The 60,948-nt window shown below is 59.6% G+C and overlaps 1 long non-coding RNA gene across 2 annotated transcripts; it reads left to right on the forward strand.

Annotated features, from left to right (window-relative positions):
- The first annotated feature begins 47,120 nt into the window (after positions 1–47,120).
- On the forward strand, positions 47,121–60,272 carry LOC311632790. 2 transcript variants are annotated; one of them, XR_014796825.1, is made up of 3 exons: positions 47,121–47,263; positions 47,344–48,506; positions 58,762–60,272. It is a non-coding gene; the product is annotated as an uncharacterized lncRNA (long non-coding RNA). The 2 variants fall into 2 exon arrangements; XR_014796824.1 differs by having other exon boundaries at positions 47,121–48,506.
- The last annotated feature ends 676 nt before the right edge of the window (positions 60,273–60,948 follow it).

Here is a 60,948-nt window from a genome sequence, read left to right on the forward strand (position 1 = left end):
CCGCGGCCACGCCAGCGGCTTCACACGCCCGGCACAGCCAGGACTCCGCCGGCCCGCCACGCGGCCTGCTGCTGGGGTGGGAAGAGCCGTGGACGGTGGGCGCCCTGGCAGTTTGCCGGGCGGAGGGGGGACCGTCTGTGCGATGTGCAGGCATCGGGAGGGCTCCCCGGGGGAGGCGGCCTCCGGGGGAGGCGGGCGCTGGGCGGGGCTGCCCGCGGCGAGGCGATGAAATGGAGCCGAGCGCTGCTTCAGACTTTCCACTGGCTCTTCCCTCCGCTCAGGCTCTGTGGTCTGGACGGGGTTTGGCAACCAGGGCCACTTGGGCGTCTGTGGTTTCTCGTCAGGCTCGTCCCTCTCCAGGGCAAATGGGTGTGGCGGGCGTCCTCGCCGGCTCTCTCTCTGCTGGGCCTTTGCCACCTAGAGGGACCCTCACCTGCAGGCTCCCCGAGCCCACCGCGGCGGCCGGCAGCAGCCGGAGGACCGCGGGAGGCGGCGGTCGGAGGCAGGACGGGCCCGGGCCGCCCGGGATGCCTGGGCCCGTGGCTCAGGGCTTTGAAGGGGTTTCAGCGAATTAGTGGCGTTGAGAGAAAATTCTTTTTAATCATTTCCTCCTTTTTCCTCGTTGGCTCTGTGAATTTTTCCAGAAGGCGAGGGCCAGAACTTTATGGAAACCAAATGATATGTTATTCGAGAGAAGGGAAAGATAATTGATTCCGAATATCAATTCATCTCCTCTCTGTGGTCTGTTCGAGAGCGCTCCCCACCCCCCTATGTCCTTGGGATCCAAAGGAGGTTTGTTATTTCAGGCTGACGCTAATTCGTCAAGTCATTTAGCCTCAGAAACCATCTTTCTTTCTTTCTTTCTTTCTTTTAAATATGGTTTTATTGATGTCAGAGAGGAAGGGAGAGGAAGGGAGAGGGAGAGGGAAAGAAGCTTCAAAGACGAGAGAGAACCATGGACCGGCTGCCTCCTGCATGCCCCCTACTGGGGATGGAGCCTTCAACCAGGCATGGGCCCTGATTGGGAATGGAATTCTGACCTCCTGGTTCATAGGTCAACGGTCAACCCCTGAGCCACCCACTGGACTGTTACGTTGTTGTTGTTTTCTTGCGGTTTTTGTTACATGTAAATAGAAATAAAGCCGCTTTTATTTGTGTTTTAAATAAAGTCAAGGATGTTTCAACTCTCTATCCCTCTCTCTTCCTCTGTAAAAAAATCAATAAAATACTTTTTTTTAAAATAAATAAATAAGGTCAAGGAAACACCTATTTACCATGTTAGGAAATATTATTTTCATTTAAAGTAGCTTCGGGAAGAGGGTGATAGAGATGATGGCTGGCTATCAACCCCTCCACCCCCTCCCCACCCCCGGCCCCTGACAAAGCCACCTCAGGTTGCCCTGTTCAGATGGGAAAACTTCATTTAATGGTACAATAGACCCGTGTCCAGTGCCATATACTGAGAGATGTGCAAGTGTGTCTGCTGTGGAGCTGGAACTTTACGAAGAATTTCTGTCCCCCCAAAGCCAGAGAGCAGAAAAGTGGGGGTGCCCTCTGAAACAGGCGCTTTTCTTCCATGTTTGCTTTTTTTTTCTTTTTTTCTTCTTTTTTTACTGAAACAGTCTCGAAACCCCCCCTTTCCTCACCGGAAGCCTTCCTGGGCCTGTGCTAGCCCAGGAGAGGCTCCATGCAAATCACGTGGATTTGTGCTCAGAGGAAGGTTATTTTATGGTCAATTGCCAGCGCACAGAGGGCTCCCTGGATGTGGATTCCCAGCAACGCTTTTCATCTAATGAAGACCAGGAGACCCACGGATGCGCCGGGACTCGCTGGTAAAACACACACAGTGGACTCCGCCCGGCAGGGGAGGCCGGGAGACCCCGCTCCGTCAGGGCTCCGGGAGCCGGCGGAGGGTGGTGTGGCTGCCGAGTTAAGTGCTTTGGACACATCCTCCTTCTGGTTTTCATTCCGGTCGCTCCCTTCGGAGTTCAAAGGCTCCCGCCCGCCCTGGACGTGCAGTGATGGATGGCTGTCTCGGCGTCCGGCCCCTCTCTGCTCGCACAGCCGCCAGACCTCATTCCTCAGCTCAGGGAGGCCGAGCGCGCGCGTGTTGGGGCTTGAAGGGCTTCCTGTGAATCGGGAGCCGAGCTGTGACTCTCAGCTCCCACACGCGGGGAGAAAAGCGGGAGATGCATCTGTAGACGGATCGGTTTTCTTCATCTTTCTCATTGTCCTCAACGTTGTTTAATTTAATAATCCTTTGCTGTCTTCTCTTCATCTTTGCCCCAAAGCATTGCATCGGACTAAATTTCTCTATATAAAAGGCCACTATGCAAAGTATCCCAGGAGTTTGACCGGGAGGCCGGGCATTCAATCGTTCGCTATGATGTGCGCTGACCACCAGGGGACAGCATGGAATGAAGGAAGGCCCCAGCCAGCAGCTGGAAGGCCCCCATTGGCTCTGATCACCAGCCAGGCCTGGGGACCCTACCAGTGCATGAATTTTGTGCACCGGGCCTCTAGGAGAACATAAAGCGTTATCCATGGAAAGGTTGGCCTAGCCCCATGGTCGGCAAACTGTGGCTCGCAAACCACATGTGGCTCTTTGGCTCCTTGAGTGTGGCTCTCCCACAAAATACCACGGCCTGGGCGAGTCTATTTTGAAGAAGTGGTGTTAGAAGAAGTTTAAGTTTAAAAGATAGTTTAAGTTTAAGTTTAAGTTTAAAGTTTAAAAAGAAGTTTAAGTTTAAGTTTAAAATTTCTGGCTCTCCAAAGAAATTTCAATCATTGTGCTGTTGATGTTTGGCTCTGTGGACGAATGAGTTTGCTGACCACAGATATGTGGCTGTGTACCCGTCAGTGTTCAGTCTGGAAAAACAGCTACAGTTTCATTTTAGTGCTTCAGGTGCCATTTCTCCCGGCTCTGATGTCGCTGTCTTGTTTTGTTTCTAGCTTTGCACGATCACAGCCCCTGCACAAACACACGCAGTGAGTCCAAACGGAGACGCCAGCTCGGTTCCTGATAGTGTATGCGTTGCTAGGCAGCACAGGTGGTGTTTTTGTGTGCGTGTTCGGCTGATGTCTATAAGAGGTTGTGGAAATATGTTTGTTTGCTTCTTTGTTTGTTTTTCAAAATCCAAAGGGCCCCCTCTTGCTCACCCTTCCCGAGAGTCTCCATGGCTCCCTGCCTGAGACCTCTCCACCCCAGGAGCCAGCTCACGGCCTCTACTTTTGCCGCTGAGGGTTCTGGGCGTGTGCATGGGAGATGGTCTCTGGACATTTCTGCCAGAAAACTATCTTCTTTCTACTGGAAACGGAAATGCTCTTTTCACAGACAGAATCCTAAGGATCTTCATCTTTCTCCCTCTCCCCCCTTCTTCTTCTTGTGAAAATTTGGCAACCAGAGCCCAGCAGAGAGATGACTTTACCCCAGAAACCAGCTCTTCCACGGTAATATAGAGTTTATGAGCTTGATGTGATCTTATTCTTAAAACAAAAGGCCCAGTGCACGAGGTTTGTGCACTGGGGGGAGGTCCCTCAGCCCAGCTGCGTCCGGGACTCCCTGGGATCGGGCCTAAGCCAGCAGTCTGACATCCCTCCCACAGTCCGGGGTCTCACAGCCTGGGACTTCTCGCTCCTTACCGTCCATCTACCGTGGAGGGGGAGAGCCTCCCGCCATGGCCTCCATGGCACTCTCCCGCCTTGGGCCTGGCTTCTGGCTGAGCGGCGCTCCCCTGTGGGAGTGCACTGACCACCAGGGCAGCCCCTGAGCCACGCCGCCATCGCTTCAGCCTCAAATGTCAGGCCCAGCGTTAGAAACCAGGGGCCACCAGGAGACCAGGTGACGGTCATGCAGGCCTGAGACCTGTGCTGGTGCGCTGACGTGTGCCGATGACATGTTCTGATGACGTGTGCCGATGATGTGTGCTGATGACGTGTGCCGATGACGTGTGCCAAAACCCAGCCCCAGTACCAGTGCCAGGATCCAGCATCCACGGTGAGAGCTTCACTGCGTGGCTGGCTGGCCCGTGGCGCCGCCCCCCGCCCCCACGTGTTGCTGTGGTGCCCAGGTGCTGACAGGACCCCCTGCTCTCTGCTCCCAGGCCAGTGCTCTCTAATGAAATCTCGTCCCTTCCCATCGCACGCTAACGCAGGCGGGTCCTGGCACGGGGAACGCTCCTCCCCTTCTCTCTCACACACACACACACACACACCCGCAGTGGGCAGGGCTGTCTTCTGGGCCTGGCCTGGGCCACACCAGGCAGGCAGCCTGGGCTCACGTGTGGTCCCTGAGGAGCGATGGAGCCACTGCTATCTGGGTCCACGGCGCCCGGCGCCCCGCCCGCCCGCCCGAGTGGCCGTCTTAAATTGATTGCCTCGGCGACATGCGTCCCGGCTCCGGGAGCCAGGCCCGCCGCCAGCGATGGCTCCCAGTGAGGTCACTGTTTTGACAGCTTCACAAAAGAAGCCTGGACGGCGGGGCAGGCCCTCATGCGTGGGGCGTCTGGGACAGGGGGGCGAGGAGAAACGAGGGGACCGGAACTTGGGGAGATGTGAGAGGCTGTTTCCTCTCTTCTCCCAACACTCAGACCCAGGCGCCTGAGCGAGGCCGGGGAGGGGGTGCCTCCCTCCCAGCCTGAACGGCCTGGGTGTCCGCCCGGCCTGGGTGACGGTCTGATTAGGGGAGGACAGTGATCTCCTGCCTCCGTGACGGCAGTGCCGGGGAGCGGCCCGCTGGCGCCCGAGGCCGACATTCCGGGACTCCGTGTTTCGTGCCAGTTGCAGGCGTGGGCGTGCAGCAAGTCTCGTACCCACAGCCACACGGAGTTCGGGGAAGTCGCGGGCCCGTGGGGAGCTCTTATCATCTGGCTGGCAACGGGCAGGCGTCTGTCTGCCCGGACTCTTTGGGGGCAGCCTGGGTCTTGGCACCGGAGGGAGCACCACGCTCGACACTGGACACCGGCCTGACGGCTCCGAGGTCCGGCTCCTTTCGAGGAGGCCCACGTGGGTGCAGCTCTGTGTGATGGGCAGAGGGGGGGGAGGGTGGAAGGGGGGGAGGGGGCTTCTTGACGGGGAAGCAGCCTGTGTTCTACCTGTGGGTCCCGCTCTGGAAACGCCTGCGGCAGAGAGCCAGGCCTGGGGCTGGTACTGGATTCCGACGCCGCCAGGCCAGTCCGCTCCCAGGTGGCCCCACGCCAGGGACTCACTTAGGAGGGAGAGGCAGGCCAGGGACAGGGCCTCCGGGGCCCTGGACAGGAGGGCGCTGTCCATGCCGCTTTTCGCTGCCGGCGTCCTTGCTGGTTCTGGCTCCTCTTCCTCTTCCCGTGGACGAGACCATCCTCTCCGAGGACCAGCCTTTTCCTCCGACAGCACTTGCCTCCCACCCGGAGCACACTCAGCCATCAGACACATCCCCAGGCGATGCCTCATGAAACATTAATTACCAACCGCTCACACGTCCCAGCATCCACAGCACAGCACAGAGCCCGGTCCGGGGAGCCAGCCCCCAGCCGCCCGGACGGCGGCCGAATGGGTTTCCTCAGATTCGGAAACCGTGGGATCCTGGCACTGTCTCCTGGAACCTCTGGCACTTAGCTTCGTATTGAGCAAGTCTCTGTGCCTTGACAATGCTCTTTATCCCAATCGATGCCTCCCGCTCAGACTCCAGGGTGGGCCCCGCTATTGGAGGAACTTATTCAAACGCGTGGACGCGCAGCATTATCAAAGGTAACTAAATGTCAAGGGGCATTTTTAAAAAACACGTTTTTATTGATTACAGAGAGGGAGGGAGAGGGAGAGCGAGATAGAAACATCAGTCGTGAGAGAGAACTATGTATGGGCCGCTTCCTGAATGCCCCCCACTGGGGATGGAGCCCGCAGCCCAGGCCTGTGCCCCAACCGGGACTCGAACCACAGCCGCCTGGTTCCCAGGTCCACGCTCACCACGGAGCACGGCCGGGTAGGGGCCCTTCCTGGTGGCCTCCAGGGACCACGGTGCCCGGGCTCCGTCCGATGCCCACGGAGGCAGGTGTGTACAGAGCCTGGTGATCTGAGCATGCTCGGTTCTAAAACAAGTAAAAGCCTTTGAAACCAAGGCCAACATTGCTACAACACATGGTGCAAAAAAAAAAAAAAAAAGAAAAGAAAAGAAATAAAGCAAGCGGCTCCTGGCTGAGAAAGTGGGTCAGCGTTCCGGGAGACTCAGCGGAACGCAGGCTCGGCAGCGCGCTGACTTCTGAGCCCGAACAAAGAGGCGTCAGGCCCGGGCCGCTGGGTGCCACTTTCCCGACAGAACGAACGGTCCTGGGCCCGCGCCCTCATCATGGTGACCTTCACGGGCTGCACACGGAAGGCCGTGTGGGCAGAAATAGCAGGGCCGTCCTCCTTCCTCCCTCCCTCCACTCCTCCTGCCCCGGCCCCTCTGAGCGGCTATTTATGGCTCCGCCGCCTGCGTGCCGTCCCCGTCCTCCTCCCTCCCTCCCTCCCAACGGGCTTCTCCTTCCTGTCCCTCCGAGGCCTCACCTGTCAGCCCCGGCTCCGGCCAGAGGGCTTCGCGTGACCATGAGTTCAGCATCCTGAGAAAGGACAGGCGAGCGAGGGCATGTTCTTTCTGATTGTATAAAGATTCCTCGTTGTCCTGGGGGCCTGCAGACCAAAGGGTCCCGGGTTGGATTCCCGTCCAGGGCACGCACCTCGGTTGCAGGCTTGGTCTCCGGCCCTGGTTGGGGTTTGTGCTGGAGGCCAACCGATGGTCTGTCCCACATCGATGTTTCTCTCTGTGTCTCTTCCCCCTCCCTTCTACTTTCTCTAAGAACTCGATGGAAATAGATCCTCGGGTGAGGATTAACCAGAGTCCACATCGTCAGCGCCTCCGAGCGCCTCTGTCTTCTGCTAACGTTTCCTTCCTCACGAAATCCCCCGACAGAGAGAAACCAGACCCCAAGCGCCGCCCCCAGAGGATGGGAGCCCGGGGCTGGGCCCCGGCCGCGGGCAGCACGGGTGCTCTGTGCTGGCAGGTGGCGGTGGCCTCTGCATTGGGGTCATGTGGAGCCGTTCCTCCCAGTCCTGGTCCCTGGCCCCCTGCAGGGTCTGAAAGGATGGACCCATTTTACAGATGAGCCTCCGAGGGAAAGCCAGTCCGTGCCAGGCCGGGACTCCTGCTAGGTCTCTTAATTCCTAAAAATGTTTTTATTGATTCCAGAGAGAGGAAGGGAGACGGGGAGAGAGAGAGAAACATCCATGATGAGAATCATGGATCGGCTGCCTCCTGCACGCCCCCTACTGGGGATCAAGCCTGCAACCTGGGCGTGTGCCCTGATGAGGAATTAAACTGTGACCTCCTGGTTCCTAGGTCGATCCTCAACCACTGAGCCACACTGGCCGGCCTCTCCTCTCCGCTCAGTAGTAACCACTGTCGAGCAGTCCAGCTCTGACCAAACCCAGAGCACGTCCTGGGCAGCAGCATGCTGACGACAGCCGTCCCCTTTGTGTCCACAGAACTCTGCTCACACAGAGGCTCTGTGCTACGTGTCCTGCTTGTGAAATAGGCGGCGGGCCCGGGCGGCCGGGGATGGGAGGCCGAGAGCTTTCCAAACGCGCACACGGCACGCGATGGAGGTTGCGAAAGCCAGGCCCCGCCGGGAAGCGGCTCTGTGACCTCTCCTCGCAGGCAAGTGTCTTGCGTATCAACTGGGAACCTCCCCTCGGTTTCGACACATCTCCATGTGGCGGGCGCTCCGTGGCGGGGTGAGTCACGTCGGAGCAGCTGGAGAAGCGGCACAGAGGCCGGGGTGACCCCGTCACGGCCCCCTCCTGCTTCCATGGGAGCCTCCCTGCACTTCACGTTCATTTATTTATCTTAATCTTCGCCAGAGAATGTTCCCACTCATTTTAGAGAGCGTGGGAGAGAGAGGGAAAGACAGAGAGAAACGCTGGTGTGAGACGGACACATCAATGGGCTGCCTCCTGCAGGCGCTGGGGAGGAGCCTGCCACCGAGGTCTGTGCCCTTGACCAACATCAAACCCGGGACCCTTTGTTTCGCAGGCTGGCCAGCTCTACCCCCTGAGCCACACCCTCCAGGGCCTCCCTCCCACTTTATAAATGATTCGCTCCGGGTGGGACCTCGCTGGCCGTTGGCGTGCCGGCCAATGCTATGGTCTCTCCTGGTCCCTCGGCTAAGTGGGCAGCACCCAGACCTGGGTCTGAGAAAGTGGATGCCGCCCTGGACCTCCACACACTCTGATCTGACCGTCCAGGGGCCCCCAGGAGCCTGGGAACTCTGAGACGCGAAGCAGAAGTAACGCTGGAGGTGACATCTCCACGCTGCAGACGCCGCTGTTTAACGTATACGGGGTGAGGTTCAGCAGCTGGAGAACACTTGTTTATCTGCTGCGCCGTGTTAAATCCCAATAAATGTTTTGAACAACGCCCCGGTATGCGCCCTCACATGGAACTCTCGCCACGAGAGGAAGCTCGTTAGATCCCTGGCCCAGCTGGGCTTGTGGTATCAAAGGATCACGGCCGCATGTTAATCCAGAGAACCTATAATCACTCATTGTTATGGCCGTCGTTCAGACGTTGTTAACTTTAGTGTGCAGCTCTACGTGGCGTGTTCTGGGGAGGTGTATCCTGGGGCCTGGGAGCTGGGCCCCTCGGAGCGCCGTGGGCGATGGGTGAACACGGCTCCCGGCGCTCGGCACTGGCTGTCACGGTGAACAGGTACACGGATGTTCGGTTTGACGGGTGAGCGTTTCCCTGTGTCTAGCAGAAGGTTGGGCCGAGGGAGGCGCTCGCCTCCTGGTGGGAGCGTGACCCTGAGGTCACCACAGGGGCAGTGGCTCGGCTCGGAGGCCACGGGAGTGACCTTGGGAAGCGGCACAAGATCAGAGGCTCAGTTTTCTTATTTTGAACATGGGAGACGGTGTTTCAGGGCCTCTGTGGGGCTGAAGAAGGTCTGGGGGGGGGGCGGGGAGGGGAGTGTGTGGAGCATCGAGGAGACACTGGCTGGCGCTGCTGTCGGAGGCCCGGGGACAGGGATGGGCCTGGAGCAGGGAGGGAGCTAGGTGCCTGCCCCTTCTGCTCTGCCCGGGGCACAGCCCCCAGGAGACCTGGGGTGACCGCCCTTCCTCACAAGCTCTGGCCTGAGCGTTTTCTTTGGTCTTCAGGCTAATTTTCACTGAAATGTACCCGACATATTTATTCATTTATTTACTTATTTAATTACTTATTTTTATTTTTTATTTTTTTATTTTTTTTATTCTTTTTTAAAAATATATTGATTTTGTACAGAGAGGAAGGGAGAGAGGTAGAGAGTTAGAAACATCGATGAGAGAGAGTCATCGATCAGCTGCCTCTTGCACACCCCCTACTGGAGATATACCTGCAACCAAGGTACATGCCCCTGACCGGAATCGAACCTGGGACCCTTCAGTCCCCAAGCCGACGTTCTATCCATTGAGCCAAACCGATCTCAGCTAATTACTTATTTTTATTGATGTCAGAGAGGAAGGGAGAGGGAGAGTGAGATAGAGCCGTCCATGATGAGAAAGAATCATGGGTGGCTGCCTCCTGCACGTCCCCCACTGGGTGGGGATGGAGCCCACAAACCCGGCCTGTGCCCTTGACTGGACTCCAACCCTGGACCCTTCAGCCTGCCGTACGCTCTATCCATGGAGCCACGCCAGCCAGGGCCATGCCAGACTTCTTTAAAGGGTCCTGAGTGTTCTCATTCTTAAAAGCCCATCCTAGCCCGGCTAGTGTGGCTCAGCGGTTGAACATCAACCTATGAACCAGGAGGTCAGGGTTCAATTCCCAGTCAGAGCACAGGCCCAGGTCGTGGGCTCCATCCCCAGTGTGGGGCGTGCAGGAGGCAGCTGATCCATGGTTCTCTCTCATCGTTGATGTTTCTCTCTCTCCTTTCCTCCCTGAAATCAATAAAAACTTTTTTTTTTTTTTTTTTTTTTAGTAAAAAGACCTCATTCTGAAAATACATGTTCTCTCCTGTGTGGCCAAAAGCCAGTGTTCGTTCCATCCCACTGGCTCAGAGACCATCAGCCGGACTCCGGACTCTGGCACCTGCCCGATGGCTGTCAGCCCGCCCCTGCCGTCGCACCCCCGGGGCAGGTAGGCCAGCTTCTTGGGGAGCTCCTCGCACCCTCGTGGTTACGCAGCACGTGCTTGTGTAGTCCAATCAGCACCCTCCTTGTTACGAAGCACGTGCTTGTGTGGTCCAATCAGCACCCTCCTTGTTACGAAGCACGTGCTTGTATGGTCCAATAAGCACCTCCCTTGTTACGCAGCACGTGCTTGTGTGGTCCAAACAGCGGAGCGAGAGCCACAGCTGCTCTGCGGGTGGAAGCGGATGCGCTGCATTTGGTCATGAGACAGTGTAACGTGCACGGTTTTTCTTTATTTGTGGACACGCAGGTTCGTTTCTTTAAAAACTCGCCTCTGTGACCGAGTCTGCCTGGCAGCCGGGACGCGGTCAGGGAGGCAACGGGGACACAGGCTGGGGGCTGCGGGCCACGCATGGCGGCGGACATGCCCGCGCAGCTGCGAGAGGAGGAGAAGGGACAGCGCCCCGGGGTGACAGGAGCCCCAGGGCCGCCCGCAGGCCCAGGCCGCCCGGCCCGGGGTGGCAGCGAGGTCTCACACGGAGGCTGGCCGGCGCTCCTGCTCTGGCCGGGAGGGAATGGACAGCCGGGAAGAAGCACCTCCGGAGCCCGATTTCCGGGGAGGAGCCGAGGGCGTGTGGAGACGCAGCCGCAGGTGCCCTGCTTCGGGCAGGTGGAGGCTAAGCCGCAGGGTTTCCTCGGCCTTCACGACCGACCGGACCGACTGGCCGACCGAGCCTGGTGTCTCCTAAGGTCATGGACTCCCTGGAGGGGTGCCTGTGTGCGACCTCGGGGTTCTCCACAACGAGTCCCCGCGGAGGCTGGGGCTCAGCCCTGAATCCGAGGACCTGCAGCAGCCTCGGCCCGGCTCCAGGAGGAGCGGCCTGCGGGGTCACAGGGCCTCTGGCTGTTCCAGGACAACAGCGAGGCACCTCCAGCCCAGGAGCGCCGTGGCCTGGTTCCACCAGCATTCCCGCCGGATTGTGTCGCGCCCCCCGCCCTCAGTCCCCCACGAGGAGAGCCTGCTTCCGGGATGGGGAGTGAGACTCGGCAGAGGCACCGCTTGGCAATGCAGCTCCGCGCAGTGGAGACGCGGATTCTGCGCGGGACGAGCCCAGCCCCGCCCAGCGAGGAGGGTGCCAGCCTGGGCATTGCTCCTCGGCCGTAGCTCTGCGTGTGTGTCCGTCCATCCCGCCGTCCATCCATCTGACCGTCTGTCCGCTGGACTCCTGCAGGTACCGGGCGCCAGCCGTGGGGGAGGGGCGGGAGAGGAGGGCGGTCTTGGTTCCTTAGAGATAAGTGGATGGGACAGTGGACACGTTGTTGCTGTTCCCGTTGCTTCCTTAGAGATAAATGGATAGGATAGTGGACACATTGTTGCTGTTCCTGGTTGGTTTCAGTTGGGCTTTGCCCCCTGAGGGAGGGCGCTCTCCCCTGTCGTGGCCGGAAGTGACACCCGCTGATGCTGGAAGTGGATGAGGAGGGACCATGTTCCGGGTTGTGGCAAAGGGCACTTTTGTAGCCCAGCAGCGTGGCTCAGTGGTTGAGCCTGGACCTAGGAACCAGGAGGTCACGGTTGGATTCCTGGTAAGGGCACAGGCCCAGGTTGTGGGCTGGATCCCCAGTGGTGGGGCATGCAGGAGGCAGCCAATCAATGATTCTCTCTCATCGTGGTTGTTTCTATTTCTCCATCCCTCTCCCTTCCTCTCTGACATCAAGGAAAATATTCTTTTAAAAAATCGTTCCATCATGAAAAAAGAAAAGAAAGGCCCTGTCCTTTCCCTGGCTTCTCTCTGTTGGTTACTTTCTTCAAAAATACAAAACCGTGAAACGCCAAGATAGGGAGGCCCAAGCCCAGTCGCCGTGGCTCCCACAAGCGCCCAACATCACGTGGTCGGTCTCCTGCAGGCCCAGGGGACGCGGGAGAGAAGTTCCCAGGGACAGTCCTAGCGGGTCTGATCAATGGGGGACGTGGAATGTGCTGGGTGATCAGTGATGTGAAGGCGCAGCAAACGCAAACGTGAGAGCAACTCAAACATTCAAACAAGCACCCAGTGAAAGGAGGCTCCTTCCCACGGCTGGAAGGCCACGGGGGCCCTCGGAACAACTCCGATGCCCCCAGTGCTCCCCTCCACTCCCCTCCTCCTCCCTCCTTTCCCCCCCTCTCCTTCCCCCCTTCATTCCTTCCTCCTTTCTCCCTCCTTCATCCCTCTGTCCACCTCTCCCTCCCTCCTCCCTCCATCCCTCCCTCCTTTCATCCATCCCTCCCTCCTTCTCTCTCCCTCCTCCCTCCATCCCTCCCTCCTCTCAGCCTTCTTTCCTGCTGTGCTGAAGTTACTGGGATTAAAGTCACCGTAGGCCCCGTGGGGGGACAGGTGCTGAGCAGAACAGCTCAGGGCCTTTCCCTTCCACTAACATTTACTTTATTTCCTTCTTATGGACGTGGCCAGCGTGACCTTGGTTAATAACAGTATATGGGCTTCAGGTGCACACGTATGTAACACAGATGCACATGTATGTAACACTTGTCTGTGTATCGCATTGCTTGCTCACTTCTCCAAGTCGTGCTCCGTTCCACTGGTGGGCAGCCAGCGGGTTGCCACATCAGACAGCTGTCACGGGTTTTAGAGAACTGACTGATAGCCCAGCTGGCTTGGCTCAGTGGTTGAACACCGACCTATGAACCAGGAGGTCATGGTTCATACCCAGTCAGGGCACAGGCCTGGGTTTCGGACTTGATCCCCAGTGCGGGGCGTGCAGGAGGCAGGCAATCACCGATTCTCTCTCATCACTGATGTTTCTCTCTCTCCCTCTCCCTTCCTCTCTGAAATCAATAAACATGTTAAAATATATTAAAATTATATTTAAAAAACTGACTGATGAAAATTCCGATGGGAAGTTTGCAAGTAATTAGGAAGAACAAACGCTAACAGCAGCAGAGAAAATGCTGAAGAGGAGGAGCAATGAGGCTGGTGCGTGCAGGTGTCGGTGAGGTAGGACCCGCCCTCATCCCAGGAGCTGTGGGTGCAGAGAGCGGACCCTGGGCGGGGGGGGGGCATGGGCATTGAGGAGCTGAGTGTGTGGAAGCCGTGTCTCAAACTGGGGGGTGGGGAGGGGAGGTGGGTTCCCACGTGGTGGTAAGTGGGTGCATCGCCGTCGGAAAAACACAGCATTGCCTCCGTCCCTCAGACCGCATCCAAGTTAAATTCCAAGCAGGCAGGAGATGTGGAGGGAAAGCACCAACCTATCCAAATATTAGGACAAACGCTGGCAAAAGCCCAGCTGGAGAGAAGGAAACGCTCTGAGCTGTGACTCAGGCCCAAAGACAATACGGGGAAAGGCTGCTGTGGCTGTACTGAGATTTTAAAAAATTGTATGAAAGCAATTGAACAAAAGCACCCCCTCACCCACACATAACCCACTCTGAGCAAGATAAAAAGACAAGTGACAAACTCGTGGGGAAAACATTTGTAATTTACATGAAAGAGGAATGGTTAGTAGCCCTGATGTATAAAAGCCACTAAAAATAAAGACAAAAATTCCAGCAGCTCCATAGAAAAACTGGCTAGAAATAACAAGCAATGATTGACTAAAAAATGCAAACCTCTCTTAACCGTGTGGAAGGATTTTCCACTTTATTCATAATATTATAAGATAACGGTAAGAGAAAATGACATCCGACACCATTTCTCCCCGTTAGATGCCAAAATCTAGACTGACCAGCCCGGCTGGTGTGGCTCAGTGGTTGAGCATCATGATTCGATTCCTGGTCAGGGCACATGCCCAGGTTTCAGGCTTGATCCCCCATGGGGGGGCGTGCAGGAGGCAGCCGATCCATGACTCTCTCATCATTGATATTATTCTTCCTCCCTCCCTCTCCCTCCCCCTCCCCCTCTCCTTCTCCTTCTCCCTCCTTCTCCTCTCTCTTCCTCTCTATAATCAATAAAAATGTATTTTAAAAAGATATTAAAAGGCTGAGCACATGCTGCGCTGACAAAGTTGAGGGGACAAGAGCCCCGGATGGAGGTGGTGGGACCGAGAAATGGACCATCCCTGGGGAGGGGACTGGCGTCATGTAACCAAATCGCACGCGTGTGTTCCTCCAGCGCAGCCCCACTTCTGGGAAACTGCAGATGTCCTGGCGAAAACCTGAAACAAACAAAAAACATGCAGAGAACACGCACAAGCTACTCATGGCAGCGCGGGGTCTGAGAGCAGTGGCTGGAGGTAGCCCAGACGTCCACGGGGGGGGGAGGGGGGTTATAAACTGGGGGCTCCATCCATCCGAGTCTTGCCAGCTGTGAACAGAAGCCGTGGAGTGACTATTCCCCTGTGTGCGGGGAACAGAAGAGGAGAAGAGGTAGAGGCAGAGGGTATGCTGCCAGTTTATCGACTTACTGTTTGCGCCGGTCACTTGTGTGAAGAAAACAATGGAAGAGGAAACCACGCTTTGTAATGGCTGCTTTTGGGGGTGGGAAGAGCTAGTGGAGAAAGAGCTGAGAGGAAAGCTGGTATCATTAATTGTGTTTTGTTTTGCAGCTTTGCCTCTGGAACTGTGCACACGTTTCATATAATTATAAAGCGGGATTATAAAAGAAAAACTCAAAAGCAGTTTCCCAGACTTGTGCATTGAGCTGGGGGCATATGCAAAAAGGGAGGGACTCTTCCCTCCAAGTCACTCTTATTTTGTAAAATATATTTTTATGGATTTCAGAGAGGAAGGGAGAGGAAGAGAGTCATGGATCCGCTGCCTCCTGCACACCTCCTACTGGGGATCGAGCCTGCAACTCCGGCCTGTGCCCCGACCGGGAACTGAACCGTGACCTCCTGGTTCGTAGGTCGATGCTCCTCCACTCAGCCACTCCGGCCGGTCCCCAATCACTTTGAAATGAAATAAGGACTGTACGTCCCTGGTGAGTACACACTCGAAGGACAAAGGATCTGCACATAGAAACTTTAAATTGCTTCTGTGACTCCTGCCGAGGGTGTTGCTATTCTGAGACCGGAGTTTGATGAGGGATAAAGCAGGTCAGCAGCTGTGTCATGAGAAATGGGATTTGGGACGTGGAAACAGACACGGTTGTAAGATTAAGGAATTTAAGTAAAATCTGTCTTAATTTTGAATTTGGAGCCTGAACTCGATAGACTTTCCAAGCTTGTCCACTCGGAAGGCCTGGGACCTACTCCCCGACCAGCAAGGAGCCCCCCAATGCGGGCTCTGCTCCCGGCTCCTGCTTCCCACGGCGTTTTGGCGGAAGGTGGGTGAGTCCAGATCAGGAGGAAACACACACGTGAGCCCGCAGCAGCCGAGACGAGAAAGGACACATCTGAGACTCAGCAGCCAGCCGCACGGGCTCCCTCCGGCAAAGACTCGAACATCCGTGAGGAGCGTAAGGCGGTGGAGGGCAACACACCCGCCACGCTGGGGCCGCCAGCTCAGAGGTGCTGGGAAGTCGCCGGTTCCCTCGGAGAATCTGCGGCCGCCACTCCTCAGTCTGAACACTGGAAGCGCGGACTCACACGTGGACCCTGCAGTCTCTGAGTGAGGGGCCTCGGAGAAGCTGGAAGAGGGGGAGGCAGGGCCATGGAGACCCGGTGCGTTAACCCTCTGCCCCGGGTGCCCCTGAACCCCACCCCCGGGCCCAGGCTGGAGCCGGGGGGCCAGTGTGCACACCCTCATGAGGCAGGGGGTCCGGGCGATGGCCTCTGTGGCTACGAACGTCACAGAAAGAGGAACAGCCCGGCCGGTGAAAGAACGGCACCCCCGTGGAGCGGTCCTGCCAGAAAATCGGGCTTGAATCTAATGGGGGTTCGACGTCTAATTACAGGCAGTGTGGGGACCGGCGGGACCGCTCCCTCCCCGGGGATGCAATCAGCCGAGTGCTGACTCTGCAGGACAATGACCCACTTTCTCCCACAAAGAAACTCCCAGGATCTGAAGGAGAGAGATGGGGAGGAACATTTTAAAAAATGCTTCAGAGCCACCGCCGGTCTCATTACACGGGCCCAGGGGGAGTGCGTCTTCCAGCAAATAATTCAGACAAGTTTCTCAGCATCAGGGAAATATGTCTCCGGGCGGCGGACGAGGTGACTTGGAATAACAAATTATTATTGCCATTTTTTTGTTTGTTTGATTTCAGAGAGGAAGGGAGAGGGAGAGAGAGACAGAAGCATCCATGATGAGAAAGAATCACAGATCGGCTGTCCCCTGCACAGCCTCCACACTGGAGATGAGCCCGCAACCCGGGCCTGTGCCCTGACCGGGAATGGAACCCTGACCTTCTGGTTCCCAGGCTGACACACAGTCCCCGCGCCACGCGGGCCGGGCTCCATCGTTATTCCTCCCTCCACTGTGGAGGGTCTGGTGGGAATGGGCTTGTCCTTGGGAAATCCTCTCAAAGCCGTGCCCGCTGCCCAGCCGTGTGGGAACCTGACACTCCGCTGTTCACTGGTCTCGCTCCGCTCTCCGTGGCTGGCCCGCCTGGCCGTGGGCTCTGTGACCCCCTTTCCTTCGTTTCTCACCTCCCTGGCCTGTCCTTCCTCCTCCAGCAAGGCTGTTCCGGCATCTTCCGTTTGTGCGCTCTGCCTTTTAATGTTCAGATTTCTTGTTCCTGTTTTATGACAACCCCTCCCCCACCATAACCCCTATGCTTATTTCATGGGCAAAATGACCTCTTAACTTTGTGAGGGTGGCAATTATAGTGTCCTTTTTTTTTTTTTTTTTTTAGCATTGCTTTGATTTCCCACTCGTTTGTTTTTTAATTTTGCTTTGATCTCTGGCTCACGGGCTTTCTTTAAGTTAATGGTGCTGCCTCACATTGATGTGGAGAGTGGGCGTGTGTGCCCATGTGCCCGTGTGCATTGTTACCTGTGCTCCCAATAGGCCGGCCCAGCTTCTTCAATTGGGAACCCCACCCCTCGGCAGTCCTGGGTGTTTCCATGGGGATGGCTCGTGCCTCTCCTCCTTCTCCTCTCTGAGGGTCCTCGCTTGCTGTCGGGGTGTCTCCTGGCCCAGTGATGGAGGCAGGGGTCTCCAGGGTCTCATGTGTGCCTTCCCATTGGGGTCGTTATCGTAGCTAACGCTGTGCTTCCGAAGGAGCACTTCACCTTTCCCCATTTCTGTGCGTCCCACTCAGGTGTCCCCTCGGCGCGGTCCCCCAGGCCGCCCCCCGGCTGTGCAGACGTTTACGCAGGAGAGGTCACCCTGTTTGGAACTCGGGTCCTTAAACCTGGGCCAGAGAAGCACCATCACCAGTTTCCTTTACCCTGTCAGTGACAGGAAGTTTCTCTTCCAGAAAAGAAAAATGTTACCCTCTCCACCTTTTTCCTTTTGCTTCACAACCTCCTGGGAAAACCTCTGAAAAGCAAGCAGCCCCGGGCCACGCGGAAGCTGGGGTCCTTCAGCCTGGCCGGCGGGGAGGCCCTGTCGGGGGGCTTGCTCTGTCTCAGGGCTGGACTCGGACTCTGGACCCTGGGCTCCACACTGCTGTGCTCCCCACTTTCCCAGGGAACGAACTGTCCGTCAGTCAGGCCGTCAGCAAATGGTTGTTGAGTCTCTACTACGTCAGAGATGTTTCCGGGACCAGGATGTAAGGGGTCCACCCTCAGCTCCACCCCGGCCTTGTCTCCCAGCAGCACCGGCTCAAGTGAAACCAATCTCGGGGTGTCCCCTGCGTGTCTGGGGGTTCCTGTTCTGTTTCCTTCTGGTTTCCCCATCTACTGCCTCTTTCACCTTTGGACATTAAAAAAAAAAAAAAGTCTATTTGTAATTTTTAAAATATATTTTTATTGATTTCAGAGAGGAAGGGAAAGGGAGAGAGAGAAACATCCATGATGAGAGAAAATCATTGATCGGCTGCCCCCTGCACGCCCCCTACTAGGGATCAAGCCCACAACCTGGGCATGTGCCCTTGACAGAAAATGAACCCGGGACCCTTCAGTCTGCTCTATTCATTGAGCCAAACCAGCTAGGCCTCTGTGTAATTAAGAAACTCTCACTCCTAAGATTAAGTTTTATCTACTGCCTTCTCTGGTATAGTTAATCCTTTGAAGCTATTTATGGGTGACTCATGAATCCTTAATGATCTACTCGGAAGCTCTGAGGTCATTAAGAGATTTCCTCCGTGACAGATGGCCTCATTTGTGTCGTCTGCCCCTAGCAAACTATGTGCCTTGGAATGTGAAACATTTGCAGATTATTTCTCACATTTTTCTGATTTCACATAGCAAGGAGGAGCCCTGGAAAAAAGGCAGAGGATGAGGGCTATGCAGAAAACGGAGCAAGAACGAAGGAGGTGACACTGGTATTGAATTGCTGATGGATTGCTTATATTACACTAGTGGCCTGCTGCACGGATTCATGCAAATCGAGAAGAAATTAGACGAAGTACTTTAATATCACTTTTCGCCCTTTCTCTATAATAGAAGTGTCAACCAAATTCACTATCGACAATGACATAGTGAGAGCTTTATATGTATTACACATGTTTGAGTCAAAATAGCCTTTTATAGGTACAGAATAAACTTGCTTAATTAGACCTGCTTTCTGATGTAGCTAAACTTATCCCAGCCCAGGGAAGAACCCCAACTTCTTCAGGTAATTGTCAACAACATAGCAGTAAGTGTCAGCACGAAGCAGATTATTATTGTAGATCACGCAGGAAGAACAAAGGGTAAAATATTTAACTGCAGTAGTGTCTGACTATATTCTGCGCAGTGAGAAAACCTGAAGTCATTTTCAAGGTCCCACATTTCTTTTCAGTCGGGTCAAGTTTCTAAGCTTTCTAAATCTCCGTTTTCTGGCTAGTGAAAATAAAATAGGATTCCACTGAGTCTCCTATCTACCTACTCCAGGACTTCTGTGAAGATCAAATGAAATGAGGCACAGGAAAACCTTTCGACATTTAGTTAAAATGTAAAATGTTTGCACCTGGCTATCAAGCAAGTTGTGGTCATGGGCTGGAGAAACTACAAGGAGGCTGGTCGCTAGGGAGAGGAAGCCTTGTGTTGCTATGTGACATCATTACCCAGCACCCACAATGACCATTTCCGGGTTTGGCTGTGCCATGGGCCACATTTTGCGCTGTGGAGTCTCGGCAGCTTCGGCTGCAATGTGGTGGGGTGTTGCTCCAGGGAGAGGTTGGGGCCTGTGTCCCACTAGGGAAGCTGAGTGTTGCTTTGTGGGTGGCAGGTCAAAGGAGCCATTTCTCTGTGCGCATCAAGGCTGCTCCTACGTTGAGCGTCTGCCCCCTGGTGGTCAGTGGTCATCATAGCGATGGGTTGGATGGTTAGACACTTAGCACATTAACCCTTTATATATAGAGAAGTGCCATTTTATCCATCTGTCCTGTTGGCATACAATGTTGTTATTTGGCTTCAAGCATAAGTTGCTTCATGTTTTGGTGATGATGGGAACTTGCCCCAAGCATTTAGGCCTATACAATATTCCCCCTCCCTCCCCCTTTCCCCTTCCCTCCCTCTTACCCTCCCCCTTCCCTCTTCCTCCTCCCCCTCCTCCCCCTCCTCCATTGATTTTGGAGAGGAAGGGAGGGAGAGAGAAACATCAGTTGATGGGAATCACTGACTGGCTGCCTTCTGCACGCCCCTCATTGGAGATGGAGCCCAACTCGGGCCTGTGCCAAGGATCCTTGTAGTGGGGGGTGGGGGGGTGGGAGGGGGCAGTGGCTCGCTGAGGCCGTGCTCCCCGGTACCTGTCCCCTGTGAGGCTGGGTGACCCCGATGAGCTGCGCTCTCCTTTCATCTTCAAAGACGTTGCGATCTGGGGCGTTTTTCCAGCAAGAAAAGTGCTTGACACCCACCACATGTGGTAGCAATAACCGCGCCGCCCAGCACGCTGACATCTGACAGGTCTCGGGCAATTACCGCGTCACCGGGATGGCAGCACCCGCGTCCCTGAGGAGTCCCTTGAGGCCGCCCCGTCACAACCCTGACTCCGAGCCCGGCCCGGCCCGGGGCAGCTGCTGGGCACCTGCTCTGCCTCCCGCGCCACAGGGCCAGGGTGTGACGTGGGGGAGGGCACAGCCTGCACCACGAGGCTCCGAGGACGCTCAGGCAGGGAGGAGAGCCGTTACCGCTGTTGTCCCCTCCCCTGGCCATGTCCACACAGCTCCCGCCTCGGTGGACAGAAGGCGGGCGCTGGGAACCGGCTCTGGGCTCCCAGACGCAGCAGAGCGTGGCCAGGAGGGGCAGAGGGTGGCGTCCGTGGGATGTAACCGCCCAGGAGAGATGCCACCGTGCCCTGCACCCCTCGGAGTCTGGTCTCTCTGAAACGGGTGACAGGGTCCCCAGAGGCCCAGCCGGTCAGGGGTTCAGCTTTGCAATCTCTACTTTGTGTCCCGAGGCGACAAGTGGCAGAAGCGGGCGGGGCCGGGGCGGGGTCCAGGATCTCCCTCTGACTCAGAATGTGTGGGTCAGAATCAGCCGCGGTGAGCACCAAGGAGAAGCCGCCATCCTCACCGTCGCCTCTGCGTCGTTGGGACGACTGTCCCCCCCCCCCCCCCCCCCCGCAGAGGATGTCCTTCAGGACAACGGCGGCCACGTCACCTCGTTCCCAAGCCCGGACCAGAACCTGGCAGGTCTCAGCAGTGTTCCCGCTCAGCGAGAGGCTCATGGCCGGGGACTTCGGGCGTCTTTCCCACGGGGGGGTGGGGGGGGCTCCCCCCCTGGCTTTACTGGCTTTAGGGTGCGTCTTCCTCTCCTCACTTGTCACCAGTGCCTGGCACACGTGTGTGTGTGTGTGTGTGTGTGTGTGTGTGTGCGCGCACGCATGCGTGTGCGCGCGGGTCTGAGGGGCCGGGTGGGGTTTGCGCCCTCACCGCCCGCCTCTGGTGCAGGTAAAGTCGGAAAAGGAGCCGTCGTTTATTGCTGGAGACGGGGCGCATCAGCCTGAGAAAAGGGGGAGAATGGGGTGAACACCGTCCCCCCGGCTGGGCAGCCAGCGGAGCAGGGGGTCCAGTGGCCTTCCCACATTTGGGTAAAGAAACCCTATAGTATTGAAGATGGCATTTTTCTCTTTTTATTTAAAAAATATATCTTTTTATGGATTTCTGAGAGGAAGAGAGTGGGGAGAGAGAGAGAAACAGTAACGAAAGAGAATCATGGATCGGCTGCCTCCTGCACACACACACACACACACACACACACCCCTCCGGGATCTAGCCTGCAGCCCGGGCCTGTGCCCTGACCAGGACTTGAACCGTGACCTCCTGGTGCACAAGTCAGTGCTCAGCTATGAGCCACGCCGGCCACGGCAGGTCTTCCCCACATTGGACGTGTGCTTGAAACGCACAACTGTGGGTCAGAGGGACCATCGCTGTTCCTCCCTTTCCGTCCTCCCGCAGCCCTCCTCCCGTGCACCCTTGGGCAGAGCCGTGGAGAGTCCTCTTTCCCACGGGGCGGGTCCTCCCTTTGGCACCGTCTCGGCCGGCTCGGAAACCAGTGCTGGGCCACGCACTGGCTCATTGGAAATGCCGGGTCCTCAGTGGCCCTCAGCCCTGCAGGTGGCAGGGCCCGATGTCGCTGTGGGTGCAGGCTCCCCGCTTCCACAGGGGGAGGGGTGACGGGGGGGGGGGCGAGGAGGCGGCTCCACAGAGAGGGAAGTGGTGTGGACCGGGTAAATACGGCCCCCCCGCTCCCCCCCCCCGTCCCCCTCCTCCGCCTGGCCCCCCGCCCTTCGCCTGCTCCCCCGCTCCTGGCCCCCCTACCCTTCGCCTGGGCCCCCACCGCCTGGCCCTCCTTCCCCCCCCTTAGCCCCCTCCTCCGCCTGGCCCCCTGCCCTTTGCCTGCCCCCCACCACCTGGCCCCCCTACCCTTCGCCTAGCCCCCCACTGCCTGGCCCCCTCCCCCGCCTGGCCCCCTGCCCTTTGCCTGCCCCCCCACCTGGCCCCCCACCACCTGGCCCCCCGCCCTTCGCCTGGCCCCCCACCGCCCGCCTGGCCCCGCTGTGCTGCGGTGAGGGCTCTGCTGAGGGCGCTTGGCTCGGGAGAAGTGGCCGGAGGGAACCGCCTGCCAGGTGGGCTCTCCCAGCTGCTCGCCCTAACCTCCTCCACATGCGGACACGTGTTCACAGCGCCAAGGACGTGCTGAGTAATTGCACACGCGAGGAAGCCCCTCTAATGCCGGCGTGTTCCCGGCGGGCTTCCCCAGAGACCCCGGCCGGAGGCGGCTCTGCTTCTCCGCGGAGGCGCCGGCAGTGCCGAGTGCCATCAGCTACACTTGCCGTTCTCTCAGCTACCGAGATGGCTGCCTCCTCTGGCCGTGCTCCGATCGGAGGCCTGGAGCCCTTCCCCGGAGAGCACGCAGGCGGGCGGCTCCTGACGCTCCCGACGCCTCAGGAAACACAGCAGGGGGGCGGGGGGGGCTTCGTCCCCCCTTTTCAGGACGGGGAGTCCCCCAGAATAACGGGATAATTGTTCTTTTGCAACTGGAACGGCCGGGCTGAGCCTCCTGCTTTTACGGATGGTTTCCTCTGACACCCCCACCCCCATTGCTCCTCGCTCTGTGTTCCTGGGAGATGGCGGTCCCTGGGGGACAGGCAGGCGCTCTGCTCGGCTGTTACTGTTTCACCCTCTGGCTTCTCTGCTTCCAGCACAGCCCCGCCCGATGGCGGGCAGGTCCCCTTCCCCCGGAGCTCTGTGTGAGGCCCAGAGCGTCGCCTGCACGTGGGAGAGATGAACCCACCCCTCATCCCTCCCCGTGGCACTCCCACCCCTTGCTCTCAGGTTTCTTCACCTCCCCTCTGGTATGAGACCCCAAGACCGGGGCTGTGGGGAAGGGGCTCGGGTGGTTTGCCGGTGGCTCTTGAGGCCTGGCTATGGCGACGGCAGCACGGGGCTCCCTGTGCTTCTCCAGCTTCTCACTCTCGGTCAGTCTTCTGAGGTGGCGTTTCGAATTGCACCCCATTCCCGCCGCCTCCCCTTCACGGAGAAGGGGGAGGTGTCGGTCCTGTTTGCCTGGAGAAATGACGGAGAGCCTCGTGTTGCTAAAGAGCCCTTCTTTTAGGAGCCTTAGAAACGGGGAGGAGGGATGAGCTTTACAAAGCAAGACGGGCCTGGCCAGCGGGGCTCAGGGGCTGAGCGTCCACTTAGGACAGGAGGTCACAGTTCATTCCCGGTTAGGGCACAGGCCTAGGTTGTGGGCTCCATCCCCAGTAGGGGGCGTGCAGAAGGCAGCCGATCCGTGATTCTCCCTCATTGTGGATATTTCTCTCTCTCCCTAACCCTCCCTCTCTGACATCAATAAAAATATATATTAAAACCAAGGACGACAACACTATTTCTCTCTCGAGGGGTGAGGTCTGCCTTGTGTGTGGGGAGGGGCTGTGATGACCCGACCCGGCCAACCAGCAGGACCCCAGGTGGGACCCAGGCAGGAAGTGGGGTGAGGAGAGCCATCTGCCTCCACCTCTCAGCCGGCCGGGGGCAGGGGGAGGGGCTCCCGTTCCCCGGGCGCTCGCCCTGCCTGCACCCTTTCTGCAGAGCTGGCCCCCCTCCTTCCCCCGGAGTGGGGGACGCAGCCAAGACCCCCAGGCTCCCTCCGGACAGGCGACGTGCCCCCAGCGCCGCGGCAACACACGTGTGAGGTCCCATCCCCATGTGATGTGTTCCTCAGCCGTGGAAATACACCGCCGGAGTTTCCGCGCAGGCACTGGAGCTCCCCCGAGGGGGCGCTCCCGGCCGGTCTGCTCCCCCAGATGGAGGCTCTCCAGAGCCTTCAATGCGCCATTGTCCCCTCTCCGGAGGGTCCGGGCGCCCGCTCCGAGCGCATGGCGTGGTCTGGTTCTGAGCTCCATGCAGAGCCGCTGGCACGGGAGCCGGGCTGGGGGCAGACCACCCGCAGGCGGCGGGAGCCCAGCTGGAACCCGGCGTCGGCCAGCAGCGCGATGCGTCTCCAAGCTTGGCCGTCCGCGCGGGCTGGCGAACAGGGGCCTTTTTGTGCACCGAGGCTGAGAAAACACCGCCCGGACGTTCCTGGAGGCCCAGCGCCTGCTCTTTCTGACTCGCTCCCCCCCAGGGACGGAGCACACCAGCCACGTGACCCGAGGTGTTTTCTGTTCCCGGGCGGCCCGCTCAGGCCACCCCAGGAGTCGGTCTGCGTGGCTCACGGGCAGCTGCTATTGGCTTCGCCCTCCGGCCACGGGCTGGGCGCGGGTGCAAGTGCTCGGCGCCTCGGGGAGGAGGAGAGGGCCGATGGCTAACGGGAGGGAGGGGAAGTGCGGGGTGCCCTCCTGGAGAGGCCGGATCCCAGCAGGGCTGGGCGGAGAGGACGTGTGGCTCCAGCAGCAGGTCTGACAGGCTCCACGTGTGTGTGAGGTCTCTACCCTGTGTCCACACCCACGTCTGTGTCTGTGGTCTAGTCGTGTATTAATTACAGATGGAATGTGCAATGCTATAGAACACACTGTATATGTTTAAGTGTGTAAATGTGTACATTTTGGGGGACACCCCCGCTCCACATATGTGTGTGTGTCTGTGTGTGTGTACACATATATATATATGAAATACTTTTTTGTTTTGCTAATCCTTACCTGAGAATATTTTCCCATTGATTTTTAGAGACAATGGAAGGGAGGAGGCGAGACAGAAATATTGATGTGAGAGAGACACATTGATTGGTTGCAACAAAGGCATGTGCCCTGGATTCGAATTAAACCTGGGACTCTTCAGTCCGAGGGCCGGCGCTCTAACCACTGAGCAACACCAGCCAGGGCCACCTGCCTCATTCTTTCTGATGACCGTGTTGGGTTCAGAATCAGATGCTGCACAAGGGAATGCCCCGCCCTCACCTCGCCGCAGGACACGGCTGGCTTCCTGTGACATAAGCAGTTGCCATTCACCGTCCACTCACTTCCCAGCTCAGAGGCATTCAGACACCTCCTCGGGGAGAACTGCCTGTTCATGTAAATCAGTCTTTTCCTTAAATCCTCCCGAGGACATTCCCCATTGATTTTAGGGAGAGTGGGAGAGAGGGAGAGAGGGAGAGGCAGAGAGAAACATGGGTGAGACAGACACATCCATGGGCCGCCTCCTGCACGCGCCCGACCAGGGAGGAGCCTGCCACCGAGGTCCGTGCCCTTGACCGGGATCGAACCCGGACCCTCGGGTCCACATGCCAACGCTCTATCCACTGAGCGAAACTGGCCAGGGCTCCAGCACTCTCCTCCCTCTTCCTCTCCGGACCCGTCTGCTCCCACCCTCGCGCCTGCCGGTCCCGGAGCCCGTGGGTGACGTGCATTAGAGGCCCGGTGCATGAATTCGTGCATGGATGGGGGTCCGGCCAGCCTGGCCAGGGGGCGGGGACATGGGTGGTTGGCCGCCCTGCCTGCTGGTCGAATTCCTGGTGGAGGGGACAATTTGCATATTAGCCTTTTATAGGATATACACTGAGTGGCCAGATTATTATGCATTCAGAAATCATCATCTGGCCACTCAGTGTATATGTACACACACACACACACACACACAACCAAAGTGAATGTGATAGGAGTTGATGTGATAAATATATTTGTTCAGTTTTGCTCAATCCCTCCCTCCTCCCCCAAACCAGAGCTGTCTGTCTCCTCTCAATTTCTCCGTGTTGCTGTTGGTTTTCTGTATTTTAATGTGTGTTTCCAGGGAAAACGAGTGCATTTTAAGAGGGGATACCCTGAATGAGGGGGGAGGTCTGGTCCGGGGAGGGGGGGAGCGTACATGGGAAGACAGCCTGGTGATCAAACCCGCGAGGGCGGGTGGGAGTGCTGTCACATCCAGATGCTCCGAGGGCTCTGACGGCAGAGCCGGCGCCGTGGCCGCCAGACTGCCCGGTCGCCGGCTCGTTTCCTGGCTTCTGTTCTCCCCTCCGTCCTGGAATCCGAGATTCAGAAAAGAGCCACACGCCTCTGCTATCAGCCGCCTGACACCGTGGGCTTCCCCCTCGGGCCAGGGCTCGTTCACTGACACGGGCTTAATGAGGAGAAGTGATAGGACCATTAACACGTAATTACGGGCTTAAAATAGCAGGCGCCTCTGCCTGGGACGGGCTGTGATTAGGCACCGCAAATGCAGCCGCCAATTCTCTATCGTCTGCCGCATGGGGAACGTGGGGGGGGGGGCATGCACCTGGATTCCGAATGTTTTCTTTTTAGAATCCTTTCTGTCTGGAGACGTGGTTTAGAGGAACCTTAGCTGTGGGTATACAAGAAGTACATTTTTACTGATTTCAGAGAGAGAGGGGGGGGGGGGGAAGAGAGAAACATCCATGATGAGAAGCATGGATCAGCTGCCTCCTGCACGCCCCCTGTTGGGAGCCCGCAACCCAGGCATGTGCCCTGACAGGGAATCAAACCCGGGAACCTTCAGTCCACAGGCTGACGCTCTATCCACTGAGCAACCGGCCAGGGCGGCTGTGGGTACACATGGGGGGGCAAACCAAAGTCCATGTCATCAGCTATAATTTACATATAAATTCCAGGGCTGGGTGGGAGCGCGAGCCGCAGGGTACGGTTTTCATGAAGAGCCCCTGGAGATGCTGACACCTAGCTGCCCCCCTTCTCGCCCCCCTGTCCCCCCCCCCCCACACACACACACACACACTCCTTTCCTGTCGGTGGTCACCGAGCATTTCACTGGGACGTGCGCGAGTGCATTTTGGAGCTAAAGGAAGTAGGTCCATTAACTCCCTCTCCATCTCCTGGGAGTGACGAGCTGCCGGCCACGCATGGCTGTGGCGTGTGGCGCTTTGCCGTGCTCACACACTTCACGCCAGGCCCGTGTCCTCTGCGTGCTGATGGGGAGTGGCCACTCGGCGCATGCCTTGCCCACGACCTCGGCCTGGCTGAGCGACCCGGCAGCGATTTGCGTCCTGGGGTGTGAGTGTCCTCCCCATGTCCCGCGTGGTTCCGGGTTCGGGTTCAGGCTTTGGGTCTGGAGGAGGCCGCATGCAAATGAAAGAGACTAGAAAGTATTAATTTGGGAATATTGGGGGCCAGGGGGGAGCCCAGCTCAAGAGGAAGGACTCCACTTTTTATTAAGGTGGGGAGACCCACCCATAGCTCTAGGCAGGCAATTCTAGTAACAGCCAATCAGCAAGGATTTACATAAGATTAAAAGGTGGAGGTTGCTTTTTTTTTCTCATTCACCTTATTTTATTTTTATTTTTTTAAATAAATCTTTATTGTTCATATTATTACAAATGTTCCTCATTTCCGCCCCCCTCCATTGCTCCCCTCCACCAGGTTCCTACCCCACCCTCTGCCCTTTCCCCACCCCCCATTGTCCTCATCCATAGGTACACAGTTTATGTTCAGTCTCTTCCCACACCTCCCTCTCCCCTTTTCCCCGAGAATCATCAGTTCACTCCCTTTCCATACCTCTGATTCTGTTATGTTCACCAGTTAATATTGTTCATTAGATTTTTTAAATTCCCTTGGTTTTTAGATTCACTTGTTGATAGTTATGTATTTGTTGTTCATAGTTTTTATCTTTATTTACTTGTTCTTCCGAAAGAACCCCCTTCAGCAATTCATATAATTCTGGTTTGGCGGTGATGAACTCCTTTAGCTTTTTTTTTTTTTTTTTATTAGTGAAGCTCTTTATCTGACCTTCGATTCTGAGTGATAGCTTTGCTGGGTAGAGTATTTTTGGCTGTAGGTTCTTGCTATTCATCACCTTGAATATTTCTTGCCATTCCCATCTGGCCTGCATGGTTTCTGTTGAGAAATCACCTGACAATCATATGGGTGCTCCTTTATAGGTAACTACCTGCTTTTCTCTTGCTGCTTTTAATATTCTCTCTTTGTCTTTTGCTCTTGGAATTTTAATTATGATGTGTCTTGGTGTGGTCTTTTTTGGATTCCTTTTGTTTGGAGTTCTGTGTGCTTCCTGGACTTGTAAGTCTAATTCTTTCCCCAGGTGGGGGACGTTTTCTGTCACTATTTCTTCCAGTATGTTTTCGATAGCTTGCTCTCTCTTATCTTCTGGGACCCCCATAATTCTGATGTTGGTTCACTTGAAGTTGTCCCAGAGGTTTCTTACATTATCTTCAACTTTCTGGATTCTCTTGTCTTGCTTCTGCGGAAGAGTGTCTTCTGGCTCTTTATGTTCCAAATCTTTGACTTGATTCTTGCAATCTTCCATTCTGTTTTTAGGACTCTGTATAATATTTTTTATTTCAGACAATGTATTCTTTATTTCTTGTTAATCCCTTATTAGTTCTTGTTGATCCCTTTTCATCTCCTCATAGGTCTTATCGACCTTTTCTAGGAAATTCTTGAAAAACCTTATAAGCGTGGTTTTGAACTCTATATCCAGTCTCTTCTTTTCCTCTATTTCTTTTGTTTGTGATCTATTTCCTTGTCTCAGCATTTTCACAGTTCTCTGAGTTGGTAGGGTGGCTTTGTGTGCTAAGGTGTTCTATATGGTTCAGTGAGTCAGCCTCCTAGTTACCTGAGGTGGACAGTCTTGGTGTAGCCCTTTGTGGGCTGTGTGTGCAGTCTTGTTGTTAAGCCTTGCTTGTTGTTGGTATCACTGGGAAGCATTGATCTCCAAGCCAATTGGCCATGAGGATCAGAAGTGTCCCAGCTAGGAGGGTTTCTGTATTCCGCTTGAATGGAGCGGAGTCTCGGGGTGGCACAGACAAGGTTTGTTGACTCCTGCAAGATTGGTTGCAGGTGCGCGCACCTCTTTGGTATAGGCACAGACGAGCTTTGGATTCCTGTCTGTCCCTCCCTAGGAGAGTCCTATTCGTAGCGAACGAGAAAGCTAGCCACTGGAAGGGCTTCTGTGCTCTGCTTGGATGGGGCGGAGTCTCGGGTGGTGCAGACAAGCTTTATTCAGCCCCTTTCTACGAGGGTCTGATTTCTGAGTCCCGCAGTAATGGCCGCTGGCTTCACAGACCTCCGAGAGATCTCTGCCCACTGGGTGACAGTCTGGCCTCTCCCTGTCTGGGGCCGTCTATCAGCGCAATAGGGTGTTTCTGTTTTCCTCCCGAACAAGAAAGCCAGCCGCGCATTAGCTGTCCGCCCTCCCCGTGCGCAGGAAGTAAGCTGGTAGCGAACTCGGCCTGCCCTCTCCGCGCTCCACAAGCAAGCCGGCAGCGAACTCTGTGGCCACCTTTTTGCGCGCACAGTTCTCTGCACCTTCACAGTTCCTGAGGTTCAGCACGCCTTCTTTCTCCTTCCCAGATGGTAGAGCCTCCTCTCAGCCAGCTATCCAGCGCTTCAGGGTGATGTTTCCCCTGTTTTTCAGTTCTAAATTCAAATTTGTTGTGGTAGGCTGCATTCAGGTGTCTACCCTATGCCGCCATCTTGGTTTCTCTGGAGGTTGCTTTAGCTGCCATTGTCTCAACTAAACTGTGGGTGCAGAGCTCTGACCTTTCAGAGCTTCAAGGTCTCCAGCCTTCCAGGTTCCTTGTGTACCTCTATCTGCTGGTGAGGACAATGGGCAGCTTCCAACACTAGGGTTAGCTTTCCCTGTTCCAAGGCCAACTCAGCGAGGGCACCATCAACTCCGACCTGGAGTGTGTCCTGTGGGGGCCCCTATCCTTGCCTGTCCCCTCTTCCTGTCCCCCCACCCAGATTGTTCCCCTCCTCTCCCAGGTTATGTGGCTCCGGGGGCCATTCTCACCGCTCACTCTGGGCAGCACGCTCCCTGCTTGCCAGTGGGTGGGCACATCCTGTAACTGCGGTCCAGGGTGGCGCAAACGCGCTCACAGGCGTCAGAGCGAATCAGCGCCTGTCATCCTGGAGGCTGGCAGGTCCCGGGGTCCAGGCCCCACCGTGTGGGCTGGTGCCCATCTCACAGGCTCCCGTGGAGCCCAGTCTCCACGAGGTCCCAAGCAGATTCGACGTCTCACCGTGCTCCCTCTGAGCTTTGACAGGCGTCCTTTCTCCTTCAAGACTCACCGAGGACCAAGCGCTGTGCCAAGGGGCATGATTGCATGCAGGGGGCTGGGGCAGAGGGCTGGACCCTCCCTGCAGACAGAATCCAGCAGGAGCTGTGACCACGGACACCTACTGACCTTCCGCATGGGAGGAGCTGTGGGAGCCACAGAGGAAGCCAGGCCGCGGAGCTGCGTCAGCCGGGGCCCGGGCCCAGCTGAGGGTGTGGAGTGAAGGCGGACAGGGTCCTCACCAGCAAGCCTCTGTCCGTGCCTCCGTGGCAGCCAGGGCTGCACAGTCCTTTCGTTTCCGCCACTGCGGCCTTCAGTGATGTACCGTGTGGCGAACAGGGCTGAGGTCCACAGCATCACCACGCTCCGTGGCCGTGGTGTGGCAGATGAGGCCCAGGTGATCTGCGGGGACCACCCAGAGTCGCCGAGGGCCTAGCTGCCGCATCAGAAACAACCAGTGCCTGCGCGCCGCCCTGCCCTCTGAGCCCCCAGTTAGGAGGCCGCCTCTTGGGGCCAAAGAAGGACGGTGGGAAGCATGGGAAATGCAGCCCCTTGGGTGACAGTCATCACTGACCATCTGCAGGGGTCTCCGCTTTGCTGGGACTGTTCTCGGGAGCTTTTAAACCTCAGCTCACAGCCCCGCACAACCCAATAGACGAAGCACCGTGATTATCACCATCTACACTAATAAAAGAGCAAGATGCAAATTGACGCCCACCAGCCAATCAGGAGTGAGAATGCAAATTAACCCAATAAAGATGGTGGGTTATTTTGCATACGCAGGCGCCAAACAGCCAGGGGCAGGGCAGAAAGCCGCTCCAGGCCTCTGGGCAGTGTGGGAAGGCAGAAAGATGGCTCCAGGCCGGAGCAGAAAGACGACTCCAGCCGGAGCGAAGGTGATGCTGGCAGCCAGGGGAAGGATGGTTCATTCTTGCACGAATATTCATGCATCGGCTTTAATTTTGCAGAAAAACTGAGACCCGACAGAGACCTGGCCCAAGTGGGACCCCGTGTCTCACCCAAAGCTGTTCCTCCCCAGCACGGAGATAACCCCTTTGAGCTCCCAGCCATCTCTGCATTTACACTTCTTCTGGTTAGAATCCTTTTTTTTTTTTCCTCCAGTCGAGTGAGGCCTGCTGGAGAGGGGTAAACCGCAGATCCTGTTTATTCTTTAGGCACCAGCTTCAGCGATGACTGTCCGGTGACCCTGACCCGTGTCACGCCAGGGCTTACCAGCACTGGGAGCGTGTAAACAGGCTCCCACACGCGCCTGTGAGCTTCTGCAGACACACACGCATAAACACGCCTAGACATTCCTGGTGGCAATTAGTGTCCTTCCCTCCGGAGAAATCCCGGTGGGCGATAGCGGCGCATTCCTGGGAGATAAGTCACGGGAAGGGGGCCCTGGCTCTTCCGGGAATCTCCGAGGCTGAGAGGCGTCGTCAGCTTTCTGTGTCCTCGGAGAGTCGTTCCCCGCGCTTCCCGGAGCGGGCTCGGAATTGGGGTGGGAGAGGGGGACGTCAGGAGGTTTGGGGGCTCATTCGGGAATCCTGTGTCTTCGGAGATCTGAGGCATTTTGGGGGAACGGGGTGTTTTGTTGTTTTTTTTCTAAAGGACCAGCCACCCTTCTGAGAGCCCTGGAGCTCCTCCCCGATCTGCTCCTCCGTTCCTGATGCTCTTCCTTCTCCTCTCTCTCCTCTGAGTGGGGAAGGCAGGCTGGGGGTAAGGAGGTGCCAGGGGCACATTTATCCCCGTTACGGCCCCAGAGGAGACAGTCTCCTCAGAGCATCGGCCCAGGGGGCCACTCTCCGTCCCCCATGTCTTCAACGATGCCCCTCCCGGAGGAGTCCGTGCCTCGTGGCTGCGTCATTGCGGTGGCACCATCTCTCCCCTACACGCCAGGGGACAGGTGTTGGCTAAGGGCGTCGCAGGAGACAGCGGCTGATCTGCCCCCTGCAGGTCAGAGGGCGCGTGGCGGTCGTCTGCAGGGAAAAGCTGCCACCACTCAGGAGGGGCTGCAGAGGCGACACAGACACTCCCTCTCTGTGTTCCCTGAACATCGCAGGCCTGCACTTCCCACCCGCCTGGACGGGAAGCATGACCACGGGCCCTCCCTTGGCGGTGAAGCTCGGGGCGGGGCGAGGAGCCCGTGGGGCTGCCCGTGCTTGTCCCTCCACCAGGGCAGCCGGCAGCGTCTCGGAGGTGCAGGCCCCACGCGTGGGGGGTGGCCTGCTGCCCGGTGATGTCGTGGGAAGTGCTCAGGGGGTGGGGGTCCAGGCCCTGAGACCGCCTGCGGGAAATGCCTAGACTGGTGGGTGTGGCCTTCTGAGGGGCCTCTTCTAAACACCCAGTTATGCCTGGTGGCCGGCGTGACTCAGAGCAGCAACCTGGGAACCAGGAGGTCAGGGTTCCAATCCCGGTCGGGCACAGACCCGGGTTGCAGGTTGGACCCTCAATATGGGGCGTGCAAGAGGCAGCCATTCCGTGATTCTCCCTCATCATCGATGTTTCTATCCCTCCCCCTCTCCCTTCCCCTCTGGAATATGTAATAAATAAGCAAACAGGTACCCGAGTAACTGCCCAATTTCGTGGCACTTCACATGGGAGGCTGATTGTGGTGGCGGCTTCACGTGCCTCGTTGGCGTGTGCTCTGGCTTAGATCGGAATACCCGGTGCCGATGGGGTTTCTGCCTCTTGGGAGCCAGGCAGCCTTATTAGCGAAGTCCTGGCGCCCCATTGAAACAACCCAAAGTGGGTCCCACGGCCCCACCTGCTCCACGGCCCCTGGAGAAGCCGGTCCGGCCGCTGGGATGGGCGGTCCCAGGGCTGACGCAGAGGGTGAGCGTGTCCCGAGGGGGCAGGGACTGTGGGCCGCCGGACGGAACGCAGTGTGTCTGAACTTGGGGGTGGAAGGCTCCTGTCTGCTCAGGACTTCCCCCTGCCTGCGGAGGCCCCTTTTTTAAACACAGGTTCTGCACCCGCGGTGCCTCCTCACTGGGCTCACGCTGTATAAAGGGTGAAACAGCGCGTGGCCGGGGGTCACACCCCAGTCCTGGCAGGGCCTGGTCCTTCCTCCAGCAGAGAGCTCAAGGTCACCTTCAGGCGGCTGCCCAGTGCGTCCAGCCGGAAGGTTCCGGCCCGAGAGTCCGTCATGGTGGCTCTTCCTGAGCCAGTGGGGCGCCAGGAGCATTGGCCAACGTCTGAGCGTTGGCCTCCCCGCAGACAGTTCCCTCCGGGGGGCGCGCCCACTCCTGTCTGCCGTTGGTGTCCGCGGCGAGGGGCGATACGCCTGGACTGGTTTTGAACGCCATGAAAATGCTTAGATGTTTTTAGACGCCCTGACCCCCCAATGTAACTTGGGATCCCGCTGCCCCCGGGAAGCCATCGGAGTAAGGTGACCAGACGTCCCGCTTTTGGCAGGACAGTCCCAATTCTTAACAGTTTGTCCCGCGTCCTGCAGTGTTTTAAAACAGCCCCGATTTTTGGAAAGAATCTTTTTTTTTTTTAGAATTTTTATTTTATTTTATTTTTTATATATATTTTATTGATTTTTCACAGAGAGAAAGAGAGAGGGATAGAGAGTTAGAAACGTCAATGAGAGAGAATCATCGACCAGCTGCCTCTTGCACACCCCCTACTGGGGATGTGCCCGCAACCAAGGTACATGCCCTTGTCCGTAATCGAACCCGGGGCCTTTTAGTCTGCAGGCCAACGCTCTATCCACTGAGCCAAACCGGTGCCGGCTGAAAAGAATCTTACATCTGAGGGGTGTCCTCCAAGCACCCTGGCCTGGAATAGTACCCTCAGCTGGCTGCACCCCACGGGGGCAGGGCTCAGGGCCAGGCGGGGGCGGCTGTGGCTGAGTCACTCGCAGGCCAGGCCCAGACCGGGCAGCCTCCGGCCCTGTTCCCGCTTATCTCCCAGAGGTTAGTGCCCCGGCTCATCCCGCATCCTGTCCGCGCCCGGAGGCTGTGGTCACAGCCGGTCACTTCCTTCAGCCGCCGCTATCTCCACCTCCCCGGACACCGCCTCCCAATTAGGCTCCACAGAGCTGCTCCCGGGAGGAAGTGCTCAGGTCGGGCGGGCGGGCGAGAGGGCCGTTCACACTGACCCTGACCCCTGGCCCTGACCCCGCGCCGCCCACCGCAATTAGGTGCCACTCTCCAGTTCCCTGATAAAGAGGGAAATGTTATCTTTACGGAAAATATCTCCCCGGGCCCAGTGCGTCCTGTTCTTAGCAGCCGATGAGGCGGTGGTGGCTTTTGCTGGACGGATGTGGCTTTATCACGTGTTCAGACTGACACTCCTCTCAAACCCCACGCTTGGCGGCACGTCCCGGGAGATGTGGGCGACCCCGGACGTGCCGGCTGGTCCTGGTGCATCCCTCCGCTTCCTTGAGGAGGCCCGCCCTGCCCCCCGTTCCAGCCTCACGGGACATTCACCAAACATGGCTGCTTGTGCGCAGGTTGTGAGGGGTTACGTGGGCACCGAAGGCCAAAAAAATGTATTTTCTGCCCTGGCCCCAAAAAGGTCCTGGGAGATGTGGGCCTTTAGATGGATGTTATACGCGGGTGAATTATAAACGTATGAACTGTATATGTTAACACAGGCATTTTACATATAAAATATAGGTTATATGTAACTATTAAAAGTGTTGTATATAAAACAGATGAATTTCCTATAGAAAGTAGATGAGTTACATGTAACATACTAGTGGCCCGGAACATGAAATTCATGCACAGGATGGGAGGGGTGTCTGTCAGCCCGGCCTGCACCCTCTCCAATTTGGGACCCCTCAGGGAATGTCCTACTCACAATCTGGAACCACTGGCTCCTAATCGCTCACCTGCCTGCCAGCCTGTTCACCCTCAACTGCCCCCCTTCCCCCCGCTAGCCTGGTCACCCCCAACTGCCTCTGCCTCGGCCCTGCCACCATGGCTTTGTCCAGAAGGATGTCCGGAAGGTCTCCTGGTCTAATTAGCACCTTACCCTTTTATTAGTATGGATGACATTTATGTATAAAATGTGAATTTATTGGTTTTTGCTGCAGTTAAATGCCATGAGTTGGGTGTGTGTGCTGTTACCCTGTAGAGCAATCAGCACGGACACTGTGTCCCCCTGAGAAGCTGACCATGTCATGAGAGAGGCTGCATGGAGGGGCCGCGGTCAGGCTGCGGTGACAGGCTAAGCCGGGCGCTGGGGTCGGCGGCCTGGGCTGGGGGCTCGCCTGCCTGGGCCCCCGCAGGAAGACGGCCTCTGGGCCTTTGCTTCTGATGCTGGGAAAAGCATCCGACTGTGCTGGGTTGTTTAAGGATCAAATGGCACAGCCCCGGAGCACGTGGCCGTGCGTGGTGCGTGTCCCGAACCCGAGCGGGGAGTGGCTGCTTGTTCCTTCGTCATTTTAAATGAGACACGTGTGGTGTAAACGTGGGTGGGATTACGGAAGGCAGGCCATCCCGGGGGGAATCTGGTGGAGCGTGAGCCGCACGCAGAGGGACAGCTGGCCGCGCTCGGCGTCTGCCCCGATTTCACGCCTGTCGTCCGTCTCAGACCCGCCCGCGGCTCCTGGATCTGTTACCAAGGAGGGTCAGTTGTCGCTTCCATCATAAACCCGTGCGTCACGGGGCTGAAGCCGGAATCCACAATGACATGGGGCTTAAGCTCCACTTAGCGCTCTGATTTACAGCCTCCTCGGCGGGGGCTCCGGCCCACGTGGCCAGTCACCCGCGCGAGCTCCTGGCTGCACGTTCCCTCCGAGCGTGCACTCTGCCGCCCTCTCGGCGGCAGGCGGCTCTGAACAGAGGGTCGTGAGCGTGGACACGTTGACCGTGAAGAGCAGGAATCGGCCTCTCCATGGAGGAGGAGGGGTGTCTTGGGAGGATTTGTTTTCGTGCGTTTTCAGTGGCGACTCTCCGAGGGGCTGGGTTCAGGGGAGGACGGTGCAGGGAGAGGGGACACTCTGAGCCTCGAGAGACAGACTTACCTCATCGATGTTCCACATGGGATCTTATTTTAAAGATAAAAGACGTGAGCGGAATGTCAGCAAACGTTCTGCTTTTGGCTCGAGCATCAAAGACAGAGCGCGATAGATGTGCGTCTGTCGGCAGACGGACCGGGAGCCTCTCCCTGGGAATCGCAAGGTCGCTGTCCCACAGGCAGTGTCTGGTGGCCGGCGTCCGCGAGGAATTTTAATTTCTGTTAAAAGAAAATAATTGCTCTGATTTCATCGCTGGCGCTAAACAGGGACGAGAAAATGCCAGAGAAGATGCCGGGGAAGGGGAGTGCCTGCAGGCAGTGTCGGGAGGAGGGGAGGGGACGGAGGGAGACGGCCGCACCCTGGCTGACCTGCAGGGGGCAGGCCTGACGGCACGAGGGAGACTCCTCCGCTCCGGCCGCTCCCGCGTGTCCCCTGGCCTCTCACTCCTCACTGCCCAGGGTCCAAGGAGAGACCCTGACCTGGGCTCCATTCACAGTCAGACCGAGAGTCTGAGCAAGTGACCCCGCCGGCCAGCGGCTCAGCGGCTGAGCATCGACCCAGGAAGTGAGAGCTGGCTGGTTCGGCTCCCGGTCAGGGCACATGCCCGGTCGTGGGCTCGATCCCCAGTGGCTGTGCAGGAGGCAGCAGGTAGATGATGCTCTGATCTCATCAATGTTTCTCTCTCTATCCCTCTCCCTTACTCTCTCTAAAAATCAATAGAACTTTAAGAAGGAAAGAGAGAGAGGAGGGAAGGAAGGAGGGAGGGAGGGAAGGAAGATGGCGCCCCGGTCAGGCATAGCTTCTCACTCGGGAGCGTGGCCACTGGCTCCCACAGGCCTTGTAGGGCTTGGAGAGACCCGCCCACCAGCGGCGAGACTCGTCCGTTAGTTCCAACTTCACCCTCCGTGGACATGTCCACCCTCTCCCAGGAGGTTTGACCAAACGTGGGCACCGTGGGGCCGGGCGGGTTACACACACGGAGCCATCACAGCTGCCTGAACACGAGGCGTGGAGCAGCCGGAACCGGACACGAGTGACGCTGGCCGTGGGCTGGGAGGGGGAGCAGGTGGTGGGCACCGGGGACGAGGCCGGAGAGCAGGGAGGATCCCGCTGCCGGAGCGGAGAAAGGGCACCGGCTGGGACTGGTCCTCGCTGTGCCCGGGGCCCACGCTGTGCCCGGGGTGGCGCGGGGATGGGGCGGTGCGGGGACGGGGTGGCATACAGACAGGGCAGCGCGGGGAAGTGCCCGCTGGGTTTCCTGCCGTGAAGGCCCGGTGCCCGCAGACGCGGCCCGAGGGAGAGCGTGTGTGCGGTGGGTCAGAGGGAGGCAGGGCCGGCTGTACTGGGGACAGGACGAGCCTGTTTCTCCTCCGGACGTGGGTGAGAGCCCTGCCTCCCGGGGCGAGGAGAGCCGGCGTTCACCGGGAAGGCCCTGGCTGGCCCAGACCAAGGAGGAGCCGTCCTTGGCTCTGGCGCCTGTCACCACGGGACTCAGAGGAGGGGCCATTGTCTCCGAGCGGCTGCGGGAACGCCGCTTCTAGAAAATTCTACAAGAGCCTGACAGCTGAACAAAGCCTCCCATGAGGGAGCGTGATGAATGTCCCTGTCACCGCGTTTTAGCAGAACGAGGGCACACGGTGCCCAGCCGCCACGGGGAGGGGGAGGGGCTCATGTGTGTGCTGGTGTCCGCCGGCGGCCGGAGCCAACTGAGTTATTTGGTTTGTTCTGTTTGGAGTGAGGGAGCCTCGTCCCCGATCCGGGGCTGTTCCCGTGTCCGGGGCTGACGGGTAACGAGGATTCAATGCCTTGGTTGTGGCTGTGAATTCTCACCCGAGGACAGTTTTCCATTGAATTTTAGAGAGAGGGAGGGAGGGGGGAGGGAGGGAGAGAGGAAGGGAGGAAGGGAGGGAGGGAGAAACACATCTGCTCAGACCGGGGCTGGGGGTTGAACCTGCAACCCAGCTACGTCCCTGGGCCTGGAATCCAGCCCACGACCCTTCCGGCGCTCTAACCACTGAGCTCATTAGCCAGGGTGGCAAGTTATTTCTTAAGACCAAGTGCCTCTTCCTCCTTCCCTCTCATCTCCCGAGGGCCTCCATGGCCCGTCGCTCTCGTCCCGTGAGCCCTTTAGGTAGAGCCTCGGAGACCCCGGCTCTGGCCCCAGGCATGGCGGGGGGGGCAGGTGGGATCCCGCCTGCCTCCCTCTGGCCTCTCCCTGCCTCCTGCCTGTCTGCCTCCATCGCCCTCCGGCGATGGGAGATGCCCTCTGAGGGCGGCACAGGGCGCCCCGGCCGGGTCACCTCGGAGGAGGCTGGGGCAGCCGGTGTGCATACCACTGGAGAAACTCGACTCCCATCTGGCCACACTCCCACACCAGCCCTTATCACAGCTCCGGGGGAGACGGGTCCCTGGAGACTGGCCGGCTCCTCGGGGACACGCGGTGCCTCATCTCGGGTGAATCAAACCCCGCTGGGCGCAGCCCGAGGCCTCTGCCCGGCCTCCCTCCCCCACAGGGAAAGCTGGTCCCCGTCCCACTGGGCTCTGTCCCCCTCGGCATCCTGCCCAGAGGAGCCAGCTGCATTGGGGTGGGGGGGGCGGGGGGCTGGGGCGCCCCAGGCCGCATGTGCCGGGCTCGGGATCTGTCTCCCGGCCTGGAGGAAGGGGGAAGCAGCCAGAAGCCCAGAGCCACACTCCATGCTGAGCCCACTCTGCAGACAATGACCTTTGCCTCCTTCTGTCCGTCCGTCTGTCCATCTCTGAAGCCTTTATCTGGGGAATGTCTTGGCCGAGCAGGAAAAGGAAGCGTGTGGTTGGGGAAATGTTCAGTGAGCCCTGGCTGGTGCTCGGTGGCTGTGGGGGTTCGGTCCCCGGTCAGGGCGTGTGCAGGAGGCAACCGATCGACGTCTCTCTCCCTCTCTCTCTCTCTCTCTCTCTCCCTCCCTCCCTTCATGTCCATGAGGTCAATAAAAAAAGCTAAATTAAATCATAAACATGCACCGTGTTGTGTATGTGTGTGTTGAGTGTATTTGTGTGTACATGTGTGTATGTGTGTTTGTGTATTTGTGTATATGTGTGTACATGCTTCTGTGAGTGTGTCTTTGTGTGTGAGTGCCCGTGTGCATGTGCGTGTTTGTATGTGTGCATGAGTGTATGTGTGTGTGTGAGTGTGTGTGTGTCTGTGTGTGAGTGTGTGTCTGTGTGTGTGTGTGTGAGTGTGTGTATTTGAGTGAGTGTGTGTGTCTCTGTGTGTGAGTGTGTGTCTGTGTGTGTGTGTGAGTGAGAGATCTTCCAATCAGTGGAAGTTGTGGCCTGAACTCCTGGCTAAGTGTCAGCCGCCTCCTCTCCCCATCACATCGTGCCTTTTGTCTCGGTCCGGTCGTGAAGGAAGTGCTCAGGAGCTGAGGGCCCTGGTGGGGGACCCTCGCCCCCCAGGCCTGGCCTCCCATCGCAGGAGCAGAGGGGCTCAGTCATGGGCCTGGCTCCTCCGCCTCTCGCTGTCTTTGGCTTTTCACCCTCTTTCTCTGTCCCAGAGACAGAGAGGACACAGGCCGCAGGCTCCCTGTTCCCTGTGGTGGCTCCGTTCCCTGCATCGCCGCCCCCACCACCCACCCCCACTAACGGCGGCTCCCCGTGTCCCCGCCCACTGCTGACCGTGCACCAGGCGTCTCCACGCTGGCGGGGCCTGAGGAACCACGTTCTCAGCGATTTTTCTGGTGTTTGTGCATTTAGTTATCCCGCCACGTGCTGGGTTTGGGGCCACCAAACCCTTTGCTGAGACAACTTTTCACACAGAATTCTAACGTGTAAAGTGGATGCAAGCGGGTGAGCAGCTGGAGTCCCTCCTCTGACCCTCCCAGGCAGCCTCCCTGTGCCTGGGCTGAGGGTGGAGCATGGCCATCCTTCCACCCCCTCCTGTCCACAAAGCTGGGCGGCTGGAGGAGGGCCCCTGAGCCTGACAAGGTAGAAATGGGTGATGAGCCCGGCCTGTGTGGCTCAGTGGTTGAGAGTTGACCTATGAACCAGGAGGTCACGGTTTGATTCCAGTCAGGGCACAGGCCCGGGTTGCAGGCTTGATCCCTGAGGTCCCCATGTGGGGCGTGCAGGAGGCAGCCGGTCCATGGTTCTCTCTGTCAGTGATGTTCTCTCTCCCTCTCCCTTGCTCTCTGAAATCGATAAAAAATTTTTTTTTAAATAGGCGATGGATTCAGTCCGTGCAGCCAGAACAGAACACAGGGCAGAACCAGGAAACGCTGCTGGGCTGGCCTGGCTGGCTCAGGCTCCTCGGGCCCGAGCCGGACCATCTGGGGTAGAGGGAAGCGTGTCCGCTGCCAAGGAGCCGCCTGTGGGGCGCACGCGTGCCGGGATGGCGTGTGAGCGTGCTGACAGCCCGGTGATGCACGCCTCCCCAGGTGCTCGGCCGCACGCCGTTCCGTCTGACGTTTTTATTTAACTGGAAGCACTCGATCTGGTGCCTCTGAGGCCCAGCCCACGGCCACGGCTCCCTCCCGCAGTGGGAGCACCAATCGGAGCGGAGGCAGGGCCCCGTCCCTCTCACCTCACCCCGGGGCGCTCTGGGTGTGGCCTCCCGTGTCCCTGTGGGAGAGGCAGGAGGAGGGGCACAGACAGGGAGGCAGGGTGACAGGGGCGCCCGGCGGGGCGGACGGGCTGTGTGCCGGGCGGTTCTCAGCCTCCTGGGCCCCGTTCTGCTCCTCGGTGCAGGGAGATGGACAGCAATGTGTGAGCTTGCAGGGACCAGGAGGATGAAGACGGCCGCTGAGGTCCGGGCTTGTGGCCGGAGCACACTCAGTGCGTCCTGGCAGCCTCCCCTTGTCCTTTGCCGCTCAGCTGGCCCCGGGGGGACAGGCCAGCTCTGCTTCCAGGACGAAGAATCAATGAAATGGAATCTTGACTCGGGAGCGAGGGCCGTGCCCGGGCCGCGCGGCTGGGACGGGAGCAGCTGACACGCGGCCCTCACTCCCATTGGGTTTGCCGGCTGCTTTGCTGTTTCCCTTCTGTGGATTCCGGAGGCACGGGGAGGGGGGGCGCATGGTCGCGTGTGGCTAAGAAGCCAACGTGTGACGTGGGCGCTGGGGGTGTTTCATGTGGGTGGGCAGCGGGACACCTGCTGAGGACGCTGGGGTAAGGAGGGGGGGAGGAGGAGGAGGAGGAGGAGCGGGTGACTGGAGCAAGCGGGACATGTCTGTCTTCCTCCTGCGGGGGAGGGGGGGGGTGTCTGCTGCCACGTGGGAAAGCCGTTCCTCGCAGGCTCCTGTGTTTGAGGAGACCCTGCAGGCGAGCGAATGGGACGCGCCCATGGGCTGTGCTGCGCCCTCCAGGAACCTCAAACCGGACCAGGGGCTCACCAGCTCCATTCCGGGCCAGGCTCAGGCCTGGTGTGCGGGCTCAACCCCCAGGGTGGGGCGTGCAGGAGGCAGCGGATGGATGTTTCTCATCGATGTTTTCTCTCTCTCCCTCTCCCAACAAAAACATATATTTTTAAAAAGAAATGCACGTGCAGTGCCGAGGAAATCGCCCGGGAACCCTGATGGAGCCGCCTCTCCCCTTCTCTGCGGCTGCGGAGGCACAGCTTCGAGGGGAAGGAAACGGTTGTGCGGACGGCTGAGTCCCATGCCCTGTGGGCAGAGAGGCAGAAGCACAGGGTGCGAGGCCACCAATGGGTGGCAGAGCATGGATCTGAGGGCCCTGAGGGCCCCTAGTCCCGGGTCCCTGGGGCCCCGACTCGGACAAGAAGCGTTTGGTTCTGGGCCGCCGGCTGCGCCTGCACTGGCCTGGGCGCTGTGCCGGGCCCGTAGCTCCTTGGGGGCCCTGTCTGTCTTCTGCCATCGTCCCCAGCGTGGTTCCCGGGGCCCCTCCCCAAGCTGTGTAGGTGCCTCCTGCCCACCTGCCCCCCTGCATTACTCGCCTCTGTAGCTGCCACGGAGCCAGCTCCGGGAACCCCCAGGCTCCCTGCAGCCCCCCCCCCAGCCTTGCAGCCCCTACACCCCTGCCCTGCAGCCCCCCCCCAGCCCTGCAGCCTGTTCCCCACCCCTCGCCCTGCAGGCGATGGGCTCCTTCCAGCTCCCTGCTGGCGGCGGCTCCGGCCGATTAGGGCAGTGAGGCTTGTGCAGCTTCCTCCGTCCCGCCCCTCGGCCGGAAAGCACCCGCTGTCCCTCGGCACTGCTGGCACCAGAAGAAAGCCCCTCTCCCCTCCTGCACCCGCATCTGGTTGCCTGGCAACCAGGACAGAAGCCTGGAGCATCTTGGGTTTCTTCCTTGTTTCCCCGCCGGGTCCCGAAGGCTGCGGCTTTTGCATTAAGCGGCCCTTTGCGCTCGGAGACACGCCTCAGCCCACTCCAGCGATCTCTTCCGTCGTGTCCCCGCGATGCAGGCCCGGGTCCGAGCTGGGGTCCGTGCCACGTGGTTATCGGTGCAGAGGCATCCTTCATGGGGAAGCTGGAGACGGCTCCTTGCAGGGGGAGCCAGGGGTGGGTCGGCTGTGTGTGCGAGGGGGCATGTGCGCAGGGGCGTGTGCGGGGGGGCGTGTGTGAGGGGGCGTGTGTGCCGAGCACATGGGGTGAAGTTGGCTGCTCTGTGAACGGCGCTCGCCAGGCCACGTGCAAAGGGAAGAGATTATTTTCCCCCAAAGAACAAAGGCCCGCCTTGAAAGCGAATGTCTTTCAAAATCCACACAATTCGGGGAAAAGCTCCAAGACTCGGCCCGGCTCCCGCCCTCCCGCCCAGCTGTGTGTCCGCAGGACGTGGGCCATCTTCCCACAGGGCCGTGGGAGCGCAAGGACCGAGGGGACGGACCCCCCCTTCCCAGGCCTCGGCTCAGCCCTCTGCAGGCGATGAGGCTGCTGGCAAGTCCAAGTCCCTTACCCTCAGGCGGGGGGCGGGGGGGTGGTCCCCGCGTCTGATAAACAAATGGCGGAGGAGCCTCCGGGCTTCCTGAGGGCTCCCCTGCAATGCGATTAGGGGTCCCGGCGGCCGCCCAGCTGCACTCCCGGTCTGTCTATGCTCCGGTCTCGGCCACGGCTGCTCTGCCATCTGGGCCGCCTGGCACGGGCCGGGCTTGGAGAGCCGGGGCTGGGGCTGGAGGAGGGCATGGCCCGCCGCCCGCCTGTGGCAGGGGTGGCGCCCATCGCCCCACGCGGGCCCCACAGGCAGCCGCCCTGGCCCAGCTGCTGCTGTGGGTGGAACCCTTGCAGCCGGCTCCCGCGTTTACCGCTTCGTTATCTCCAAGTCCGTCGCAGCGAGGGCGGCTTTGGCTGCCACTGGTTCCCTGTCTCTTGGGCGTCCGCTGCCTCGAGTGCAAAGTGCAGGGTCCCGCCTCCGGAGGGCGCCGTGGAGGCGCGCCGTGGCCCTTTCAGAGGCCAGCTCCGTGTTTGCAGGAAAGAAAGCGACGGAGAGGGTGTTTGGTGGACAGGGTTCCGGCAGTGCGAGCAGCTCCGGGCCAGCTTGGTCGTGAACGTGTGACGAGGACCCGCACGCGACACCAATTCCTTATTTTTACAAAGCGCCCGGGGCTCATTCGGTGTGCGCTCCGAGGAGCAGCCTCAGGACTGTCCATCCATGAGAGCAGAAGGGTCTCCCATCCGCAGGGGCCAGGGGCCAGGCTGTGGGTGAGTCCCCCCAGGACTCGGGGTCAGGCAGGAGGCCTGGGCCTCAGTGAGAGGCCGCCTGGTGTTTGTTGTTGAACGGAAGGGGCAGGGAGTGGAGGTTCTGAAACCCCAATTTCCCGTGAAAGTGTCCATGCTTTAAAAAAAAAAAAAAAAATTGATCTCAGAGAGAAAGGAAGAAGGAGAAACAGAACCATCGATGATGAGAGAGAATCACTAGGATCAGCCCACAGCTGGGGCATGTGTTCTGACCGGGAATCAAACCCTGACCTCCTGGTTCCTAGGTCGACGTTCAGCCACTGAGCCACACCGGCCAGCTGGTCCCTCCGTGTTAGAGTGACTTTTCCACAGGGTCTCAGACAGCGCATGGAGGTGAGGGAACCTCGTCATCACGACCACCCCCTGGGGGACATCCTGGACATCTCGGCCCAGAAATTGGGCCTCAGTAAGCCAGGGCCAGCTTTTGATTTGAGCCGAACGCTACAAGCAGATGACTTTCAGTGCCTGGTTGACCCCGACCTTGAACCCTTTCTCTTCACATTAGATCTCAGAGTCAGACGGGGGTGCTCAGACCGGAGCGCTCTGCGGAGAACTGAGAGCACGGAGCGCTTTCTAAGTGTGTGTGTGGGGCGGGGGAGACAGAGAGGGAGGGAGAGGGGGGGGGGACATTACTGTGGGAGAGGGACATGGACCGGTTGCCTCCTCACCTCACCTTGTGTTTGGGACGATGCTCCGACCAGCGGAGCCGCAGTGGCAGGGCCTAAGAGCATGTAAACGTGTGAGGCAGAGGGAGGGGCGCCGTTTGTGTCCCCCGCCCCCAGTTGTCAGCTTGATGCTTTGGTAAAACCTGAGGCGCTTGGACGTGGCCCTGCAGGACCACGTGAAGCTGCTGGAGATGGCGGCCTCCGAGGGGACCCCACCGTGCCCTCAGCACCCTCCTGTTACCCATCTGTACGGAGGTGACGGGGGTTCGCTCTCCGGGGGGAACAGGCGTGAGCACTCGGTCACCCGGGTCCGGGACGCGGTTTCCCCAGCGGGACAGGAAGGGGACCGCCGCGTGGTCTGCGGTCTCGGCGGCTCTCACCGCCCGGCTCCCGGTCGTCGCTGAGTGCTTGGCGAGCTTCTTAGAGACGTGATCTCACAGGTTTGCAGCAGCAGAACCAGAGCACAGACACGTGACCGCATCGGAAACACCAGTCTGGAGCGGCTTCTGGTATCTGCCTTCCTCTGATAACGGAGAGGCTTTGGAGATAATTTTCCTGTCGCGTTAATGATTGAGCCGGTGAAGAAGGAAGCACGTTGGCCTGAGTACTTGCTCATTCCAAGGCGGTTGAGGTTTTAAATATTTAATGTGTAAATACTGAGGTTCAGACAAACACCACTTTGTGGACAAGGAAGTTCAGGAGATTAAAATCCTGGGACACGGCTGTGCTGTGGGGCCACTCTACCCGCTACCCGGGGTGCAGCCTGGTAGTCATGGGAACAAGGGGCGGGGCCATGTGAATAAGGGGGCATGACCTTGTGAACAAAGGGCATGATCACATGAACAAGGGGCATGATCACGTGAACAAGGGGCAAGGCCACGTGAAGACAGAAGCTGAAATGGAAGGGATGCGGCCAGGAGCCACGGAGCCCCGGGAGCCAAAGAGACAGGAAGTACCCGCCCTGGAGTCTCTCTCCCCAAGTGGCCCTTCATACGAGCCAGTGATAGATCCGTGAGTTCTAGGAGCAGACGATAACCAACCTGGACACTCGTCCATCAAGCAGCCTATGGACAGACACAGGCACAGGTTTCACTGAATTCCCACCGCGCTCCCAGCAGGTCAGTAACGACCCCGTCTCAGCGGCAGGGAAGCTGGGGCTCGGGTCCCGTGGCTCATAACCAGGGGGTCAGAGAGCCAAACTCGGACCCGCCTGACTCGGCCTCCTCCTGTCTCGTCCCCTGACTGTCCCCAAATTCCATCACCGTGGAACAGGCAGCGGCCACATGGGGTCCCGATGGAGCCGGTTAGCAGTTGAGCTCCGGTTGATAAAATTCTCCTGCAATTCATTCCTTCGTTCTCCAGCTATATCGCGATCAGAGAGTTGGGAGCAAGATCCAAGAGAAGGTTTTGGCAAACGCCTCGGCCATCTGCCGTCGGCGCCGGCTGGCCCTCGCCCCGGAGCGTGGAGCCCCCGCCAGAGCCATGTTTACTCGGTGCCTCTCAGTTTCCCTCTGCCACCTGTGTCCATGGCGCTGCCGCCTGCCGAGCAGGCTGTTCACATGCTTATTGGCAAAAGGAAGTGCACTCCGGATAACTGTTGTTCTTGATGATTGATCGATTGCTTGATTGATTGATTGATCGATTGAGGGACAGGGAGGGAGGGAGCAAGAGTTGTTCACCCATTCATGTATCACTAGTTGCTTCTCGTGTGCCCTGACCAGGCCCGAACCACACCCTCGTGGTGTCAGGGTGATGCTCTAAGCCACTGAGCACCGGCCAGGGCTGGTGAACTTTGGGAGGACGTGGTGGAGGCCGAGGGCAGGAGCTGGTGAGGCGGGAGATGCGGGAACAGCGACGATCTGCAGGAGGCAGGTCTGGAGCGGAGTCCCGCCCTGCGGAGCGGCGACACCTCCCTCCTCTGAACCGTCGTGGGGGGCGGGCGGCAGTGGTCCGAGGGGCTCCCGCTCCAAGCCCCTCTCGGGCAGGTCCGTCCGAGCGTCTGAGGGACTGCCTGTGCCTCCGGGAGGCGGACGAAGGGCCAGTCTCTCCTCTGGGCCTGCACTGGTCTCCGCGGAGCAGGCGGGCGTCATGCGTTTCCGAGGACGAGCGTGCAGGTTGATTATCGTCTGCTCCTGGAATTCACGGTCTGTCACTGGCCCGCATGGAGGGCCAGGCCTGGGGCGAGGCCTGCCGGACGGACGCAGAGAGAGCGAGCGAGCCCTCGGCGTGCGGCCGGCTGGCCTCGACCTCGGGCCCGGCTTCAGCGCTGCGGGTGCTTTACTCCCAACTCCCAACCACCCGTGTCCCTTTAACCAGCAGTGAATTGATGGCATCACACCTGTGCACCAGCTTACGATCCATGGTGACCATTGGGCCATGTTGTCATAGGAGAGATGCGTATTCTCCTGTATTTCCCAGTTCACTTATGTTTATTAAGCACGAGTCCTGGTGCAGGAATTAGTGCATGGGCAGGGTCCCTCGGCCTGGCCAGTGATCAGGGCCCATCGGGACCATTTCGCCAGTCCCAGTCGGGGCCAATGAGGTCCGGTCAGCTGGGGGAGGGACCGTCGGAGGTTGGCATTGAACATCTGCCCCCTGGTGGTCAGTGTGCATCATAGCGACCAGTCAATTGGTCATTCGGTCAACCAGTCATAACATCACTTAGGCTTTTATATATATAGATTTTGATGTTCACATTATTGCAGATGCCCCCCTCCCCACCTTTACCCACTCCGCTCCCCAACCTTTGCCCTCCCCCCTCCCCACACCTTTGCCCTCCCCCCTCCCCACACCTTTGTCCTCCCCCCTCCCCCCCGGGGCAGTTGTGTTTGCTTTCTCAGGTTTGGCCCAAAGGTCTTACCCTCTTTGGTCCTGACAACATTCCTGAAGATGATGGTGAGTTTGAACATTGACTGCAGACAGCTCGGGGGTCCCACGAAGAAGCCTGTCGGAGTGATGAGAACAAAGTGAGAGGCGGGCTGGTCGCAGGCCGGGAGGAGCCGGCGGGCTGGGCAGCAGCTCCGAGGCTGCGTCTCTGTCCCGGCAGGACCGCACTCAGGAAGTCAGTCACCGCCGCTCGCCTGGTCCTTTGAGAACGGGCTGTGCTGGGCGGGGAGCCAGAGGTGTGCCGGACGTTGGAAATGCTGAGCCGTGTGCCCGCAGCGGCGACATCGCCGCGGAGACAGTGCCCGCCGCAGAGGAGAACACTGGGCCTCTGTGCTCGGCGCCGGCCGCCTTCGGACCCGCAGGGAATCACAATCGCGTGTTTGTCAGCGGCGGCCAGGATGCCCGCCCGTGTCTGAGCACCAGGAACCATCCGGCGTGGCTTTTATTGTTCACAGAGCCGCAAGGACAGCGCCGAGTGGTTCCAGATGTGCCCCGCCGGCCGCACTCCACGGACCGGCATGTGAGAACTCAGTTATACGCCTGGAGGCGGCCGGGTCGGGCTCTCAGGACACACACCACGGCTTCTGCCGTGGACAGCACGTCCATCTGCTCCCCTCACGCCCCTTCCTTTTTATTTTTTAAGTTTTTTAAAATATATTTTAATTGATTTCAGAGAAGGAGAGAGATAGAAACATCCACAATGAGAGAGAGAATCATGGATCGGCTGCCTCCTGCATGCCCCACGCTGGGGATTGAGCCCATAACCCAGGCCTGTGCCCTGACCGGGAATCAGAACTCTGACCTCCTGGTTCCTAGGTGCATGGCCGGGCCCTCGCGCTCTTTATAAAGCAGAAAGGGGCCCCCAGTGGCCCGTGCAGGGGACTGGCTGCTCTGAGGCAGGGGCTCTTCAGCCTTTAATTAGAAGACATCGTGGCAATAAATAGATAACCATGTAGACTCAGTGCTGGAGAACATGGGGGTAGAGACGGATTACGGTGACGAGAGCCCGCCCATCTCTCTGGTGGTTCACCGAGGGGACTGACCGTGGTCTGGGCCTGGCTCTGCTTGCCGGTGACACGGTGACATGGCACGGTGGGAAGTAACACAACGGGGGCCTGAGGCCCAGAGTCTGAACTCGAATCTCGAATCTGTGGATGGCGTCTGACGTCCGAGCTGATCTGGCGCCGCCCAGAGAGCAGCGTCCTGAGCGCTGGGTGCCTCCGGCCGGCACAGCCTCACTGCGCAGGGAGGAGTGTTTATGGCCCCAGCGAGGAGCCAAAGATCCAACTCTCTCCACAAGGCACTCCAGGAGCGAGTTTCCAGGTAAGACCCCGGCTCCTAAACCTGGGGTCGCAGCCATAGCGGCGTCCCGTGCTCCCATCATGTACGGGCAGGGCTGCCCGGCCACCTCGCCGCCATGGTGGACAGCGGTCCGTGCCCGCGGCGCAGTGGCTGCTCTCCCCATGGGCTGGGGGTGGTTATGCGTCCGGTCCGTGACCTCCTGGGACCCTCCAGGTGACGACCAGGTTCCCTCAGGCCCCGGCGGCGCACCTCCACGCCAGGGCCCTCCGGGCGTGAGAAGTAGCCACTTCCAAGTGAGAGGCCAGGAGCAGCCCGAGGCCCTCCGAGCGGAGCTCCTCTGAGAGGCTGAGAGGTGGACAAGCCATCACCCGCGTATCGGAGCACAGAACGCCCTCCAAGGGGGAACACCCTCCACAGGAGCGGAGGCCCCCCGAGGGCTATTGGTGAGAAAATGCCCCTTTACTCGAGAACACCTTCTCTTACCACCTGCCCGCCTTCGCCGCGGCCGCTCGGTCTGAGGCGGGATGAGAGCGAGGGCGTGAAGGAGCCCACGGACAGTGAGGACGCCGGGGCCTGGCTTTCAGTTCTGGCGTGTGACCCCGGGCAAGGCCTGGGCACCGCCGAGCCTTTCCTTCTCATCTGGAAACCGAGGCCGGGGACCCCTCCAGCCCCCTGCCCCCGTGTCCTCCGGCCTCACCCGTCGTTTCTCCCGGGACCCGCTCTGTGTCGGCACAGCAGGTGCGCTTTCCGATGGGAAGTCCATGCTGGGCTGACGTCTGTGGCTTCGTCAGACGCATCAGTATCTTGTGGAGGGAAGTACTCCTCCGTCATTCTTCTTTGGCTTTCTTAGCAGTCTGTGTAAACTGGTTCTATTAAGTACAGGTTTGAATAATTGGTGCAAGTGAAAAAATCCCACTGGAATGTGGGTGTGCTTGACTTTATTTTTATAGATTCGTGTAGGGAGCACTGGCTGTTTTAATTATAAGCCACATTTGAGTCTTGCATAACTCTTAAGTTATCCGGCCGGCTGAAGTAACTATTTACTTTAAGATGCAATAAAATCGTCTCCACGTCCACCGCACACCTGATGGGAGCCCCGCCCACGCTCGCTCTCCGGGGTTTCACGGCCAAGAGCGGGCGGTGTGTGCTCTTCCCCGAGCCCATTCCGTCCTCTGCTTCGAGGGAATTCTGTCTCCCCTCCCGAGGGGAGCGGGGGGTACGGGGAGCCACGCGGGGATGGACGATGGGACGGGTGCCCGATGGGAGTGGGGGGGGGTACGGGGTGCCACGCGGGGATGGACGGTGGGACGGGTGCCCGATGGGAGTGGGGGGGGGTACGGGGTGCCACGCGGGGATGGACGATGGGATGGGTGCCTGATGGGAGCCGGGGGTACAGGGTGCCACGCCGGGATGGACGATGGGACGGGTGCCCGATGGGAGCCGGGGGTACAGGGTGCCACGCCGGGATGGACGATGGGACGGGTGCATGATGAGAGCGGGGGTGGGTGGGGGGTATGCGTTGACACTGACAAGCGGCCCATCCTAAGGATCGGCACTGAAGCTGTTTTGCTTCCGTTTCTACAAAATGAGGCTGTTTCGCCGGCTGCGTGGCTCAGAGGCTGAGCATCACTTTATGGACCAGGAGGTCACGTTCAGTTCCCGTCAGGGCACAGGCCCGGTTGTGGGCTCGATCCCCCGTGGGGTGTGCAGGAGGCAGCCATCCATGGTTCTCTCTCATCACTGATGTTCTCTGACATCAATACAAACATATTTTAAAAACAAACCCAGTGGATGCCGGCAGCGGTGAGAAAGCGCCATCTCGGACCACACACGGGGCCGGGGGTGGTAGGAGGGGACAAACTTCCCAAAGGCTGAGCGAAAGCAGCTGGGCCCGGGCTGTGGGGCTGGGGTGAGCCCAGCTCCTCGGATGAGGGTGTGAGATGCGGTCCCCTCTGGGGGAAGGGGGGGCAGTGACTGGAAGGGGCAGCGGAGGGGCTTCCAGAGCCAGGAGAACGTTCTGGGGAACGCTGGAGGAGGCTGTTCCCGCTCCGGGTAAACGTTAATGAGCGAGGGTGGACTGAGTGTGGGGAGGGGGGCTGCGGGGTCAGAGCTGAGGGCCAGGGGGTGGGGCGGGGAGAGCCTCAGGGGGGCAGGGGGCCGCGGCCTGGGGAGCCTCACCCCGTGCAGGGCCAGCCCCGGCCCTGGGTGCGTCCGGCTCCCCCGGGGGTCGGGGGCCGGCCTGGGCAGTGCGCCCGCGCCTCCTGGGGCACAGCCTGTGGGGGAGCGGCTCCCCTCTGGTGCCTCTGGGGCCCCGGCTCCCCAGATTCTGGGGATTCGCACAGAGGTCGCTCCGCCCCCAGGGAGCCTGACACCACAGGACACCCCCCCCAGGGCAGAGCCGGAGCCCCCACACCCACCCTCGCTCCGGTAAGCGTTAACGATTGAGCCTCAGTCCCATTCACCGCCCCTTTGTCTGTGCAGGAGCCCCGCCGTGGGCCCCTTCTCTCCGTCCCAGGCCGGCTTCCCCTCGGGGTGGGACCAGGGTGGGTCCTGCTGACACAGGAGCGGGCGGGCGGCGGGCGGGCGGGAGGGGGACCAGGACGGACTGGGCAGCCCCGGCCACACTCAGGGCGGCGAGGACTGGGCACTGTCCTTGTTCCGGGTCACCCTGAGGGCTGTCCCCGTCACCCCAGCAGAGGCGGGCCGGGGCTGGGGTCACCCTGAGGGCTGTCCCCGTCACCCCAGCAGAGGCGGGCCGGGGCCGGGGCCGGGGCCGGGGTGGGGGCCACGCGTTGGAGTGAGAGCTGAATGAGGAAGGATAGGGCAGTGGTCGCCCCGAACCTTGAACCCCCTCCACTCCCGGGGTGGGGGCCGCCGGGACCAGCAGCCTCGCCTCACTGCGCGGGGTCAGGGCTGCGACTCAGGTTCAGGGTCCGAGCGCAACCAGCTTCCCAGCGACCAGGGCGGCTCCATGGAGGAGCCTGGTCAGTGCCAGCGGCTCTGGCAGCAACGTAACAGCCGCGGGCTCTGAGCCCCTCAGGTCACTGTCCTGTTTGCCTTTTGTCACGTGCCCGGCAGCAGGTCCTCCTGCAGGGGAGCAGGCTGAGGTGAGGGGGCCTGGGGGCCCCTCAGGAGAGGCCACGGCTGCGGGGATTGGAGGCCCCGGTGTGAACGGTCTCACCCACGAGCCCCGCACAGAAACCCCTTTGAGAGGAGCCGTGTGTGCCCACGGGGTGGGGCCGGCCTTTGGAGGAACCAGGGCCTGGGGGTTCGGGGTGTCCCCCGCTGAGGGGCTGCATGCCTGGCCACAGAGAGACAGGCTCCCCGTGCCCCCACCTCTGCCGGCTGAGGCGGGCACGGGCACCACTCCTGACCACGCCCCAGCTGAGGCCGAAATGCCACTGACAGAGCACCCCGGCACCCACACACACACACACACACACACACACACACACACCGGCCCCCGGGGTCCTCTGGCTCCTGGAGGGCGAGGCGGGCTCAGCCGCCACATAAATCCGTGTTTATCTACGGCAAAGCGAGCGATCTGGGTTTCTGATTTACGGCCTTGGTTTCCATAAAAGCCGTCGCTCCGGGGAGGAATGTGGGTCGGTTTATAGGATCCGGGCTCTGTGAAGCCAGGCTGGCCGGCCTCACCCTCCGCGATGCCGGTGCGGAGTCAGAGATGCCACGTGCAGAGGCTCCGATCCCGGCCCCGAAAAGGGGGCTTTCGGGGGAACTAATTACAATGGCGTCGATGGGCTGCGCTCGTAAACCCCCGCCGGCCGCCCCCCGGAGCCTGCTCTGCGGGTTTATTCCCCCATAAACCGGCTCTGGTCTGTGCTTGGCACCGCGGTCTGGCGCGTCCCCGACCCGGTGACGGGCGCGAGCAGCCGCCGGTGCGGCCGAGGCGATGGCGAGAGAGAAACCCGGGGTCTGCGCTCGGCGCCTTCGGAAAGCCGGCCGCGGAGCCGCCAGCCTGCCCGCGGAGCCGCCGGGGTCCTGCTGTTATTGGGGTTTGTGTTTGCGTGTGACACGGGGTCGAGGCTGACTCCCTGGAAAGCGGCTTTGATGTCCTTTCCCCTCCCCGCCCCTCGCCCCCAGCATGACACACGCATGTGCCCTGGGCCGCCCCCGTGGAGCGTGGCCAACATCAGCCACCGCGCGCCAGCGCCCCCCCTGGGCAGCGTCTCAGCCGTGCGCCATGGAAGCGCCGGCTGGGGATGGAGCTGGTTAAATGGGGGAGGGAGGATTGGGGGGGAGGGGGAGGACGGGGGAGGGATTTGGGGGGGAGGGAGGGGGAGGACGGGGGGAGGGAGGGGGAGGGAGGGGGGAGGGAGGGGGAGGGAGGGGAGGGAGGGGGAGGGAGGGGGAGGGAGGGGGAGGACGGGGGAGGGAGGGGGAGGACGGGGGGGAGGGAGGGGGAGGGAGGGGGAGGGAGGGGGAGGACGGGGGAGGGAGGGGGAGGACGGGGGGGAGGGAGGGGGAGGGAGGGGGAAGGACGGGGGGAGGGAGGGGGAGGGATTGGGGGGGAGGGAGGGGGAGGACGGGGGGAGGGAGGGGGAGGGAGGGGGAGGGAGGGGGAGGACGGGGGGGAGGGAGGGGGAGGGAGGGGGAGGGAGGGGGAGGGAGGGGGAGGGAGGGGAGGGAGGGGGAGGACGGGGGAGGGAGGGGGAGGACGGGGGGGAGGGAGGGGGAGGGAGGGGGAGGGAGGGGGAGGACGGGGGGGAGGGGGAGGGAGGGGGAGGGGGGGGGAGGGGGAGGGAGGGGAGGGGGGGAGGGGGGGGAGGGGGAGGGAGGGGGAGGGAGGGGGAGGACGGGGGAGGGAGGGGGAGGACGGGGGGAGGGAGGGGGAGGGAGGGGGAAGGACGGGGGGAGGGAGGGGGAGGGATTGGGGGGGAGGGAGGGGGAGGACGGGGGAGGGAGGGGGAGGACGGGGGAGGGAGGGGGAGGGAGGGGGAGGGAGGGGAGGACGGGGGGGAGGGAGGGGGAGGGAGGGGGAGGGAGGGGGAGGACGGGGGGGAGGGGGAGGGAGGGGGAGGGGGGGGAGGGGGAGGGAGGGGGAGGGGGGGGAGGGGGGGGAGGGGGAGGGAGGGGGAGGGAGGGGGAGGACGGGGGAGGGAGGGGGAGGACGGGGGGAGGGGGGAGGGAGGGGGAGGGAGGGGGAGGGAGGGGGAGGACGGGGGGAGGGAGGGGAAGGGAGGGGGGTGACGGGGGTGGGGGGAAGGGAAGGAGGAGGACAGGGGGGCAGATAGGGGGTGACGGGGGGCGGGGAAGGACAGGGGGAGGATTGGGGGGAGGCCGGGGGGTGGGGCAGCCTGTCCAAGCTTCTGGGAGCAAACCTCAGCGAGGCCGCGGGGAGGAGGCCCGAGGGCTGGCGGGCGGCCAGGTCAAACAGACCGGGGCGGGAGCCTGGCAGCCGGTGCGGAGGAGAAGGAAGGACTTAAAAGGATGGCAGAGCCACGAGCTCCTTCTCCACCAGCGAGGGGGGAGGGTGGGGGCCGCTGGGCGAGGGCACGGGGGGCGTGCGTGGAGCCGAGCTCCAGGCCCGCGTCTCGTGTCCCTGCCGGGCGCAGCGAGAGCAGGAAGGTAGAGGTTGGGGTGAGGGAGAGGGGGCCCCCGGTGACCCTTGGCCTGGAGTGGGATCCCTGGGAGGAGGCTCCAGCTCCCGGTGAAGAGCCAGCGCGCCGGGCTCCCAGGGCCGTCCACCGGGGACGGGGAGCGTGGTGCTCAGGAGGGTCCTGCCGGCTCACTGCGGGGCCGGGCTGGAGCGGGGCGCTGACGGCCCGGGGGCCTCTGGGGTCAGGCGGGGCCCTCTGAGCCGGGCCAGGGCCCCCCACCCCTCCCGTGAGGCTCTGTGCGGAGGTGGCGGGTCAGCTTCTTGCACCTCCTGGCTCTTGGGGTGCAGCCGGTCTGGGGCCCGGCTCTGGCCTCGGAGGAGACACCACCCCCAGCTCACGGGGAACGTGCTGACATACACCTTCCGGAGGCGATACTTGGCCTCCACGCGTGTTCCTGCAGCTGCTTCCCCGTCTGCGGAGCCGGTCCTCAGAGCCAGTGCCGCTGAGACCTGCCGACCCCGGGGACGGGCTCAGAGCTGGGAGGGTCGCTTTCCTCCTCTTTATCTCCCAGGCCGGCACTGGGCTCACCGTCCCTGACCCTGACCCTGACCCTGACCTGACCCTGACCCGACCTGACCCTGACCCGACCTGACCCTGACCCGACCTGACCCTGACCCGACCTGACCCTGACCCTGACCTGACCCTGACCCGACCTGACCCTGACCCGACCTGACCCTGACCCGACCTGACCCTGACCCTGACCCTGACCTGACCCTGACCCGACCCTGTCCTGCCTCCTGCTGGCTCTCCCTCCACCTCCTGGCTGTGCTCAGAGGGAGCTGTCCCCACATGGCTCTGCCCAGGGCCCCCTGCCCTCCTGTCAGGCCCTCCCTCCCTCCCCCCTTGCTCCTCCTCCCCTCCCCCGGCCTCTCCCAGTGCATGAGCTTCTTTAACCCCCGTGTCTTCCCTGGAGACACACCTGCGCCCGGCAGCCACCTGCCTGGGTGGGGCGCAGGTGTGAGCTCACCGCTCCACATTCCTGGGCGCCTCCCCTTCCGGCGGGCTCAGGCAGGCCGGCCCGGCTGGCGGTCCAGGAGGCACCCATCAGGAGGCACCCACCGCGGCGCCTGCCTCCCTCCCCTGCGGGGCCTCCCGTTCTCGCAGGGCCTCGGGGCCTGGCTGAGCTGGGAGGGGCCGGGGCGGGGGGGGGGGGGGGCGTGTGCATCAGCCAGAGGCTCCTGCTCTCGGCTCCTGGCCCCCAGGACTCGCCACCACGTGTGAGCCGGCGAGAGGCGGACAGGCCGGAGGGCCCGAGCCCGGAGCCCGCTCGTGTGGTGATGCTGTGATCTGGCACCTCGGGTGCAGGGCAGCTGGGAGGAGAGGGGGTGGAGGATGGAGACGCTGGGACTTCACCAGGTCTTGGAAACTGGGTTCCCTGAAAAGGGCCATAAACGGGCCTGATTCTGCCTCGTTCACCACGTGGTCTGAGGCGCTGCCACCCCCACCCCCACCCCAGGGCCCTGATGTGCTTTATGTAGGTCGGAGGCCCCTGTGTATATGAGGTGGGTGTGACCATGTGTGAGGTGGTGGGAACACCCCTCTTCCCACAGAAACACCCAGGAAGCTCGCTGACACTGAAGGTCCAGGGCTCTTTAATACAGTTTTCACTGCTTTGGCCTCAGGAAAAGGTCACCCACTGGGTTTCTCTTTACTTCCGATTGGTGCATCTTCTAAACAGTCAACAAACCGAAACGGGGCCTGACGGTTAAACCTGTTTTTCTGATGGTGCACTGAGGCCGGAGGCGCCAATGGCTCAGCTCCAGATCACGGAGGCCCTCTGCCCTCAGACCTGCGGGAGAGGTGGGGCTGAGCGTCTGCTGGGCCTCGAGCGGCTGGGCCTGCCGGGAAGGGCGCCCTCCACAGGGAGGGCGGGCAGGTTCCCTGTGCCCGGCGGGCGGTTTGATTTGCTGAGTGACGGAGAGACCAGCCGGGGACCCAGCCGTGCTCCTGGGGATGAATCATGAGCAGAAACTCTCACGCCGACAGGTCTCAATCTGCTGAGCTTGTCCCTGCGCCTCCCAGGCCCAGCCACGGCGGGCTCTGGTCCGGCCCAGCACGACCACGGCGGTTCTGGCCTGGCCCAGCACGGCCACGGCGGTTCTGGTCGGGCTCAGCACGGCCACCGCGGTTCTGGTCCGGCCCAGCACGGCCACGGCGGGCTCTGGTCCGGCCCAGCACGGCCACGGCGGGCTCTGGTCCGGCCCAGCACGGCCACGGCGGGCTCTGGTCCGGCCCAGCACGGCCACGGCGGTTCTGGTTGGGCTCAGCACGGCCACCCGCGGTTCTGGTCCGGCCCAGCACGGCCACGGCGGGCTCTGGTCCGGCCCAGCACGGCCACGGCGGTTCTGGTTGGGCTCAGCACGGCCACCGCGGTTCTGGTCCGGCCCAGCACGGCCACGGCGGGCTCTGGTCCGGCCCAGCACGGCCACCGCGGTTCTGGTCGGGCCCAGCACGGCCACCCCAGCCCTCCCCCGTCTGCCTAGCTCAGCTCCTGTGGCTGAGCCTTTGAAGAAAACCAGATAGAGCTGGGCCAGCCCAGGCAAGGCAGGGCTATTTCTTTTAAAAACAAAGACGGAGACAGAATTCCTGCCCGAATCCGCTCCCCATCCCGTGGCCAAGCCCCAGGAATCCGCCTGGCTGCCGGGCTCCGGCCTCAGCACTTTCTGCGCCCGGGGCCTGGCCAGAGGCTCCCAGCTCTGCCCCCGGGGGAGGGGGGGGCGGGGGGAGACCCGCAGAGCCTCCGGCCCACGCTGCAGCCTGAGGCCGGGGATCTCCAGGCTACTTCCATTCTTATTGCAAATTATAAAACAAACAGCCACCGCCTCATAGGATGTTCGTAGAAGGTAAGAGTTTAGGAACATAGCTCAGTGCCGGGCATGGGGACGTGGCCCCAAAATGGTTATTTTAAAAATTGTACATTTCTGCTGACAGCGGCTCTCACTGTCGGCAAATCCAGAAAACACTGGGAAGCACCGGATGCACTCACAGTCTCCGGCGTGCATCCTGACACGGTGCACGTCCTTCCGGTGAGTGCTGCCTCTACACGCAGCCATCAGATCCTACACTGCTGACACGCAGAGAGCGTGCGTGGTGTGTGCATGTGACTGCATGTGCACGTGGCGCTCACAGGTGCCGTGTTCCCCTCCGTGTGCATATCGCACACACACTCCCTCGCCAGTGGATGACCCTCAGCAGCTGGACGCTCGGAGGAGAACCAAGATGGCGGTGTAGATCAACACGGCCCACAATCACATCAGTTACAGCTAAAATACAGAACAGCTATTGCCCTCGCTGCTTTGGCTCAGTGGATAGAGCATCAGACTGTGGACTGAAGAGTCCCGGTTCAATTCCTGGGTTGCGGGCTCGATCCCGGTGGGGGGCGTGCAGGAGGCAGCTGGTCATGATCCTTTCTCTTTAATGTTTCCTCTCCCTCCCTCTCCCTTCCTCTCTGAAATCAATAAAAATCTTGAAGACTAGCGGCAAAGCTGCCTGGGGGTCTGGGTGCGGCAGGGGGCGTGAGGATGCGGGCGTTTCCAGTGAGAACGCCCCCCCCCCCCCCCAGCTCCCAGGAAGTCTGCCCCACTGGCCCAATGGGGTCTGCGTCCCGGAGTCAGACGAAGATGATCAAGTTATTTTCAACAACCTGTTTTCTGTCATAAACCGATCTGTTGTTGTTGTTTTTGTTTTTTTTTAAAAAACGTATTTTATTGATTTTCCACAGAGAGGAAGGGAGAAGGATAGAGAGCTAGAAACGTCGATGAGAGAGAGACATTGACCAGCTGCCTCCTCACACCCCCATCGGGGATGTGCCCGCAACCAATGTACATGCCCTTGACTGGAATCAAACCTGGGACCTTTCAGTCTGCAGGCCGACGCTCTATCCACTGAGCCACACTGGTTTCGGCTGTTGTTTTTTTTTTATGGGGAGCATAAAAGGGGAACATAAAAGCGATGCTCCATGTCCAATTCCTACTGAAAACTTTAGGATATGTTCTCAGTCTTTAAAAAATACTCTCCGCACAGGTTTCCTCTCCAGATCTTCCACTTAGACGACACCCTGGTCATTCCCCATATCCTTACATCTTTAATAACACTAATAACGGCTGAGGAACGGTCTGATCCCTGGACGTGCAGGCCAGCCCCACGCTGGAGTAACAAACGGACGCCTCTGAGCCGGGCCTGATGGGAGCGCGTACAGGAACAGGAAAACATCCCGAAAAGCCACGCTGGGCCACGGCTCCGTCACTGCTTCACAGTTACATTTGGGTTCAAGTTACAGTTTTCAATTCATAAGTTTGAATATTATTTAATGTTTATTGAATATTTGTACTTCTTTGCCTGTGAATAGTGTTCGTTATTGTCTTCCCCTGTTTTGCACTCGCCTTTCACACAAAAACCAGCTTCCCTGATATTTCCCACCAACGCCTCCGACGTACCGTGCGCGGTTTCCGTGCCGCTGTGGTCGCCCCGGTAATGGCTTATTTATTAGCCTCCCCGTAAGCATTCACAGCGACACAGCCCTCCTGCTGCGCTGTTTTTGCATAACCGTCAGTGCACGTGGAGTTTATTTGGAATATTGGGAGAGCTGGGATTATCGCTAATGCTTTCCACATGGCCGGTCCTCACAGCATCCCTGACTAATCGCCTTTTCTTCACAGGCTCCACCGGGGTCCGTGCTGGAGGCATGGCGATGGCCCTCACCTGCTGATGGTTTCATCTGGCGACTGACATTGTTTTCTTTTTTCCCCTCAACGAGATAATGCTCTCGATGCACTTCTTTCCCCACGTGTTCTGGTAGGACCGACCCACCGGGATTTCCTCAGGAGGAGCACCATGCTACTACGCACGGCTCGACTGAGCACAGCGCCTTCAACGGGGCAGCCGCCCTTGTCTCTCCCACTCAGTCAGGTTTACAACGGCTCCCTGGGAAATGCTCTTCAGCTGTGTGTGTGTGTGTGTGTGTGTGTGAGAGAGAGAGAGAGAGAGAGAGAGAGAGAGAGAGAGAGAGAGAGAGAGACATCAATGATGAGAATCATGGATCGGCTGCCTCCTGCACGCCCCACACTGGGAATCGAGCCTGCAGCCGGCCTGTGCCACGACCACCTGGTTCCCAGGTCGATGCTCAACTACTGAGCACACTGCCTGGAGGAAGATGCTCTTTTGGAGCAGAGAAGCAAACACGGCGGAAAGGAGACAGGGCGAGGGTCTTGCTGGGCCACGATGACAGAAAACTAACGTGGTCCGTCACTCTGACAAAAGGTATCCTCTGCGCGTGGCTGGCAGCAATAGCTTGCGTTTAGCCACGTCCGTCTTCACTGCTCCCAGCAGAGACACCGGATGGGCGACTCGCAGCCAAGGGTGTGAGCTCCCCGGTCACGGTGTCACTCAGTTCTCTCCGGTGCTGCTGCCACCCCACCTGCAAAATGCGCTTCCAGACGGGACACCCTTCCGGCTCCAACACAGGGCAGCTGGCTGCGGGCACCGCCCACACCCTCACAGCCGCCGTGTCTTCCCAAAGCCGGCGTGGCCAGGACTCCCAACAGCTCTAAGTTCAGCCTCTCGGCTTCCCGGGCAGGCGTCTAAGACCCCAGGGATGAAAGCTCCCCAAAGTTCGAAGCAGAGAGAAAGCAATGGTCGAGAGAAGACCAGGTTGTGGGCTTCTCCCCTTCTCTCCCCACCCCCACCCTTCCATCCTCTCATTAGTCTATGTTCTGACTGATTTAAACACTTGTTACACTTTTCCTAGAAACCTAATAGTTTGATTTGGAAAATGGTCACGGAGCAAAACTTCTGCTGAGTATAACGCAGAAACATGGTTGCTAATGAGCGGGCCTGTCTGAACAGAAAGCAGGGAAGAAAATGCAAATTTTGGAAGAAAATAAGCAATTTCACAATGTTTCCATTTGCTCCAAATCCAACTCCCTTGCTTCAAGGGACAGCCTGGAAATTTTCTCATGAAAGCGCAGTAAATATTCCTGGAGACCGTCTGTTTTCTGGCCTGCAAGAAACGGGTAGAAATGACAAATTTCCTAGAGCAACTTCTGGGAAATGTGTGTTGGTGCTACCTCTGTTTTAAACTCATTCTTTCCTCCAGCGAAAACACACCAAATCATGCCGCAGAGCAGAGCATACATCGCTGCTGCTTTAGTAAAAAGTGTGTTTATATGTTTATACATTGTCAGTCTCTGTGGTTGCGGTTGCTTGTGTGTGTGTGTGAATGCCTGTGTGATTTGGATACATTTTGGGATCATTTAAAAAACTGCTAAAACCTTACTCCCCATTAGAAATTATGATTTTTTTTAAAGGAAATTCTGATTTTACACCATTAATTGGCATTTTCAAATGCCAAGCACCCAGTTTGAAGTCTACAAATAAAATGCGAGCGCAAATGCCTGCATTTAACACTTCATAAGCAGCTCGTTACCCTGATAATACGTCACCAGTAACCCCGGCTCTCCCAGCCCGTCCACCGGGTGGGACTCCTGGGCTGGGGACCCCAGCAGGGACTTTCCTGACGGGGTCTCCTGACTGTGCCCCCTCCTCCGGTGGCTCAGCTCCAGCCCGCAGCCCCGCTGACCGGCGCACGGACGCTGCAGGGGCGGGGGGACCCAGGACCATCAGTGCAGCCAGGCCGGCCTCACCCTTCCCGGCCCTGGTCCCAGCACAGCCCCTCCCTCTCCAGCGCCTTCCTCTCCCAGAACCGTTTCCTGAGCGGCCGCTCCGGGATCACGGGTTCGGGATGGATGCTCGCCGCCCTGAGTTCTCTCTCAAATTCTCTCGAAAACGGGAGCCCTGGGGCAACACACACACCCGGGCCTGCAGCGCCGGTCCCGCCACGTGCGCCC

Source organism: Pipistrellus hanaki (genome assembly GCF_964339955.1).
Source record: "Pipistrellus hanaki genome assembly, chromosome: 14".
Taxonomy (NCBI): Eukaryota; Metazoa; Chordata; class Mammalia; order Chiroptera; family Vespertilionidae; genus Pipistrellus; species Pipistrellus hanaki.